The 72,089-nt window shown below is 44.1% G+C and overlaps 1 protein-coding gene and 1 pseudogene across 1 annotated transcript; one reads left to right on the forward strand and one right to left on the reverse strand.

Moving 5' to 3' along the window:
- LOC101755608 overlaps nt 1-862 on the reverse strand; it is a 2,520-nt pseudogene extending 1,658 nt beyond the window's left edge.
- A 32,149-nt stretch (nt 863-33,011) lies between these two features.
- On the forward strand, nt 33,012-34,952 carry LOC101756011 (probable long-chain-alcohol O-fatty-acyltransferase 1). Its single transcript, XM_014805528.2, has 2 exons — nt 33,012-34,405; nt 34,593-34,952. The coding sequence occupies exons 1-2, from the start codon at nt 33,393-33,395 to the stop codon at nt 34,756-34,758; spliced, it is 1,179 nt and encodes a 392-aa protein (XP_014661014.1). The 5' UTR covers nt 33,012-33,392; the 3' UTR covers nt 34,759-34,952.
- The last annotated feature ends 37,137 nt before the right edge of the window (nt 34,953-72,089 follow it).

Here is a 72,089-nt window from a genome sequence, read left to right on the forward strand (position 1 = left end):
AACGAGAGTATCGCACCCGGTGTGCGGGGAGATTCTCCACCTCCGCACGGCCTAGGTTGTGTTGATGGTCTATGGTCTTTTGTGCCCTATATCCTGCAACAAAAGCGTCGCGCTTGTGCGTGGGGAGGCTCCTCTACCTCCGCATGGTTTGGTGACGGCCTTCATCAACATCAACCTCCTTGTTCAGCACAGCAACATGCAGAGCTCTGTAGTATGGGATGTAAGCTGTCAATCCCTCTCTTCTTCTTCGGTGGTGGCTGCTGTGTCAATCCCTCTCTTCTTCTTTGGTGGTGGCTGCTGTGGTTTTGTGATAGTATCTTTTGCTCGTTAGTAGCTTGATGTCGTCTTCTCTGCTTGGTTGTCTTTCGTCACTAATTTTCGGCGGCCTCTGCTCCTCTGAGGCTTCCTTCCCATTGAGGGCGACTGAATTCGGTTGCAACCTGTGAAGCTAGTCCGTTGGCTTGATGCGGGTGACTGAAGGTAACCATAGATGTTGTGTTCCCCTTGGAGGCCTAGTTGTGCGTGAATGATTCGATTCAGGTAGGGTTTTGCCCCCCCCCCCCCTCTCCAACCTTCGTTGGTGCGAATTGGTCAACCTTCGGTGGTCAGCTTCTATTCGCGGATTGGTTGTTTTCAAGTGCCTGGTTGCTTAGCGGTGATACCTCCCTGATCCGTGCCTTGCCTCACCTTTGGGTTTCTTTGTTGTATGGTTGATCCTCTTCTGTAGCGAGTGTGTGTGCTGCGATAGTAATCCCTTGTGGCTCCCTATCTTGTTTCTTCTTTGTATCCTGATCACCAATCTTACGTATTGGTTGCCTGATCTTGTAATTTCTCTTTGAAGAAATGAAATGTTCAGGTTGGCTTTCTTAGCCCCATTGACTCTTAAAAAAATGCAAGGAAGAATCCCGCGAGGCCCCGGATGTTGGCAAAGGAGGTGAAAGCCAGGGGTGCCGCTGCGAGGAACGCAGCCACCGCGAGTAGCGTGAGTAGGCGGAGGAAGCCGGGGCGGACGCGACACGGCGCGCGTACAGCGCCGTGGCTGAGACAGCCAGGGACACCGTGGGGATGCTGTTCTGCAGGAGCTCCATGGCTGCGGCAGACCTCTCTCTCTGCCCCGGCGATGTGGCCGTTGAGGTCAACGATAGACTACAGCAGCAAACAACCGATCGATCTGGCGATAATAATCTAAGGCCCTCTTGCTAAGCATGCAACACTCTACAATGGGACAAGCGATATATAATGGTTGTTTTACCCTCACATTACCCCCTCCCACCATCATTCTCGTGTCCCGTCAAAGTTGGCTTGGTTACCGCCAAATTCACCACCGTGGTGGCGCACAACACCACCAACAATGAAGTGATGATGTTACAGAGGAATGGGTTTACTCAATCACTGGCCCCGAGGTGGCTGATGTAGCTAGTCGAGTGAGTTTGGGATTGCCTGAATGTTACATGAATGATTGCGTCTGCTTGAACGGTTGTCCTTGCTTTCGTCACGGTGTTTTGCTCAGCAGCAACTCTGGGAGATTTTGGGGACATCAGTGACCCGGAGGAAGGGAGGGACAATGAGAGCATTTTGACCTTTAGGAAATTAACTTGCTCATCATTCTAGACTCCATGGATGGCTTCAAGCTGAGTGCAGTATGTGAGGCAAACAAACTCAGAAGGCATGAACCTCATCACGCATCGAACTCAGATAGTTTCATTGCATCCAATTGTATCCAATCCCATGCTTGACAATTTGACAATTAAATGCTATGGCGTGTCTATGAAACCGTGGGAGGAAATTTTGCATTGGGATACATTGCTTCGTTCATGAACTCAAATCTTCTTAGATGACATGATGCTCTTGGAAAACCACGCAATAAAACAATGCACTGGGAATAGAGGACTGGCAAAAAATGACTGCACCATAAGTTATACATAAGGATTAGTTTTGGTTGGATATATTATAATAACAATGACGGATAATAATGAGTCTACTTCAACGAATTCACCAATCAATCAAACTAATCATGGTTGTTCAATACGCCTAGAATGCCTTATATTTGAGGAAAATTTTTAAATACCTAGATGTCTTATATTTCAAGATCGAGGGAATATAGGATACCACAAAAGGTGCTATTAAGACCTCAAGGATAGGTTGTTGTCGCAGAAAGATTAAGACCTCAAGGCGCCATGATCTTTGCTGCAAATGGCTCCAACTAACGTGGTGCCAAGAAAAGGGTCACTCTATATGGACGATCATTTATGGGCTAGATTTTGTTCACTTCGTAGTACTGGTGGAAGAAGCAAAGAGGCAAAAATCAAGAATTATGCTATTTATTAGATGAAAGATTTCTTTGGGAAAATATGTCAATTTCTTACCATATATTTTGATTGGAGATGCTTGCCTTTTTCTTAGGGAAAAGATTTTTCATCTTCTCCATATTTATTGTCAACAGTATCCTCTTCTTAATGATGGATATCAATATCCATCGTTGGTGAGCAACTCTTCTTTGGCAAGATATAGGATTGGGGGTTGGGGTTATTAACTTGGTTTCATGATGTGCAGTTCCCCCAACCCTAGAAGTCTAGAGGGAGGGGTTGGTGCACACGGGACAATTAGTGAAGGATCCAGGGCTTGAAGGAAGGAGGGGCTCATTCCCCCTTCTTCCTCCTTCCTCCTCTATTTCTCTTCTTCTTCTTCCTCCTTTTCTTCTTCCCCCTCTTCATCCATAGTTGAAATTTTTAGGGGAGCTTTAGGGGGCTTCATGGGCTTCATGGGGGTAGGGGCTCCAGCCCCTATGGTGGATCCCCCTGAGGGAGGTTGTGACATCCCTGATGCAGAGGCAGCATAATGGATGAGGTAGTGGGCAAGCATAATGTTGGGATCGGAGATCCTGAACAGGTTAGAGAGATAAGACATACAACTTTTAAACAAATGGTCAAAAGTCCCCTCCTCCAAGTCCTATGTCTCTATTTATAGGTGGGGAGGATCTCTATTTATAGGGGGGAGGAGGTGGTTGTTTAAATTTATTCGATTGGTAGGGAAGAATATTATAAACAAGTCTCTGGTATTTACATTGAGGCCCTTGGATATTGCAATTAAATTACTAAGCCTCACAAATAAGCCCTCAGACCCCTATTTCAGACCTCTGTTACACACAAAGGGGTCCTAGCCTTGGGCCACCTAAGCCGCACCCCAACACACAACATAGGATAGTGGATTGGAGCTAGCAGAGCCAAATAGAGAGATAAAAAATGTTAGAGATAAGGTTATGAGGGGAGAGGGAAATCTAGCCCACTTATGCTACATCTAATCAAACAATATGGAGGATACGAAACATATAAGATAGACTCCTACTTGAACTGCCCAAATATAGTTGTAATTCGAGTAGATATCATACATTATAACCAACTAGTCGACATACCATGCAACCCTGCCCCTGTCGGTGTTTTATACCTGGCAACCTACCAAGGGAGTACCCGAGGTAGAGTTTTGGTTGGTGGGTGTCGCCGAAATCAAGAGCTCGATGGTGTACATAAGCACGCGATTTAGACAAGTTCGGGCCACTAGATCGCGTAATACCCTACGTTCTGTATGTTGTTTGCTTGTATTGGATTGAACTTGTTTTGAGGGGGTCCCTGCCCACCCTTATATACCGGGGGAGCAAGGTTACAGGGTAGTTGTCTTACAAGAGTACTAGTCGGATACGACTATAGAGTTCTATTCTAACTCGGAAGAGTAGTTTTCTTGTCCATGACTAGTCTCCTAATAGTCCATGTAGACTACGCCACCCTGTATCGTAGTGTCCATATCCTGGTATGTCTCGGTGTACTTCTCCTTGTATGGATCTGTACAAACCTTCTGGTGGGCCAATGGATGTATGCCCGACAAGCCCCCGAGTACTTTGTAGTCAAATGTAACAGCCTTAGGTACTTTTGCAGACATTGCTCGACTAGTTTCTAATGCTCTTTGAGTACTTTGGTCGTGGCCAAGTCTTCGAGTACTTGAGTACTGTCATGCGGATGGAAGGTACTCTAGCCTCATTTGATGTTGTTTTTGAGAAGTTTGTCTTCAAACCTTTATATGGAAGTGCGATGAAAACACACTCCAAAAGGAGTAGCCCCCGAGCCTTAGGTTGAATCGAAGAATCAGGTTGAGGGTCAATCTGCATTTGTTCCATCTTTGTCTTGATCTTTGAAGAAAAAGAAATTTTTATCCAATGGGCATGGTATACGCAGCCCCCGAGCCGTTACCCAACTAGTTCCAGGAGGTATAAGGGTCTTTTAATCTGTTACCATGACCTTTCAGCTTCTGCCAGTTTGGAAAAAACCTATCTTGCGTGGACAAGGCAGTAATTGCCGCTGATTAGCGAAAACATCGGGCCATTACCCCGGAGACTCCACCATGGTTATAAAAGTTATTGGAGAGATACCCCTACCCTTTACGCTGCCATTTTGCATTTGTCATTTGTCTTGGTCGAAAAACCCTAGCTCTTAGCGCCGCATCGATCTCATCTTAGATCGCTAGTGCCGCCATGCCTTTCGTCACCTACGACGCCTCCTCGAAGGCCCCGAGTGCATGTGCTTGAAGACCAAGGCAACAATCAGGATAGGGAGGAAGCTCGAAGGTTTGAAGAAGGGGTCCAAGGAGGATGTCAAGAAGGCACCCAAGGAGGGTTCCCTGAGGGGAACTTCCAGGAAGGAGAAGTAGCCCGAACTGCCGGCGCTGAAGTGTGGGGAAACCAACCAGATTGCGCTGCCCAATCAGGCGATGGCCTGGAAGCGATCCACCATGAAGGACGAGGAAATCCAAGAGCTGGTAGATGCCAAGCTGCTACAGAAGCAGGCGGTCGTGGGTTGGAGGTCCTCTTATGGCAATAGATGTTTGAAGCGCCCCCCAATGACACAGTAATATTTGCTCGGTTTGCGGAATGCAGATTTGCTATTCTGACTTCTGACTTCTTCCAGGGCATCTTGGAGTACTACTCATTGCAACTCATCCATCTCAATCCCAACAACATCTTGCATATCTCCATCTTTGTTCACTTGTGTGAATCATTTCTGGGGAATCCTCCCCATTTTAGTCTCCTTCGCAAGATTTTTCGTCAAAAGCCACAGCCTAGTTAGCAGAATATGCGGGTTATTGGAGGTGTCGGCTTCCAGATCCAAGAGCAGTACTCGGATCTGTATTTGAAGTATAAGCTGGTGGAATCTCATTGCAGTTGGAAGAAAAAATGGTTTTATATTGAAGATCACAAGCCGTCTCTGCCCAATGTTACTGGACATCATCCAAAGTACAGCAGCCGGTGGCTTGATGAGCCAACAACTGCTGAAAGTATTCAAGTACCCAATCTATTGACCAAGATTGCTGTGTTGAAGAAGTAGGGTTTGACAGGAGTAGTCGTAGCTGCCAACTTTCTGAAAAGATGTCTGCAGCCATTGTAGTTTCGGCAGACTCCTGCATGTGAGTACTCTGGGCCTGATGATCCCTCACAGATGTTGCCCGATGATATCTCTGATGAAGAGGTTGGGGCGTGACTGCACTGGATGTTCAAAGATCTTGAGAACGCACCCGGAGTGGTTGAAGAGTTTGACAACCGGAACAAGCCGAATGAAGTAAGTATTCATCATTGTTGTGCTTCGAGCACTTGTATTATTTTTATATGTTGTTTTCCGACTTATTTCTTCTTGTGCAGGCAGATGCACTGGTGTATTATTCACCTCCTCCTCCCCCCAATACGGATGTCGCAAAGAACGCAATGCTAGTGCATTCACTGCAATTGCCTGGGGATTCCTTAGAAGAGTAAGAGAAGGAGGGGGAGGATGAAGAGACTGATCCCATTGACAGCTCTGATTCTGATGATGAGGGTGGCTTTGTATTGCAGCCGCACGCCCCGAAGCGAGACAAGTCGTCTTCTATCATGTTGAGATGTCGTGCTGACGATGACATAGATGATGATTTGGTGCCGCCGCCAAAGAAGCAGCGAACTGCTGTGCCCAAGAGGCGCGCTAGGTGCGATCTTCACACCCCTTGATGCACCTTCGCCGGTAATAACTATTGCGGAAGGGTAAGGCCTTGAGGTGCGAGTACTCTTGTACTTGGTGTGTGTAGTTTTGACAACTTATCTTTAGGTTCTTTCTTCTGTAGGCTACTAGTGAAGTAGTCGAGACCGTAGAGGCAGCTGCTGATGAGGTTGTTGGTGCCGTGGAGACGGCTACCGATAATGCTGGCGAAGTTGTGGAAACAGCGGCCGACGACAGGACTGTTGTGGCGGACGCCGGTAATGTGACCATGGTTCCGCAGACAACTACTCCACGTGTGACCGTGGTGGCAACGGTGACTGCTGGCGGTGTAGCTGGATCAACAGAGATGGACATGAGTGAAGCAGTCAAGACGCCAGAGGCTGTATCTGATGCTACACTATTCGAAATTTCCGGGGGCGGAGAGCACACGGGAACCAATGGCAATCACATGGCTGCCGCTGCCCAAGTAATTGCTACGGGTATTCGCGACAACCTTGAAGCTCCGCTGCCTGCCCCATCACATATGCCAATTCCTAATATCTTGCCAATGCCTTTGGTGGGGAAAGCTCCTCTAGTGCCTCATCAGTTGACCAGGTGAGTACCCTGGCACTGTGTTTGAGTACTGGATTTGTATCAAGTAGTTGCTCTCTGGTTCTTATACTTTGTTGTGTGTAGGGCATCTTCAAGTGTTGACCTTGGTGCGGCAGGCACAGGCCCAGCAGCTGATGATGAAAGCTACTCAACTATGAACCTAGCCCCCACACCTGTCATCGAATTAACGGAGGAGAACTTATTGCCGGCGGTGGGGGCAAACGCTACGTCCTTGGTCGCCGCGTTGTTGCAGGATGTGATCGGATCTCTCTAGGATGCAGCACTACTAGCCCCTCAGACTACTGCTCCTGGACCGCTTCCTGAGGCTGCATCAGTTGAAGAACTGTCTCTGTCAGACATCTTGGACGCCGTTCCTCTCAAATTTGCGGATACTAAAGCCCCCGAGCTCAAAGCTGCGTGCACCCTTGGATCCGTTGCGGCGGCTGCAGGGACGTCGTCGGAGGCAGGGCTGCCATTTAGTCAGGAACTAGACTTGGTGCCCGGTGCAAAGACTGATTTAGCAGCTGAACATCCATCACCGTGGAGGGAAATCGAGGCTTTTGAGAGCCCCCTATTGGAACCGCAGGCCATATCCTCCATCTTGGAGATGAACCAACTTATCATGGCATATACTAAGGTGAGTTCAGCTCTTGTACTCTTCTTTCTTGATTTGAGTGACTAGTTTTCCATTGAGAGTACTAAGTTTTCTGTACTCAGGATCTATTTGAGAAGTCTCGCCAAAATATCCAACTTTTGCGGGAGCAAATCGAGGCTGCGCGTCGCGTTGAGCTTCTAGAGAAGGAAATTAGTGAGGAGCATCGGTGGACTTTCCAGTTTCTGGATTAGTATGATAGCGCTGTTGCATTGTTCCAGGTGGAGCGGTGGGTGTTTGAAGGTGAACAGAGCCGCATTGTTGCACGCAACAAGTCCTTGCACCATAAAGTTGAGGGTGAGTACTTGTGCACATAGTCTTTGAATTGTCTATTGTATGTGGTCTATCCTCTAACTACCCGTTGCTATTTTGCAGAGTTGAAAATCCAGGAGATTGTGTTGAAGAACACAATTACTGATTGGAAGAATGCCTACTATAGGCTGACAGAGGAGCATGAAGAGCTCAAACGCCGGTTGGAGAAAGTGGAGCATGATCTCGAGTGGGAATCTAAGATGCGCCGAGACGGTGATGTCAGCCTAGTGAAGGCCATAACTACTATCAAGGCGCAACAAGAACTTCTCCAAGAGTGGTCTGATGCGGCGCAACTTGTTGCCGACATGGTGGAGCCTCCTGACGAAGGAGTAGAGCCTCGTCCCCTGCTGGAGAGGGTCAGGGATGCGTCGGTGAAAATTAATAGCCTAGTCCAAGGCATGGCCAAGTCGGTGTCCAAGCAACTGCTGGGATTCATGAAGTCGTTCTATCCCAAGGCTGACTTGTCTCCAGTGGCGGAAGGTGTTGTTACAGATTGCTCGAACGAGACTTATCAGTAATACTTGGAAGAATTGGACCCTATAGCTGAGGAAGTAGCCAAGTTCATCAACCTGCAGTAGTCCTCTAGGTTTCTTTTGGTTGTAACTACTCCTGAACTTTGTGTCTTTGAACAATGATCTTTTGGAGGAACTGAAACATTGTATTGTAGTTTCTGACTAGTGCGGCCGTGATGATCCTTAGTACTTTGAGCATTGTTTTTTGCTGATTGGGCAGGAGTCGTATCTGCGAGCTACTTGTGAGCTCGGCTGATGAGTAGTCTATAGTAGTTTACCACTCGTAGCCTCACAGTGGAAGTAGTCATCCTTTTTCTCTGCATTATTGCGAGCGTATCTGAGAGGACGGATGAGAGTACTATGCATACCTTGTCATTTTGCAATTAGGGCGGATCACATGCGAGCGTTTACTCTGGTCAGTTGGCTTTGCATGTGGGTACTGTACTTGTGCCAGGCGGTGGGGCAAGCTTTGCACTATGTAGTCATGGGTGTGTGGTGGTGACTCTTGGATGGTAGCTTGGCTTCCTGGCTATAAATAGAGCCCCATCTACCTCTGTGAAAGGTATGGCTCAGGTTATAGCAATAGTTGGCCTTAAGCTTCTTCTCTTTGATGGTGGCGAGATTCCAATGAGCGCCCTGGTGCTAGAAGATTCCTCGTATTGTGGTTCCACATTCCCTCCACAGATCCTCGAGCTGAGTCCGGTGGCTGCAATGCTAGAAGAATCCTCGTACGAGGAAGCACCGTGTGCCCCGACTTTTCCCCTGCTCTCTAGATGAATTGACGCTGGAGCTCGCTGGTGGAGAAAGGCGAGCATCTTGGTTTTTATCCAGCTATCTGGTTGAGGACAGTGGTGTGGTTCTGACCGCTCCCTCTCTCTGAAGTTCCTCTGGGCAAAACTCAAGTACACAATGTGTACTCGTAGTCCTGCTCCGGGTGTTTGTGGAAGGGAGAGGGAGGTGATGCTAGATGAGAGGATGGGGGTGCTGTATGCCCCAGTCTACATCTAGCTCACCGTCGAGGGGAGGAGTAAGGCACAACTGCCTAGAGCGCAGCTTTCTTGCGTGCAATTCCTGCTCCTCAACGCTTCTTGCTTCTGATGTTGGAGTAGTCTCCAGGCTCATTCGCGTATATGTGATATTGTAAAAGTCTGGGACTTCTATTGTAATTGTCAGTAGGCAGTTGCTTGTAGTCGTTGTTGAGCACTTTTGTTGTACTCTTGAATTTCCGACTTCTTGAGGCAGAAGCATTGATGTATCCTACAAGATTCGTTAATATGAAAAATGCATATATGAGATAAGTAGTCGAAATGAGCAGTCTTGTGTACTCTTCTTGTCAGCTTGTTGGCTTCTTACGCCATTGGTCCACTTTTGCAAATCATTGGATGAGTTGAAATAACTTGTTTAGACTTATGAGTACAAGCCAAGTTGGGGTGTTCTGGCCTAGAGAGCTTACTAGCTCAAAGTTTGCTGCTAACCCGCCTTTGCGAGCCGCTGGGTAAGTTGAATAACTCGAGTGGACTTGTAACTACAAGTCGTATTAGGGCGCTGTGGCCCAGAAGCTGAATAGCTCATGGTTGCAGCTGACCCACCTTTGCGAGCCGCTATTTGAGGCGAGGACATGTACTCGACTACCGTGAAAAAATAATTGCATAAAAAAGGCTGAGGCCAGTGGCTTGTGTACAATGTCCCGTAGTCTATTGACTAGGGGTAGAAACGACAGAGATGCTTGATGTTCCACGAGTTCTTGACGTCTTCGCCGGAGAGATGCTGTAGCCTGTAGGATCCTGGGCTTGTGACCTTGGATACGATTGAGCTTGTGCAGCCCCTTGGTGTCTTGGATATGCTTGAGGACCATGTCACCAATATTGAAAGAACGTTCTTTGACGTTGCTGACTAGACATGTGCTGCACAGTGGGATTCCTTTAGGCTGTCTATGTCTAGACGGTTTGTTTCTTCTGTGGTGCCTTCGTCATAATGTTCGATTGTGGGAGATTTCCACATGATGTAGGCATGGAGTATGGCTTCTGATCCATAGACCAGAAAGTAGGGCAACTGCCCTGTAGGCTTGCATGGTTGAGTACATAGCTCCTAGAGAATGTTGGCTAGTTCTTTGAGCCACTTGCCTCCTTTGGTGTTGCCAATGTTGTGCAACCTTTTCTTCAGGGCATCAAGTGACATCCCGTTGGCGCGCTCAACTTAACCGTTGGCTCTTGGGTGAGCAACGGAGATGTAACCAACATTTATTCTGTTGTTTTCACAGTACTCCCAGAACTCATGATTGTTGAAATTGGAGCCTAAATCTGTGATGATCCGGTTTGGGAATCCATAGCAGTGGAGAATCTTATCGAGGAAGTCGAGTATCTTGTCTGCCTTGGGCCAGGTGACAGGCTTTACTTTGATCCATTTTGTGAACTTGTCGATTGCCATGAGTAGTCGATTGAATCCTCAGGGCGCTGTTGGAAGTGGCCCAATCATATCGAGTCCCCAACATGTGAAGGGCCATGTTGGAGGTATCGTGATAAGCTTGTAGGCAGGGACATGTTGTTGCTTTGCAAAGAACTGACAACCTTGGCATCGACAAACTAGTTTCCTTGCATCAGCTAATGCGGTAGGTGTAACACCCAGTGTTAATGACAACTTAAGTATGACATCAAGCAGTAAGGGTGAAATTTGGATTAAAGGAAGGTAATTTGAGCAAAAATCGAATTTGAGCCGAATTCGACCAAAATTGCAATTTGGAGAGTTAAATTCGGAAAAATTTGCCAAAAATATGAAGTCGAGGCTTGGGAAAGTTTAGAACTTAAGGGAATAAATTTGGACATGAAATCAAGTCCCAAACTCCTCAAGAAAGGCATTTAAAAATCAAAGTCAAGAAAGTACTATTCATTATCCGAAAACAGGAAAATTCAGAAAAACATGATGAGTATCCATTTTGGAAATTGAATTCTGCCCAATTTTTCAAGTAAGTGGACAAAGGCAACTGAACAGCAGTGAAGTATGATCCTTGGACATGTCTAATAGGGTGTTTTTGCTCAGGAATAGTGAAAGAATCAAATTCAAATCAAGGCTCAAAGTCAGCACTCTGACCATTTCGCCCTAACTATCGAGCTGCAAATCCTAAGTGTGAAAACAGTGTTGACTAGCAATGTTTGGAGTGAATTTCAGAAAAATCCAGTGCAAAGGTTATATAGTTTCTTGTGCAAAATGGAATCCTTGTTAGTTGTAGAGCACAAATGGTTAGTGGTTGGACTATATGGAATACATTTGGGCTACTGAAATTAAGTCCAAAGAAGGGTAAATGACCACATATTAGGACTGTCGAAACTGAATCAATAAAGTTCAGTTAACAGTTAATGCTGAAAGAAACTTTGAGCTTCAAAATCTCGATCTTAGGGTGCTTATTTCGGTTGGAGGCCAAACTATCAAATGGAGTACTTGAACTACTCTACAAGTTCACTTAAAGGAGTTTTGCGAGTTGAGATCAAAAAGTTTGAGTAAGTGAGGCCTGAACATATCGGTTGGGAAGGGATAAAAGGAAAAAAAGAAAGAAAGAGCAGAACAGAGCAGGAGCCATGCCGCCGCCGGCACTTCTGCCCGCCAGCCAGTGCGACAACCTCATCCGTGCCACGCGCGCCCGTGAACCGTCAAGGTGGCCATCATGCACGCGGTAGAAATTTGTATATAAACCGCTCCCGCCTCATCCGTTCACCCTGCCGCCTTTTTCACCCGAACAAGTAGAGCAGGGCAGTAGCGCCGCCGCCGGCCAATTCCACTGTGCCGCTGCTCCTCGCCGCAATTCCTTCCACCCGAAGCTCCGCTAGCACCTCGTCAACACCTCACAAACCTCCGTCTTCCTGTTTTCCACCGGCAAGCCCCGAGCCGCCGCACTTTTCGTCCGCCGGCCGCCACCACCTACTCCTCCGGTGAGCCTCCGCGCCGCCCCTTCTTCCACTCTTCTAGTCGGGTTTAGGGGCTTCGTGGGTCGTGTAGAAGCCGTAGGGCACGCCGCCGGTCGTCCTTGTGCCGCCTCCGTGCGTCGCCAGGGCCGGCTGTAGGCCGAGCCGCGGCCGCCCGTGGCGGGGCCGGCTCGGGCCGCCTCCCGGAAAGCTGCCGCTGGGCGCAGGTGCGCCTTGCCTGGGCGTCGCCACCCGGCCGGCTCAGCCGCCATAGGGCCGTGGTTGGCCGGGCCCGTCCCGCTTTTTCCCCACCGGCGTGTGCCGACCTTGGCCAGGGGAAGAAGAAGCCCCTGACCAAGGGGGCCCGCCCGTTAGTCGTAGGGGGGGGGGGCGCCGGGTAGAAAAGAAAACGAGGGGAAGGGCTGGTCCAAGGGGCCCACGAGTCAGTGAGGTTGGGTAGGAGAGGCTCGATAGGAAATTAATTTCGAGGGTTTTTTTCCGGATAAAGTTTGTTTTCCAGTTTTAAGAATCGATTTAAATAACAGCCAAACTATTTAATTCAATGTAAATTGTATAGGTACCCAAAAATAGTGAAATAAATTTCTTTAGGTTTGTTTTAATCTCCTTTACGCATTAAAATTGTTAAAAATTATTTTCTTATATAAACATTTTGGGTATTTATTTAAGTGCCTTTAATTAAGGATATTAAATAAATACTTAATAATCCCAAAATAAATAAAATATGAATTAATGCTTTTCTAATTACAAATTAATCATAATCTATAGTAATTAGGAGATAAGGTTAGAAAATATGTTTAATACTTTTCAAAAATAAAAGAAAAGGCTTGCTTTCAAAAGATAAAGATTTAAGTATTTACTTAATACTTTTCCGTAAAATATTTAAATAAATGCTTAAACTTTATAAATAAATAAAATTCTGAATAATGTTTTAATTAATTCCAAGTAAATTTTAATCTATAGTTTTGCATTTTCTTTTACATTAAAAATTAATTCAAAAGCTTTTCAAAAATAGAAAAAGGGGGGGGGTCAGAGAGGGGTTTAGTAAGGGAGTTTAAATCGAGGGTTAGACGTTATGGGTAGAGTTTGTTGGCTTGCAACTTTATCATGAAAGAAGTTGTAAAGCCCTGTGCTTAAAAAGTTGCATCTCTGACTCATGCATACGCTTTATCGTAGGCACTGAAGCTTCCGAAGCGGAATTTCTGGAAATTTCTGAAGAACCTCCGGAGTTTGAGGAAATTGTTGAATTGATCCCTTGTGAAGCCGGACCGTTGGGCAACGCTAACATTTTTACAGATCAAGGCAAGCCCCGGTGCATCTATGCCTATCTATTTTGGAGTTATTATTTCATGTGTCCAACTATTGGTTAATTCCTTATGAATGCATTAGGTCTAGGAGTTGATTGAAACCTTACTTTTATGCACAATCCAACCTTATCATTAAGGACATCTTTGCCACTTGTTCAATAATTAGTAAGTAACCTCTGTTTAACCAAGCATAGTCGCGCTACCTTCACCATTCCTGAGTACCTATGGTACTCAGCAACCTAAGGTAACATTGTCATACATAGGTATAATAGAGAAATGACCTAGTTTGAAAGAGAGTGGACGGAAGGTTAGAGGGAATCAAGAAAGGAGTCTTGAGTTCCATAGTTCCGTCCACTCGATTAATTTGATTAAGGACCGATCGTTGTTTTAACCCGTGATCAAGTGATACTACCTGGTTGCTTACTGCTATATGGGAACCAGCAAGCCCGGTAGGTTAGTTGGCTCTCTGATCGGAAATATTTTGTACCCGTGCTTGGCGTGCAGTGGAAGGGCAGGGCGTAGCCTGAAACTCGCAATGGAGATCGCCAGATGTGGGGTTCCATGTGGGGGTGCGGCCCTGGGTTCGAGTAGTCATATTTCTGATCATTGGGTACATCTAACCGAAAGGTCGTTATGTGCAACCCGGACAGTTGTACATGGCTGGTGGTCGGGTATCTCCTGCAGGATGTAAATCGATCCGGATCGCCGCAATTCTCGGATATGAATGCACTTGATCATTGCTTAAGCATCGTAGTGTAACAAAGAGAAGGGAACCACTGCTTTCGAATAAATATGTTGTATGACTTAGTTCCATCTGGTTGCTAAAATATTTTTCATCATCTAGACTGATCAGGTAACAAACTCAATCTGAAATAAAAGATAAAACTAAGGTTTTACTTATAGTAAGTTCTTTCTGCAAAAATGTGAGTCAGCCAGTACACCATAAAGCTATCATACAGGGTGTCAACATTATTTATATTGGTTAGACGGGTCAGACTTGCTGAGCACTTCGTACTCAGGGGATCCTTTGTTGTTGTTTTCAGAAACCCAGCAGGGACCCAGCAAGGAGGAAGCACCAAAGAACTAGGGTATCTTATGAGTCTCCTGATACCCTAGAATGAACTTAGATGTTTAATTACTTACCCCGGACTGTTTTATATTTTAAACTCTTAGCAATGGTTTAACTTGCACTGTTAAGTTTCTTCAATCTATGGTTTGTAATAAATCGTACCTCTGTTATGTATGTAAAAACGTAATGTTTGTTGATGCTATCCCATCGTGGAAGCGATCCTGATGTATGGCTATGGAACACACCGTGGAGGTTTTCAAGGAGTTTTGTGAACAGAACCCTTGACGGACTACCGGACTTACACTGTTTTAAGTGTGTTATGAATAAATGTTGTTTTGACAGCAATTAGGCACACTTAAGCCAGTTTAAGTTGGGCGGTTCCGCCACAGTAGGCTAGTAAAATGTTGCTCTGAAAGCCTTGCCCACTATCATGCGCAAAGATGCGTGGTTGCCATAGATCCCTTTGTGTATTTCTTCCAATATGTCCTTGCCATCTTCTTGTGTGATGCACTTCATGAGTACTCTTGAAGATGTAGCTCTTCTGTATAACTTGTCTCTGACGAGTACGTAGCTTTTGCTTCATCGTAAGACTTGCTCTGCCTATGTCTTGTCTAAGGGTAGTTTGTGCTCTTTGATGTAGTCAATAAATGGTGTTCTCCAATCCACATCAATCATCATAACCTCCCGATCTGGTTCTACTAGGCCACGATCGGCGGTTGCTAAGGGTGCCTACTCCATGATGGATGGCTTACAAAGCTCGTGGACGAAGACTCCTGCTGGAACTTGAGCACGTGTTGAACCCATCATGGATAGGAGGTCCGCAGTGACATTGTTATGGCGCTAGAAATCGGTCAACCGAATCCCAGCGTCCGACACACGACCCGGGAGAATCTGCTTAACTCCTGTTCGGGTGATTGCCCTGGTGCAGTTCACGCGGCGTGCCAGCCAATCTGACCTGTTGATTGGCAAGGAAGAATACGTGTTAGGTCCAGAAACCTCGATCGGCTACGTTTCCGATCTTGAGAGAGCTTATCGGCGAATCGGCCGATTTGCCGTAAAGAAATCGGCTATAAAGCAACCGATCACTGTAGCCTTGTAGACAAAGAACTACTAGAGTAATCGATACAAAGCTATGATAACAACACTAGGAATAGATCTAATCGGCAATAGATGAATTTAATAGCAAAAACGTGAAAGAAGCCGAAACTACCGATTCCTAGCTGGATAACTGGTGATAAAACTAGAAAGGCAGGTAAAACCTATGATTCTAGCAGATATCGATAACTAGTGAATAAATCTAAACGAAACAACAGCGCTACACCCGAAGTTAAAGCTTAGATATTACTCGATAAGCGGAACTTACAGAATCGGCCGGAGATCAAGCTGATGCAGCCCTGCCAACCCGCACGAACTCGTGAAAAAGAGGAAAGTATTGGCGAAGTCGCCTGCTTGAAAGTAAGTACGAGGAAAAAGTAGTTTGTTGTATTGATTGGTTGATGTTTACAGATTTACAAAGGTAGCTATTTATAGCCCCGTACAGATAACTTCTTAACCGACTAGAATTCTATCCCTAATTCAAACAGAAAACGAATATCTACAAGCACAATTCGTGCTAGGTTGGTTACTCCATGCTTCATGGGCTGATCTCCACCTCATCCCTTTATTCCTTTCCAAGCCCATGCAGGCCCAATTAACCCTTCCTCCTAATCGGCCGATTCCTCATCGGCAAAAGGCTACCGATTGGGACTTTGGCACGTTCGACCCGAAGTGAGACAGAAGTCACCGGCCGATTTCACACTGTAGCACCATTTGGCCGATTCCCAACTGTGCTTCTCCGATTCCTTCTCTTCTTGACGCCGATTTTACTAGTGACGAAATCTGGCGTCAACACACGGACAACGTGGTGGAATTCCAGGCCTGAAAATTTATTTTCCAACTTGTGGACTTCTTTGCAATATGCATCCATGTTCTCTTTGTTGCGGTCCCACTCATCATTGACTTGGTTGATGACTACTAGCGAGTCGCTGTAAACTAGTAATCTCTTGATCCCAGGGATACTGCTAGGTCTAACCCATGTAGTAGCGCTTCATACTCAGCTTCGTTATTGGACACCTCCCAAAATATCTGGAGAACATATTTGAGTTGTTCACCCTTGGGGGATATCAAGAGTACTCCTGCACTGACACCTTCGAGTTTTAGTGACCCATCAAAGTACATGACCCAATGTTCTGGGTGTTCTGTTGGTGTTGGTAGTTGATTTTCTCTCCACTCTACCATGAAATCCACTAGAGCCTGAGACTTGATCACGGTTCTTGGCCTGAATTCTAGGGATAGCGCTCCGAGTTCTACTGCCCATTTGGAGATTCTGCTCGTGGTGTCTCGATTATGGAGAATTTCGCCTAGGGGGAAATCAATGACCATGGAGATCTTGTGTTCCTGGAAAAAGTGTAGCAATTTTGGCGAGGTGAGCAGTATAGCATAGAGTAGCTTCTGAACTGGTGGGTACTGGGTCTTGGAATCTGAGAGTACTTCACTGACGAAGTAGACTGGTCTCTAGACTTTGTATACGTAACTTGGTTCCAACCTTTTGACTACTATTGCCATGCTTACGACATGAGTAGTGGCAGCGATGTATAACAACAAGTCCTCGATTGGAGTTGGCGCTGTGAGGATTGGTGGCTTTGATAGAAAGTCTTTCAACTGTAGTAGAGCCTTATCCGCCTCCTCTGTCCATTGGAACTTGTCTTACCGTTTGAGTAGTTTGAAGAAGGGGAGGCCCCGTTCTCCAAGCCTTGAAATGAATTTGTTGAGGACCTCCATGCATCCTATTAGCTTCTGGATGTCTTAAAACCAGACGGAGCTTGCATATTGGTGATGGCAGTTATTTTCTTAGGGTTTGCTTCAATGCCTCTTTGGCTGATGATGAACCCGAGTAGTTTTCCTGACAGTACGCCAAAGATGCACTTTATAGGGTTGATTTTCCACCAGAATGCTCGCAGGCTGGTGAAGGTCTCTTCCAAGTCTGCGATGAGATCATCTGGATTTCTGGTCTTGACTAGCATGTCATCCACGTACACTTCCAAGTTGCGGTCGAGTTGTTTCTCAAAGCACATCTGGATGGCACATTGATACATTGCTCCTACGTTCTTCAACTCGAAGGATATTGTTTTTTAGTAGAAAGCTCCAAAAGGGGTGATAAACACAATTTTGACTTGGTCTTCTTCCTTGAGGGTTATATGGTGATATCCTGAGTAGCAATCCAGGAAACAGAGTAATGCGCATCCAGCTGTAGAATCGACAACTTGATCAATCCTTGGGAGTCAGAAATGATCCTTAGGACAGTGCTTGTTGAGGTTTGTGTAATCCAGACACATCCTCCATTCATTGTTATTCTTCTTGCGGACCAGGACTGGGTTTGCGAGCCACTCAGGATGGAAGACTTCTTTCATGAAGCCTGCTGCAAGTAGTTTGCTAGCTCTTTCTTGATGGCTTCCCTCCTGTCCTGGGAGAATCTGCGTAGTCGCTGTCTCTATGGAGTAGCTTTAGGATCTACATGAGTGAGTGCTTGATCAAGTCCTTGGGCACACCTGGCATATCTGCCGGTTTTCATGTGAAAATGTCTCAGTTTGCCTGAAGGAAGATGACGAGCACACTTTCCTATTTGGCATCTAGTCCTATGCCAATCAGGGCTATCTTGGAGGAGTCTTCAGTCTCAAGGTCAATGGCTTTTATAGTCCACATCACTTGACGGCTTCACTTTAGTAGCTCCCTCCTTGTTCTCTGGGATTTTGAGTTCTGCCGGGGAGAGCTTCTTTGAAGTAGTGAAGACTTGTTGCATCAAGCTGGGTACTTGAGTAGTTGCTGCTAACTCAACAGCTTCTGTGTCATATTCGTATGACCTTCACAAGTCTCCATGGAGGGAGAGTACTCCCTTGGGTCCTGGCATCTTCAGGAGCAGGTAAACATAGTGTGGGATTGCCATGAATTTAGCTAGTGCTGGTCTTCCGAGGATAGCATGATAAGAAGTCTCGAAGTTTGCCACCTCGAACTGGATGTATTATGTCCGGTAGTGTTCTTTGGTTCCGAAGGTAACTGGTAGGACTACTTGTCCAAGCGGTATAGCTGCGTTGCTTAGGACGATCCCATAGAATGGAGAGTTCATTGCGGTGAGCATGTTAGTAATGTCGAGACCCATCTTCTTTAGAGTTGTGGTGAAAATGACATTGATGCCACTACTGCCATTGATGAGTACTTTGGTGAGTCTTGAGCCAGCAAACAACTGGGTCCAAGACAAGGGGGAACCATCCTGGTTCTGAGAAACTTGTCCATTGGTCTTTCCTGGAGAAGGTAATCTGCACCTTGGACCACTTGAGGGGTGTGGGAGTAGCGGGCTCAATGGACATGATCTCTCTGAGTACTAATTTCTGGGACTGCTTAGAGGAAGTGCCTGGGATCCCGCCAAAGATGACGTTGACAGTTTTGGATGGGGTTTGGAACTTGTTTTCGCCATCTTCGCCTTCATCTACCTTGCCTTTCCCCTTGTCATTGTTATTGTTCGGGGGTTCTGGTAAGTCTTTCATTACCCTGTGCAGGCTGTAACAATCTATTGCAGCGTGCTTGCTGTGCAGGTGCCATGGGCACTGCTTTTTCAGCAGCTCGCTGAATGCGGGCCTATCTTCATTTCTGTTAGACCCTTTCTTACTTGAGTTCATCATTGCTGCGACGGTATTGTGAGGCTTGCACTTGTGGTTTTTGTTGCTTTAGTAGATGTTTTGGTGGTTGCCGTTGCAGTTCTTGTCTTGCTCTTGGTTGTTGCCATGATTATTGTTGTTGTCACGACCGTGATTGTGATTTGAGTCAAACGTCTCGCGTTCTTTATCCTTCTCGTCTGCCCATGACTAGGACATGATCTTGAGTGCCTTGACATTCGTGGGATGACTCCTACCAAAGTCTTAGAACATGCGGCAATCATAGAGGCCGTTCTGGAAGCATTCTATCATGTCTGGTTATGAGATGTCCACAATTGTGGCCTTTTTGTCAAAGAAACATGGTAGATAGCTGCGTAGTGTTTCATCTCATTGCTGCTTGGCTTGTGCCAAGTCGATCCTGTTACTGGGGTGTTGCATTGCCCCTGCATAGTTGCTAGTGAAAGTTTGCTTCAAATCTTGCCAGGAGTTGATGGAATTGGGCTTCAAGGATTCGAGCTAGGTCAGTGGCGCAGTTTCCTTGCATACATGAAAGTAGATGACCTTTGTGTCGTCAGTCCCCCTATAGCCTAGACCGCTAGCGAGTAGCACTGGAGCCACTGAACTAGATCTTGCTTGCCACCGTACATGGAGATACCCAAAGGTTTGAATTTCTCTGGTAAGATTGTGTTCCTAAACCATCTTGTAAAGGCGGGAAAGTGATCATTGTCATCACCCCTGTAGTCTTCTTCAAGTTTGTGCTCCCGTCGCCGGTTCTTGATGATGTTGCGTGCATCACGGTTGCTGTTGATTTTATTCCTGAGATCACCATCGATGAGAGAGGGTTTGGAGTTAGCTCTATGGTGGCGAGCGCCTCCCCTAGAAGCTGTTCGACTACCCTCAAGCGCACCTCTATGTTGTCTTGGGCTTTCGAGTACATCTTTGTTTTGCCTCAGAGCCCCAATTGCGCCCCCGTGTTGTCTGGCATCTTCGCGTGGTCTCGTTGAACATCCTGCGTGGTCTCTACTGCTGCCATGCTGACTATGTCCCGACGGCATGTGAGATACTGATGGAATTGGAGTTGTTCTTTCGAGTAGTTCATAGTCGTGTTTTGCCAATTGTGCTATCAGAGTACTGTACTTGTCTAGAGGCATAGCACGAGTGATGAGGTCGATGGAGGCAATAGTGGCGAGTGGCGTATTGTGTTGCCACGTTTGCATTGCTTTGAATGCACTATTGAGGTTCATAATTGGGAGCTGGGTGGCTAGTTGAAGACGCCGTTCTGCTCTCTACGCGTTTCTTGCCCTCCGCCGAGTCCTTTGGCTTTCAGTTTCTTCAATAATGTTGGCAGATAATTCATCTTGTGAGACATCATCTGGGTGACACTCTCGTTGGGGGGGGGGGGGGTCTTGGGTGATGTTGTTCACCTTCTTTCCCATTTGTGATTAAAGCGAAGAGTTCTCTTTCCGGAGTATACCTACCAGAGCTTGAGGTGATGACTTATGTGGAGCCATCTGTGGCGGAACCGCTCGGATTAACTTAGCTAAAACACCATTTAGTCGCCTGACACGCGGTCTTATGCTTTAACCAAGTCAACTCTGTAGTCCGTCGGATTTTATCCGATAAAACCACTATACAGGACCGAAATAGCAGAGCTCACACGAGGGTGAGTGGTTCAAGAGAATACAACAGATCATCCGAAATTAGACAAGTGCATTAATTTCTCACAACATTGGTTCGAAATCAGAGTTTTACATAGTTCATAAGCAGCGGAAAAGATAAATCAGCGGAGCTAGCACCAGGGTCGGATGTCACGGATGAGGCCGATCCTGACATCACTGGTCCCTATCCTCACCGTTCAAGGAGGGATCCCACTCAACCTTCCATCCAGGCGGGAGCTGGGGAGGCCAAGTGCCAACAGCAGCAAACTCAGGAGCTTCAACTTCACCTGAAAGATTTGCCACAAGCAAGGCTGAGCAACTATGCTTAACAAGACTTAACCGACCGATGGAAAACTACTCCACCAACTTCTAGACATGCAAGGCTCTTTAGCTGAGGGGTTTGTTTTGCCAAAAGCGACTACAGTATGTCCTTACTTTCAATATTTTAGCTCCCAGTTCTAAGTTTGTTTACCAGACTAGGTTAGCAGCTATGCTAAACAAGTAGAATTTTCCAAGCAATTTATGATAAGCATTCATATCATCAACACCATCAAGTTCCATTCTTACTCAGTGTAGCATAGTGATCAAGCAGTCCCAAACTGTGAGAGGCAGATGAATCGATTCAAATTTCTTAACCATGCATGGCGAGCCTAATCTCACGACATCCGCACACCACAGAGGGTCGCTTCCCTTGTCAGCCGTCCCCATCAATCCGCTGACCCATGTCGGGCCCACTTCTCTTGGTACAAGGCTCCACAGACCCGGCCTCTGTCGTTCTGTGAATGCACTTATCACCACATGCGGTCACAAGGGAAACTCTGTTCCAGAGATAGTGGATCGAACCGCTCACATCCTGGTTCAATCAGGTACTAGGCTTCCCCATCCCATACTAGGTATGAGATTAGTACTTTCAAACACTTGATCACGAACACCAACACTTTCCAACCTTAAACCAATTTCATGTAGACAGACGGGTGGATCGAACCGCTCACATCCTGGTTCAATCAGGTACTAGGCTTCCCCATCCCATACTAGGTATGAGATTAGTACTTTCAAACACTTGATCATGAACACCAACACTTTCCGACCTTAAACCAATTTCATGTAGACAGACGGGGCCATCCACCGACCACCAAAATAGTTCACAAGGCCCTACCCCATCCATCGTCCTCATAGTGGTGACAAAGGAGAACAAGCAACTCCTATAACTCGCGAGTGACAGGGAATCACTCAACTTTTGCCGAGTCCTGTTAAGCACTGCAACTACTCAGCCTATCATACTAGTGTTCAGATCAAGGGAACTAAGTCATGCACCTATGGTTTTAAAAAACTCCTGTAACGTAATGCACATACATACAAATGAAGGCATGCGCAAGTTTAGAAAGACTAGGTTATGCTCCGGGGCTTGCCTTCGAGCGGGGTAGAAGTGAACTGATCTTCGGCGCCCTCGGGTTCAGCTCCTGCAGGCAGCGACTCGGCTACAACTCCATCTTCTGGCACCGGGTGCAGCTCGTACGTGCCGTCAGCGAGGTTTAGCTCTACACGGAATGCAAATGCAAGGGTTAAAACACTTAGATGGTTATTTCAACAACACTTGCAAGGATTTAGCCCAGAAACTATAGCAAAACTACAGGAAAGGTGTGAAACCCATTTTATTGGATTCTACTCATAAAGAGGATTCCAACCCAAGTGATTTCACATTTTTCTGATTTTTCCTCGATTTAAGATGAATTTCCCAAGCTTCGATTGATTTAGAGCAAGATAAAAGAGTCAGATCGGGAAAAACTTATGATCTGACCCTTAGACCTAAGGAATAACTGTACCGGGGTCCTCAGACTTGACACAGAAAAGTCCCCAAAATTTTACACAGATACCCTCGGTCAAAAGAAAAGGATACAGCCGAGCCCTCGGGTGAGGCGGATAGGGGTCGGGCGAAACAGACTGGGTCGGGCGAAACGGACAGGGGTCGGGCAAGCTGGAAGGGGTCGGCAGCTCACCTTTGGTCCTACTGATGAAAACTTGGGCTCGGGAAGAAGCAAGCTTAGGCAGAACGACGAAAGGCGCTGGCGGTGTTCCGGTGGTGGCGGCGCTTCTTGTGGACAACAAGCAAGCTCTAGCACAGCGCGAAGGAAAGCGGAATGGCTGGCGGGGTTGGCAAGGCACGGTGTTGGGCGGAAAGGGGAGCTCCACAGAGAGCTCAGGCAGCGGCACTTGCGTGTGAAGCAGAGGAGTGTGCGACGACAAGTGCGCTGGAGAAGAACAAGCAAGCAAGGGCGGCAAGGGCAGTGGTGGCAAAGGGAACTCTGGTAAGAGGCTTCGGTACCCCTTTTATAGCTACGTAGAAGTGAACGAGTTCGAGCGGCGTGAGGATAAGATCGAGAGAGAATGGAGTGCTCTGCCGAGGCGGCGATTGGTCGGCGTCTCCATTGGCCTTCGAAGCGGAGCTCCGGGGACATGATTCTTTGGTCAGTGGGCAAGGAAGACAGTGCTAGGCAAGCACGGTTTTGCCGGGCAGAAAGATTGGCGAGGTCGAGCGTGTGCCTGGTTGCGTCAAGCACCAGATTGGTTGCGGCGACTCAGTATCGGCGGACAGGAGGGAAGGAAGGGCACTGCAGGCGAGGGCGCTGTAGGCGAGGTGACAGGGCGAGCGATGCGTCACGAGCATGCGCGGACTAGCAGCTCTGCCGCAGCACATGACTGGCGAGGTGGGAGAAAAGGAGTTGTCACTGCCTGCGCGGTGGTTGGTGAAGGCGGTATTGTCACGGAGCGCGCGCATGGGCAGCACGACTGAGGTACGACAGAAAAGCCGGAAGGCGTTGGGGCGCGGCCGAGGGTCATGGTGAGGAGATGCGTGCAGGAGGCGAGGTGGACTGGCGCGACAGCGGCCAATCTTCAGTCACAGCGGCGGCAAGGCCCCTGCCACGGTTGGCAAGGTCTCGGGCGAGACGAGACGGGGTGGAAAAGTCTGCAGGGCACTTCGACGCGCGATTGGGAAGAAGGCGCGCTGATCCATCATGTCGCGGCCGACGACTGGGTGAGGCGGCGCTCGCCAGTGAGGTTATGCCATGCGGCGGAGGGGCTCTGAGACAAGGCGCACGTGCGCTCTGACGCGCTTGGTCCGATCGATCCGCGGGATCCTTTTCTGGGTCCATCTTCCAGCCTCTTGATCTCCCAATTTCTGAACTACACCACTTTGACTCCCTTAACAAAAGTTGTAGAACACCAGCCAAGGTCCAACTTTTGTAACTGGACCGAGCTCAAGGACGCAGTGGATTTGGGGATCTACAGCTCCAAAGTTATGAGGAACACTGGTTTCGGAACTTAGAGAAAAACGGCGGTTTGGCTGGTTTTCAAGGTCGGGGTTGATTTGAACTGCAGATTTGGGGATCTTCGAAGGTAAAATGGGATCAAGGTCCAATTAGCAAAGTTTAAGCATGGACTTCTTTCCCCAACTTCTATGAAAGGTTTTCTTGATGCTCAGCTCAACTTTCCAAAGACAAACTCTCCCTAAGGCGCTAGGTTGGGCTGAAAACCATACTTAACCGGTATAGCTCTAGAAAGGCTGAGTCAACCAGATTAGGAGACTTGTCTTAAGATTAAGCTCAGCAGATTTAAAACTAGGTCGTTACACCATCTTCTTCATAGATTAGTGACAAGGGTGTTCCTTCTTGGTATGGTAGGATCTCAAGGTTGGCGATCATCCATGACTCGTCATTCTTGTCAAGGAAGGACGGCTTCATGCCCGGCCAGTAGACGAATCTGCCTTGGGGTGTTGAAGTAATCACCAGACCCTGCTACAGACCTAATAAAGGAATTTCTTTGATGGAATCTGAGTAGAAGTCAAGGTTGTGGTCTTCAATTGTCTCTAATGCAGATTGTGGCTTGGATAAAGCTGCTTGATAAACCAAAATTGTGTTTTGTTGTCTAAACGGGAATTGACTCAGAGTTTGATTCGGTCCACACGATGGCTTGTTTGCCTGCTCGTGGGAGCCAGGCCGAGTTGTTGTAGAGCCTGAGTTGTACTCGAGCTTGCTGTTTGTCAGATTGAAAATTTTGCTGAATTTCTCGACGGAATCTTTCATGGCTTGTTGGCAAAAAGTGACGTCGAGTTGCTTCTTCTTCGACACCTCTACGATGTAGCGGTGGAAACCTCCAGTGCCATCAGCGATGCAAACCTAGGAGCCAAAGACGAACGTCACGCCCGCTTCGAACGTGATCGCAAGCTTGATGATGACTTGAGCCATCGAACTCGCCTGGAGAATTTTTGCAACTGCCCTACCTAGCGCACCTGCTATTGGTGTTTTATACCTAGGAACCTACCAAGGGAGTACTTGAGGTAGAGTTTTGGTTGGTGGGTGTCGCCGAAATCAGGAGCTCTATGGTGTACGTAGGCATGCAATTTAGATAGGTTCAGGCTGATAGATTGTGTGATACCCTACATCTTGTATGTTATTTGCTTGTACTGGATTGAACTTGTTTTGAGGGCATCCCTGCCCACCCTTATATACCGGGGGAGCAAGGTTACAGGGTAGTCTTACAATAGTACTAGTCAGATACGACTATTGAGTTCTACTCTAACTCGGAAGAGTAGTTTTCTTATCCATGACTAGTTTCTTGGTAGTCCATGTAGACTACGCCACCTTGTAACATAGTCTCCATGTCCTAGTATGTCTCGGTGTACTTCTCCTTGTATGGTTCCATACAAACCTTCTGGTAGGCCATGGATATATGCCTGACAACCCCCAGATTATATAAACAAGACATGGTTGCCCTGAGAATGACTTCCATTGTTAATAAAAAGAGCGTAGGGTGTAAGCACTACAATTCACCAGAACATATTACAATATAAAGCATTGTATTGTGATACCATCAAGCTCTAGGTCCAGTATATAGCCCCATAATGTCTCATAGCACAGCCCTAGGCACTGAATTGACATCGCACCAAGCCAAGCCCCAGAACGGGGACGTTAAGCATGGGATGTTGAGACAAGCAGATCGAAGGAGGCAGCTATGTTAACAACTAAAATCCAAGGCCAGCATGTAGCCATAGTGCACCACACAGCCAGATTGTGCCCCTAGCAGGGTTCGATCCGGCCTAGGCCCGCATCTCTAAGCAGCCACAAGGCCTTTGGAGCAGGAAAGGAATTGTAGGGTGGGTTAAAATGGAATTGTAGAGGCGGATTCAAGGCTCGCCCAGCTTTTCGTAGATAAAAATGGCAATTTTGCAGGGGCAGTTGCTCACCCACCTCTACAAATTGATTTTTTTTAAAAAAAAAGCAAAAAGGGTGTTGGCCCCCCAGAGGCACCTCTACTCGCCAGCCACACCTCATGCTAGGCTACCGATGGGAGGAGGCCTACTACTACTCGCTAGAGTGGGTCATGCCCCGCCGTTGCTCGTCTGCGTGGGCTCCTACCATCTTTCTCTACGTTGCTCGTAGGCTGGCCCGGGCGAAGAGGGCCCTCCCCGTGCTGCGCCACTCACCACTTAGCCATGGGAGAAGAGCCCGCCCTATGCTATGTCACTCCCATGTCAACCTAAAGGAGGGGGTTTCTCCGCGTGCCGCGCTGCTCATTCGCCGGCCGAGAGAGAAAAACCCACCCCTCGTGCTGTCCGTCGTGCCCTCCAGCTTACCGCCCGCCAAGGTTGGCCGCTAGTACTTACACTGAGCAAAGAGAGAGGGAGAAGGAAGGATAAGGGAGAGAGGGAGATGGGAGGATAAGATAGAAGGAGATGAAAGGACTGGAGGGCCATGGAAGAGATAAGGAGAGAGATTGGTGTAGGTGGGCCCATGTGAAAAAAATATTTTTTTAGCGCTGCGATCTGTAGGTCTAGACAATCCTATTGATGCGGTCCTATATCACAGGTACCTAAAAGGACTCACCAAAATATATGACTAGAAGCCCAATAAACGGCTTGAGCTGGAAGCAGCCAGACCATCCCAAGAGGAAAGGCCCCAACTGCCTTACAGTAAGGCTAGAGCTGGAAGCCGTCTTCGACTTCTGGAGGAAGGTCCAACAATGAAGGGGTTAGGCCCTTGACCTGGGCTGAGGTCAGATGATCCACTCAGCCACTAACCCGACCTATCGGCAAGGTGGAGTCGGATGATCTTGTCTCCCCTCCATAGGCCCCGAGGACGTACTCACAAATGGATAGGCATGCGTAGGCCATCGTGGGGAAGGGCGAGGAAGTCAAAAGTATGATGTTAGGCCTTACCTCCCACTTTCCACCACGTGATCACCCCGAGGGCGCTGTACTAGTGTGTGCTATTCTCCAAACCCACGATGTGGGTCTGAATAGCGTGGCCATGTCATCCATGATCTAGAGTCCAGCCTTGACATGATAGGATGCATTGGATACAAGAGACAAGGCGGACCCATCCGTAGGCGCTAACTTGAGTTCCCCTTCTCTTGATGTAACCCTACCTACCTTGCCATATAAAAACAAGGTAGGAACACTCTCTCGCACATTCGCATACACTTCACACGTGCACCCGTTTGTAACCACCTACTACTAACATTGAGCTCGGGAATACGAAACCGCCCTCCGACTTGACCTTATGCATGTTTCCTGAACCGGTATAACTCCTTAGTCCTTAAGCGCTAGGCCATCCAAATTACACATGTGACGTACATTTACAAGTCGGTGGTACGAAATGTTGACACCTATGGTCCGTGCCTGAAAATTATTTTGTAGGGCCGCGTCATGGGGCAACCGGTAGCTTGCCCCATGACCCACCGCTATAAATTGATTTCTAAGCACAGTGAATTGCTACTGTAGTCATGAACTTTTGTAGAGGTGGGGGAACTAGTGGTCCGAGCCTAAAAAAATTGGAAGCCACCTGCAAATCTTGGTGGCACCAAAATGTGTTGAAAAAGCTAGGAGGAGAGGCAAGGGTGCAAGAGAGCTACTGTGGCTCAAAGCCCACCACCACCGGTGGAACCATAGGCGACTCTGACAGTGACAAGGAGGAGCTTGCCGGTAGGGGCACGACTTCCATCACCTCATTAGTTGTCCCTTGGACCGGCTCAGGAGGCGGGGGCATACACAGGGGGCATAGGGCCCTATGCACCCCAAGCAAAGTAATTTTTCAATAAAAAACTAGATTTTAAAAATTTTATGTTCCTTCAAAGAAGATAAAATTTGAATTTCTGACTCTGCTGCTCTTAGGAGGTCGAGGCATTTTTTTTCACCTAGCACCCGTCATCAATGTGATACTATGATCGAGATCACTGTTTTAGTGCTTTTAAATGCGGTGACTGCAGCATCGCTCCTCTACATAGGTGTTTTTTTTCTAGCATCTGAGATCAATGTAATTAGCCCTGTTAATTAGGTTGGAACCCAAATTGTAACCCCACCAACCCATTCTCACAAGAAAATAAATTTAACCCACTCCAAATCGAACTACCACCGTCACACACCATACCACCCCGAACTTTTCAGTGCATAAGTTATACAAACTGCTTGCCAAATATGGTTACAACCCAATAAGAACCCATTAGATAGCTACTAGTAGTCCAACAAGTTGCAATATACTGTCAGCTAGCGGGTGGGTACAGGTTCATTGAGATATGACTATATGAAACAAGTTGCAACATGCGGCAGGTGCTGCTAAGAAGATCAACTACACTACATGAGAACTTCTTCTACTCAATTACCCAACATTCTTGGCTACTTCTAAAGCTCAATTACCTAGCATCCTTGGCTTAAACTCCTCAAAGCTCAAACGTCTATCACCATCCATGTTCGCCTCCCACATCATCTCCAACTGTACTGCAGACATATTGAGAAAGCTAGCTACTCAATTATCACAAGGGATATGCAAATCTAAATGAAGAAATATGCGGTGCATGAGCAACCTGAGCACAGGATACAGTACCAACAATTTTTGTTTATACCACCAGAGCAGATGAAAATGACAGGGAGGTCAATTGGTCAATTACATAAAGAATCTACCACCAAGCACGGTTACAGTTATATGCAGATTAGAGGCTATGGTGTCACAACCAAGCTAATATGCATCCATGAAAAGTAGTAGGCATGTACAAGGACTACTATCACCAAAAGAGCAAGATTGCGTGGAGGCAAAATAACCTTTGTGCTATTGTCACAAAGACTATTTCCATAAGTTAATATTTTTCAGAGAAAACTACTATGTAGACAAAGGAAGTTCAGTTACTTTTTTCAGAGAGAACATGTCAATATGACAAATCTACAATTGTATGCAAATGTGACAGACTTGTCTTGGAACTTATCATAGCAATAGGAAATAGCCGAACTACCGATAGATGAAGTAAATCAGATCATGCAGCAGAAGTAAATAGTAATAGATACAGAAAAAATGTCGATCAGTTGTATGGAAACAAAGAAGTCCATTCAATCAGATAGTTACTAGCAATCATTCAGGTTAACATAGTTAGCTAGTTGCAAAAACATACCTTTATAGGAATGCAGCAGCACCTTGACTGAGATCCTAACGTGGAATTGAGAGAGTTGTTGCGTGGAAGCAAAGAAGTCCATTCAATCAGATAGTTAGTAGCAATCATTAAGGTTAACATAGCTAGCTAGTTGCAAAAACATACCTTTATACGAATGCAGCAGCACATTGACTGAGATCCTGACGTGGAATTGAGAGAGTTGTACCTGATGAAAAAATGTTCATGTTCAATGGTGTTTAAATAGAAATAAAGCATTTTTAAATAGAAATAAAGCATGTTTAAAATAGGATGTATGTGTTGTGTAAAACCTGATGGAGTGACAAAGGTGACCATTTCACTAGTCTGGTCTTCACTAATTTCTTGACCTGCAACATGATGAGCATATAGTAAGGAAATGAACATGGAAATGTGCACACATGCCAAACTAGAATGAGGGTATACCTTCATTGTTTGCATCTTTTTCCTTGAATAACCAGTCTTTCCCACACACAAGGGCCTCTAACATCTCTGAAGTTAGTGAGCTTCTTGACTCCCCAAGAATCCTACCCTCCCACATCATCTCCAACTATACTGCAGACATATTGAGAAACCTAGCTATTCAATTATCACAAGGGATATGCAAAGCTAAATGAAGAAATATGCGGTACATGAGCCGACTGACCACAATATATAGTACCAACAATTTTTGTTTATACCACCAGAGCAAATGAAAACGATAGGGAGGTTAATTGGTCAATTACATACATAATCTACCTCCAAGCACGGTTATAGTTATATGCAGATTAGAGGCTATGGTGTCACAACCAAGCTAATATGCATCCATGAAAAGTACTAGCCATGTACAAGGACCATTATCACCAAAAGAGCAAGATTGTGTGGAGGCAAATTCTACTTTGCGCTATTGTCACAGGGACTGTTTCCATAAGCTAATATTTTTCAGAGAAAACTACTATGTAGACAAAGGAATTTCAGTTACTTTTTTCAGAGAGAACATGTGAATATGACCAATCTACAAATGTATGCAAATGTGACAGACTTGTCTTCGAACTTATCATAGCAATAGGAAATAGCCGAACTACCAATAGATGAAGTAAATCAGATCATGCAGCGGAAGTAAATAGTAATAGATAGAGAAAAAATATCGATCAGCTGTATGGAAACAAAGAAGTCCATTCAATCAGTTAGTTAGTAGCAATCATTCATGTTAACATAGTTAGCTAGGTGCAAAAACATACCTTTATAGGAATGCAGCAGCACCTTGACTGAGATCCTGACGTGGAATTGAGAGAGTTGTACCTGATGAAAATAAGTTCATGTTCAGTGGTGTTTAAACAGAAATGAACAATGCTTAAATAGAAATAAAGCATGTTTAAAATAGGATGTATGTGTTGTGTAAAACCTGATGGAGTGAGAAAGGTGACCATTTCACTAGTCTGGTCTTCACTAATTTCTTGACCTGCAACATAATGAGCATATAGTAAGTAAATGAACATGGAAATGTGCACACATGCCAAAACAGAATGAGGGTATACCTTCATTGTTTGCATCTTTTTTCTTGAATAACCAATCTTTCCCACACACAAGGGCTTCTACATCTCTGGAGTTAGTGAGCTTCTTGACTCCCCAAGAATCCTACCTCAAAGACTAAAGGCTGAGACGGAAGAAACGGTGCTATGAGGAATGGTGAGGAAATCGCATGCCATAACTGATAAGACCGGGGACTTCTCAGCATGTGGCTTCCATCAAGCCAAAATGTCAAAGTTTTCAATGTCTTCCACACAATCTTCTTGAAAGTAGATGTCAAATTCAGACTTTAGTGCACGAGTCTTTCTTCGACTTGACTTGAAGTTTGCAAATTCTGATCCTAGCTGCCTTTTCGCAAGCACCGGTGAGCCCACAGAAATGCTGCCCTCACTTGAATATGTAACAGAGTATGCACTAGCTCTCCTCAACCGTTGCTCATACTCCAGAAAGTATTTTTTCATCCAGACTAGACCAGCATTAACACTTGAATCAATCTGATCTATATTGCTACAAATCTTCTAGTAGAAGAACTATGCATATTCTGCTTTCCCCCTCAGATCTAACATTGTCGCAATAACAATTCCAAGGTTGACATCATAATCCTTTTTGTTTCTGCGAGCAATAGGCTGGTTTGACTCATCAAAATCTCTACCCTAGTACTTTTGAAACTTGATCCTCATGGTTGTAGCTAGATCTTTTAGTGCCACACTTGTCTGCCAAGCTGGGTTATCCAAGGCATCCCGAATTGAAACAATCAAAGGCAAGAACATGTATGAAGTTGGTTTCCTATCAGCTGATACCGCTTTTGTAGCCTCTTCAAAAGTTTTAAGAAACTTACAGATTGAATCAGCTATGCTCCATTCTTGTTCATTTGGAGAAATTTCTGCATGTTGATTTATATAGCTATTCAGACGGTCTTGTACTTGATTGCTTCTCCAATCATCTTGAAGGTGGAATTCAAACGGTTTGGTATGTCAAGAGCAATACCACATTTTGTTGGAAGACTACTCACCACTACAATTTCATTAAAAACTTGAATTCTTGAGGGCGAAGAGACAATGTGCTTTAAGAGCTCCCAAATCTTCTTTATCCCCTCATGAATAATTTTCATCCTATCTTGAACCAAAATATTCAGGATATGCGCACAACATCTCGCATGCAAATGTGCACCCTCAACGTTCAACTCATACTTGTGAGCATCTACCAACAGGTCACATGCAGTATTGTTGTTACTAGCATTGTCCACTGTGAGAGTAAACAACTTGTTTCATATGCCCCACTTAGTCAAGCAGCTCACAAGTGCTTCTTCGATAGCAAAACCTGAGTGTGGATACTTGACCTCTTTAAAACTTATTATCTTCCTTTTGATCTTGAAGTCATGAGTGATATAATGAGTTGTTATAACCATGTAGCCTAAGTTTTGAATCGATGTCCACAAATCCGACGTCAAGCACACATGGGAGTCTAGGCTTTCAAGTTCATTCTCAAGATCTTGCTTCATTCTCTAGTACTTCTTTAGACAATCATTGCGAATAGTTAGTTGTATCAGACCACTTAGAGTCGGCTACATGGACTGAACCCATGGTTTGAAGTATGGATCCTCAAACTTGTTGAATGGGATTTGAGCATGTATGACAAATTCTATCATATGCTTACGACTAAGTTGAGGGTCAAACACAAAGTTCTCTAGGGGCTTCTTTAAGGTTTCTATGAATCTATTCCTCTCGACTTCCCCAATTGCATGGCAATATCGAGAAATATGGGTTCTAAGGCTACTAGTTCTGGATTTGGTGCTTAACTGCATTCGACAATACTTGCAAACAGCTCTAAAACTATTATCCACTTCCACAAGATTATGCTCAAAAGATTCCCAAACTTTGGACCTTTTTGCACGCGTTTTAGTTGAATTAGAGTCATCAGAGCTTTTCGATGTGTTACTAGACATGTTGAAGAATCTCTCGGTAATAACAACAAACTGCAAAGAACAGGAAGATTATTACTAGTTCACGCAAGCATAGAGGAAGAATAGTAGTTCACAGAAATATTAGGTAATAGAACTTACAAAAGAAATCCAACTAGCCAATGCAAGTGAATCAGAAGTACCTACATTTTTCTATGATGGTATTGATGACTGCAGCAAGTATTAATTCAACATTATTTATTTATAATTAACAATGACAAAAACAACATTCATTCAGATCCAAGGTTGATAGATTTTTCAATGATACAGTTAGTAACGAACAGCACAAAATGAAAAACAATCTCCCTAACAGGCCTAAAGCCTCACAGGTAGCCCAGGAGCTCACTCATAGAACACACACAGTGGTTTAGGCTACTACTAAGGACCAGATATTCTCCCAATTACTACAGGTATTAACCTCCTAATTACCTATTATTCTCCTTAACTCTTAGCTGAAAATCTGCTAACTAAAGACTCTGCATCTAGACTTAGCACGTATAGGATTCCTTCAACACTCATATCAGTGCTGCTCCAGGTATCTAAAACTGCTTGACATCAACCAGATAATGCTTGGGTATCAATGATACCATGACCGGGATTACTGTACTAAATGCGGTGACAACTCTGCAGCCATGTGCACAGCTGTTGGATGCTCGCGTCGCGTGCGTCCTACGCTAAAGCTGAGCTAGACCACGAGGACCATACAGCATCGCCGCATCGGTTGCCTGAGCTCGGCGACCGCCCCGCCTACCGCAACCATGGAGCTGCTGCGGGACAGCATCGCCATGGTGTCCCTGGCCGTCTTAGTGGCCGCGGTGTGCGCGCGCGCCGCGTCCTCGTGGCTCCGCCCCGGCTTCCCCCGCCTCGCCGCGTTGCTCCCGGTCGTCGCGTTCCTGGCCGCGACTCCCCTGGCCTTCACGTCTGCAATTGTAAGGGGACTCGCAGCCTTCTTCCTCACGTGGCTCGGCGTGTTCAAGGTCATTCTCCTCGCCGCTGGCAGCGGCCCGCTCGATCCCACTCTCCCGGTTCTCGTGTTCGTCTTCACCGCAGCGCTCCCTGTCAAGCTCAGATGCGGCGGCCCCGGCGCCGCCGGAGTAGCAGCATCCAAGGTCAAACCGGTCTCGCCCGTTTCTTGCGCGGTCAAGGTCGCCGTCATAGCCGCCATCCTCCATGTCTACCAGTACACGGACCAGCTGCATCTCTACATGCGCCTTGCTCTGTACGGCGTGCACATGTACTGCTTTTTGGACCTTCTGCTCCCCTGCATCGCGGCCGCCGGCGGCGCGCTCGGCATGGAGTTGGAGCCGCAGTTTGACAGGCCCTACCTGGCGTCGTCGCTGCGCGACTTCTGGGGCCGGCGGTGGAACCTCATGGTGTCGGCCATCCTCCGGCCATCGGTATACGACCCCGTGCGCGCGCGTGCCGGGAAGGCGGCGGCCACCATGGCCACGTTCCTCGTGTCCGGGCTGATGCACGAGGCACTGATATACTACCTCACCCTGCGGCCGCCCACCGGTGAGATGACGGCGTTCTTCCTGCTCCACGGCGCGTGCTGTGTGGCCGAGGAGTTGTGCGCACGGAGGTGGGCGGTGAAGGGGTGGCGGCCGCCGCCGCGGCCCGTGTCCACGCTGCTCGTGGTTGTGTTTGTGACGGGAACGGCGTTCTGGCTGTTCTTCCCGCCGATCTGCAGAGATGGAGGGGAGGAGGCGTTGCTGGAGGAGTGGGCAGCGGTGGCGTCGTTCTTCGAGGACGCCGGCAGAGAGCTGATCCGGTATGTTTAGCGCCTTAATTCAATCTTAGCAGTCGAGAATCCTGCCATGCTAGCTGACATGTATTGAAGTTGTCCAACATGTACCATTATTGTACTTCCTCTGTCTCCAAGGTGACAGATAAGGTCTCAAAGTCTATCTGATGAAACGTCACTGACTCATGCTGGTCCCTTGGCATGCAAATTTCAGGCACGCAAGCGATGTCGTCATGAACTCGAAAGTCGAAACATGTACGTTGTACTCGCTGACGTATCGGAAATTAACCATATATGACTGCCAACATGGTCATAACAATCCGGTTAACTATGTCACGATCGTTGTGTCGTATTACATTACTCCCTGCCTCAGTCCATAACGTTTTTTTTGTAAAGTGTTAACCGATACTTACTCTATTAATTTGTTACTAGCAAAATTGCCCGTACATTGCTAGTGGTGAATATGATATGTTCTCAATCTCGACGTCAGATGTGAATTTAGGAAGGAAACATCTTCTTTAAGCAAACTAATCTGATGGTTTATACATTGGGTTCGGCATTGCAATGGGAATAATACTCAGAGTGTTGTGTCGCAGTGCACGACGCTCTTCTTCTCGGTATCTCTTTGCCTGTTTTTCTCAGATGTCATGTTTGTGTAAAGCAACCTCTAGCTATCACATATTGTCTGCCTTTGCTCGGGTGTTAAATTTGCAACAGGTGTCCTAGCATTTGCACGTATCGCTTCAATTTGCTCCATTCTTAATTCTTTTTTGTGAACACACTTCATATAGTAATTCAAGGTTTGAGTAGAGTCCATGATGCTTTTGTGGTCATGAATCTCTGCCGAGGTAGTTGCCGTGTGTTGTAGTTCTTCTTCCAAAAATCGCTTTGATTCTATTTGACCATGTTGTTGTACATTAACAAAGGTAGCTACCACTAGTAGAGAATTGGCCTTTAGTCCCGGTTGGTAGGGTGCAAATCTCCCGAAAATTCATCCAGGATAAACCAACCGGGATAAAAGGGGGGTCTTGGACAAAGAGGGGGTCTTTTGTCCCGGGTCAGTCAACCGGGACTAAAGGCCCCCTTTTATCCCGGTTGTTAATACCAACCCGGATAAAATAGGTCACCATGCCATAAAATAGGTCACCATGCCGAGCGCTGCAAAAAAAAAAGAAGAAATCCCGGAATATGCACGAAATATGCGCGTGCGCGCTGCGTGGGATTCGAACCACAACCTCCAGCCTCGCGCGTAGCTTCCTTGTCATCCTACCTACACACCATATCTGACTATATAGGGGATACTATCCTTTTGTATTAACTCGTGGGGACCCTTTTATCCCGGTTGGAAACACCAACCGGGATAAAAGACCCCCTTTTATCCCGGTTGCTCTTACAAACCGGGATAAAAGGGTTCGAGGGATATAGTCCTCTTTCAGTCACCTCGTTGGGGACCCTTTTATCCCGGTTTGAAACACCAACCGGGATAAATGACCCCCTTTTATCCAGGTTGGTATTACAAACCGGGATAAAAGGCTCTCGACCCTTTTATCCCGGTTGGTGTTTCAAACTAGGATAAAAGGCCTCTCAGGGTCTTTTTTTCCCACTAGCCTTTGCAACCGGGATAAAAGGTCCCGGTTGGTGAGCCCCCCACTAGTGACCGAGCTTTAGTCCCGGTTGGTGAACCTTTTATCCCGGGCTAACTTTAAACCGGGACAAAAGGGGGTGCATCGAAAGCCAATTCTCTACTTGGTGTACAATTTTCTTTTCCTGATGAGCTTCACAATGTTTTTTTAGTAATTCATCTTTTTGCAGGCAAGAAATATAGTTGCGTATGCCGATCCCTTTCTCGTTGCCTCTTGCAATCCTTGGGATCCACTGGTGAGATGGACTTTGCAATGGGAGTTGCGGACCCACTGACATTGCAAATGTTGTCTCCATGTGTGTTCAGAGTGTTGCTTAGGGCATTAATTGAATGGAGTGTGAACCTCGGATTGTTTCGGAGAGGCAATATATCAAGGTAATTAGGGGAGGACCAAGTGCTCGGGCGGGGAGGAGGTCCGCAAGCATCAACATATCAACACGCGATCTATGTATACTGGGATATTGTATGGAACTAAGATTAACGTATATAGGAACTTTGCATACTTTTATATAAGGATTAATAGCGAACCTGTTTGGTTTACAGTAACAACACTTCCTATTATGATTTTATTGTTATCCGGTGTCCCAGTCAGGTACAGCTAGTTTGTTTTGACCGTATGTAGGCCGGCCTTGATTTCCTATCTTGGAATCTGTTCATACGAGTTAATTAGCAATTGTGCTATTGTTGACGTAAAAACTGGACTTCAGGCTTCTGCGTTGAACAACACGGAGAACCTGAGAGATCTGCTTAACTCATGTAGGCTTCAAATTGGCTCGAGAAGGTGTAAGGCGTGTTAGTCAATTTGTCCTAAAAATTGATAAGGTAAACATTAAATTCCTAAGCTGATCGGTGGCGGAGCCTTTCGAACTCATAGCTAGGCGTTCTTAGAATAAAAACTACAATAGACAAGTATTGAATGTAATGTTACGGTGTAAATAAATAAAACATTAATGGCATGTGCCATCGGCTCTATGAGCTGATGGGCTAAGATAAGGCATTGTGAACAACAACCATAAAAGGAGCCCCTGCTAACCATGCACACATCAAATAAACTAACAGATCTAGTCAATGTCTTGATAAGTGTAACTGAACTTAGACAAGGTAACACGAATGACTTCATCATGTTTTTGTGAGATATGGATGATACCCAGCTGATGCATCGGCTCTCAACAAGTGCGTTCTGATATTAAAGATCCGACGGCTAGCAATACGAGGGGCAGGAGTAGAGCTCTATCGGACCTAACGTTCTGATGTTAAAGATCCGACGGCTAGCAATACGAGGGGCAGCGGTAAAGATCTATAGGACCTAGCATATGTAAAGCAATAAAAATATGCGAAATCGAGCCAGCCGATACGATCTGATAACTGGTGAACGCTTAAAAAAGGTTAAGGAGCCGATGAACACAACCTAACCAGATCTAATGCATTCGATAATTGTGAGCACTTGATAAAACTAAGAGATCGATACGGTGCAACTTAATAAAGTCAAACAACTCAATAACTGTGAGCAACGTCGAAGAGAAGCAGAATATCGGATAAAGCCTAGAAAGTTCTACTTGCAACCTAAGATAACTCGATAACTAGCCACACAACCGAATATTAGAATATAAGACTTAACTTAGAAAGTTCTGATAGGGGTCGTAATGACCGGGTGACGATACTTACAAGCTCGCCTGAGGTCGAAGCCGATGCAGCCGTGCGCGCAGGAAGGAACTCATTGAAACTACTCCACTTCTACTCCACCGAAAGGTTGTATTGATTGATTGATGATTATTCATTAAAAGGCACATGGGTTTATATTTATACCCTGGCGCAGCTAAAATTCTAGTCGATTACGACATGACTATACAAACTATAAACTACTAAGATACTCCTTCACGCTTTCCCTTATTTGGTGGAGTCGATTTCACTTCGGATCAGACCTCCTCCGATCTTCTATCAGCTTCTGAAATCCTAGTCATCCATGGCTAGTCTTGGTCAACGCGGGGTCATCAATGGCTCTTTTCTCTCTCCTTCATCAGCCATCAGAACCTTATCCATAGCGGTTGACTCTGGCCAAAACCCGCGTCAACACATGCCCCCCCCAATTTTGGAATATAATATTATGTTTCAAAATTCTCTTCTCTTGTCAGCATCCTCGCAAGTCCCGAGCCGATATTCTTCCAAAACTGAAAGAGTTGTTGCCGCAATCATGATTCCTTTCCTCAGCCTTTGTGATATCACGACCCTCGATTTTTAGGTTTCACTTGAGCAACAATACTATTATATAACTGCTCCGTCCTTTCTTCTTCTATCCCAAGCCAACCAAGCTCTCTACCGCTGCGAATCAAAACCGGACATCTGCACCAGCGATCATGTTCAACCTTCCTCTGCGGGCATCAAAGCTCTGAAATCAATCAATGGCGACTTCCAATTCCATTCCTGAGGTATTTGTATATCATCACCTTGTTTAAGTGCGTTTTAGATCTGAACTGCTTTTTCACTATATTCCTCATTCCTCCCCTTCTCGATTTTGATCCCTAGGTGCTTAGAGATCACGTTTTGATTCCACTTAGTGATGTGAATAGTGCATTCTTCCTTGGACCCATGGGTGATGAAGATCCCGCTAACTTCATCAATGCTGAAACTCAACGGATCCCTTATAGAACACCCTCTATGAATTTGGATGATTGGAAGGAAGGTTTCCGCTCATGGCCTTGTAACCCTCAAGGTTGGAGGACATGGTACCATAGGATGTCAGCCGCTAAGAGGGTAGAATAGGACGAATTGTGCATCTGCCATTGCATAGAGCTCTCTCTGTCTGATATGGGAAAAAATGAACCTATGCTTGTTGCCACCTCATATTTCTGGTCCGATGCACAGAATGCCTTTATGTTTGGGGATGGCCCAATGGCTCCCAATTTGTTAGATGTTTATATGCTAACAGGCCTTGATATCACTTCACCTGTTACTCCATTCCACCTTTTGACCCTTACTAAGCATAGACTGGACACCAACGATATAATGAATTGGAGGTGATACATAGTAACCTACAACAAAGCTTCAGGATCTGTTAGTGATAGGGAGCATATGACTTTTTTGAACATGTGGCTAGAGAATTTTGTGTTTTGCGGATCAACTCTTATTCCATCACTAGATTCACAATGTTTCGTTGAAAGATTGTCCACTGCTGGGAAAATTCCTCTTGGACAGTATTTATTGGGAGTTGTGTACTCTTTGCTGCATCAAGTATCAGCTTAGTTAAGAGCTGGTTCTCCTATCGGCCCAATAAACGGTCCATCGTGGTTTGTCGAATTCTGGCTCAATTTTTATATTGCACCAAGATTCGAAAGAACCCTAACTACAAACTCTTTCCCATCCAACTATGCTGAAGGTGATAGAATCTTATGCCGTAGATCTACTTCCTTTGGTGAAGCAGTATTGGCTTTCCCTGGAGCTTCACTAATAGCCTCATCGGTAGCCGATCTATTTATGATCTTCTATAATGGATTTCTCCAGCCATCATCTCGCTAGTTTGCTTATGCTGACAAGAACAACAACTTTGAATTCCCAACTGATTTGGATTTGGACCAAGTAGGCATCGATGATCGCATTACATCCATCTTATTAGCAAGCATTTGTACCTATGTACTCCCAGTCGGCTTTGGTCAAGAAAAATCCCTAAAGCCTTCTTATGAATTTTATCACCCTTTGCCTGTCAATTGGGTTTTAGTCAAGTCCCAATTGGCCTATTCTTTATGGACAAAGTGAGAGCCATGGACCCTCTAAATGAACCCCTTGACTTTGACAGACTGATGAACTTAACTTCCTCGATGCCTTTTCCTGCTGTTCTGGAATGGCAACACCTTTCGGGATTTGCATCAAGGCTCTTTGTTCGATGGTGGAATGAATGGCAGAATCATCTAGCCAATAAGTTGGATGTATATTATTGCAAGAAAATATTCCCATAATATGATTCAAATAATGAGGTAAAAACTTTTACTCTCAATCATTTCTAGTGTTTTTGTTCTTGCTTCCTCTTATTTTCTTTGCCTCTTTGTGCTATCCAGGAAATAATCGATAATGAAAGTCCAGCTATGAGTAATTCTGGTCAGCCGATTGATTATGGTCCACCAACTCCTGCTCCAATCCTTAGAGCTAATGCCCCCCTTGTGTCTGCTCTTCTCAAAGGCAGCTCATCTTTCAACAAACGCAAGTTGCCTACCATGGATACTCATCAAAGGAAGAAAAAGCAACTACACATTGGATCAGCATAAAGGGTATAACTTTTGCTTTCTTCAGTTCTTAGAATACCCCTTTTGCTAACTTTTCCTTTTGCTCTAGACACCACCAGATTCAACATCGGCTCCCCATTCAGAAAATGAAGATTTGCAGAAACAACACGATATGAACCAGCAGCAACCACTACCATTGATTCAGGTTAAACTTTTTGAACTGTCAATATGCATAGTTTCATCATATGTTAATTCACATCTTTCTTGCAAGAAGAAGCAGTTCATAAAGAACCATTAAACCAGCCAAGGGCTGCTTCGTCATCTTCTTTGTCACACAGGATCCTTGTTAACCCTTCAGGGTCTGCAGCCGATGAAGACAACACTCAAAGCGATGCCCATCTACAACAACAGACTCATGTCCAGGTGCCAATACTCTGCTCCTGATAAGAATTCCCTCCTCAATGAAATTTGTTCACATAAATCAATTTTACAGGTTGACAAGCCATCAAGTTCGGCCTTATTCTCCTTCAGCATTGATGAATATGTGGATAATGAAGAGATAAGCTCAAGTCTCAAAGCTCAGTCAATTCCTCTAGATATTAAAGATCAACTGTCGGCTATGTTGCAAATGTTTCGTCAGGATACAATGACTCTCATGAAAAATGTAGAGTCGATACATAAGTTATTTAGGCAAATCAGGACTCATTTAACACCAAAACAGACATCAGTGCTGACCTCGGCGGCCTTCATTGAGTCAAACTACATCCAAGTCCAATCAGTCCAAAAAAGCATAGCCGACAGGCAATCAAATCAACAAGTGAAAACTCAATTGGAAGCTAGTTGGCTAAAAGACAAGGAGGTCAAACAGCAATATAATGACTTAAGTGCATCCTCCTCTGCTGCAGAACAAAGTTTGAAAGAGTTGGAAACTAAACAACATCGGCTATTACAGGAGCTAAATTGAGTTGATCAAAAAATTATAGCATCCAAGCATCAGATCAACAATTTTCCTCTTGCCATTCAAGAGAAAAAAAAGAGCAGGCAACTTTCGTTAATCAAGCCCGTCACTAACACCAAATAATCAACAAGGTCTTAGGATCAGACAAAGAAGACATGAAGTTGATATTCGACGTAGATCAGATCTGCCTGCGTGCGATTAGGCCCTTGAGAAAGCCTTGTAAAAACACTTTATTCCTTTCTTCATGTCAACTTCATACACTCTTATTGTACCTACCTTGCTTTTGATTTCTTGGTAGTAGATTCATGCATTAACCCAAATGCTCGGATAATATTTTTTCAAATATCTCCCATTTAAAGATTTTGCAAATACTTCTCCTTCAAGAGTTTCAAAAATGTATGCATTTCCAAGAACACAATGATTGAATCGATAGGGTCCTTCCCAATTAGGCGACAATTTTCCAAACTTGTTGTCCTTTGTCCCTATCTGCAATATCGTCTTCAAGACTAATTTCCCTTGTTGAAAATTCTTGGGTACCACCTTCTTATTATAATATTTGCGAACCTGAGCTTTATCGGCTTCAATTCGCTCCAACGTCACCATTCGACGATGAACTAAGTCTTCCAACTTATCTTTCATTAAACCATAATACTCATCAGCTAAAAGCTAATCTTGACTATCAATCCTTGTTGACCCAGTCTTGATTTCCTAGGGTGATACTGCTTCATATCTGTAAACCAGCTGATAGGGCAAAACTTTAATAACTCCATGATAAGCCATCCGATAGGCCCACAGTGCATCGTTTAATGTTGTATGCCATTTTCTGGGAGTTTCATCAATATTATGCTTTATCAACATGATCACACTTTTGTTAGAAGCATCTGTCTAACCATTAGCTTGAGCATAATAAGGTGAAGAATTTAACAGGTTAATCCCTAGCTCATTAGCAAATTCCTCAACCTTTCCAGATATAAACATTGATCCTTGATCCGTTGTGACAATTTGAGGAATGCTGAATCTATGGATGATAAGCTCTTTAATAAAATCTATAACATTACTTGAATGTCATTCTTCAAAGGAATAGCTTCCACTCACTTCGTAAAATAATCAGTCGCCACAATTATAAATTTGCGATCTTTGCTTGATGATGGATAAATCTAGCCGATGAGATCAATTCCCCATCGTCTAAACAGCCAAGGTTTGATAAATGGATTCATAGCTGACACTGGTGCTCTCTGAATATTACCAAATTGTTGACATTCTTGGCAACCCTTATAATATTTAAAATAATCTTTGAGCATTGTCTCAATATTACCCAATGCATTTTATGAGCCGATTGATGAGAACCACAAATTCGTCCATGCACTTCATCCACTGTAGACTTGGGTTCTTCTGAATTTAAACACTTCAAGAGGATTCCATCAATCGTTCGATAATACAAAGACTCGCCAAGCTGTACATACTTAGTAGCTTTGTAGCTTTGTATCGTAATTTCTTGGTAACCTTTTGAGAAGGATTCTTCAAAAAATCAATTATTTCTTTTTTCCACTCATCTGTTTGATCAGATTGATTAGTTTGGTCAGTTTGCTCGTCCGTGATATCCATAATCTTATCTGTTGGTCAATATCCTGACGCCATCTGAGCTAACCGATTGGCATCGCCGTTCTGCTTTCGTGGAATATGATGCAATGATACAACCCCAAATTCTTCCAATATCTACATGCAATTATTGAAGTACTCTTGCAACAAGTCATCTTTGCATTCATAAATCCCAAGTAATTGATTAATAACTAATAATGAGTTGCCAAAAATTTCCACAACGTCGACTCTTGATTCTCTTAGAATATGAAGCCATTTTAGCATCGCCTCATACTCAATTTGATTATTGGTCATCCCTTTCTTAAATGGAAGAGCAAACTCAAACGTTCCCCCCCCCCCCCCCGAGGTGACACAATGTATAAGCCGACACCGCATCCTTTATCACATAACCCATGGAACTAGCTCAATCATGTTTACTGAATCATCCCGATGTTGTACGATAAAATCAGCTATAACGTGTTTTGCCGATTCATGCCGTAAATCAAACTCAGTTAGAGCCAAAATCCACTTGCCGATCCTTCCTTTTATGATAGGAGCCGATAGCATGTATTTGACCACTTCGGCTTACATAACACCGTGCACTCAGAAGTCAATGAATAATGTCGCAACTTCATGCATGAGAAGTACAAAGCACAAACAAAATTTTTCAATAGGTGGATATCTTGTTTCTGCATCTACAAGTCGTGTGCTTAAATAAAATACCACCTATTCCTTCCCATCAACTTTTTGAACCAGAACCGATCCGATCACCTGCTCATCAGCTGATAAGTACAATTTGAAAGGACGATTAGTTTGCGGTGCAATCAAAACTGGTGCCTTCAGATAAATGTTGATTTCATCCAGGACAGCTTGTTGCTTCTCCCCCAAAACAAACTCTTGATCAGGTTTTAACTTCAACAATGGCATGAATGATTCAATATGCATTGATGAGTTAGATATGAACCTTCTGATAGAATTAACTTTCTTGGTTAGATACTGCATCTGTCTTATTTGTTGGTGGCATGATAGTATTGATGGCTTTGATGCTTCTCTAAAAAATTTCAATTCCTCTTTCATGCACCATGAAGCCCAAAAATTCTACAGCAGATATGCCAAAAGCACACTTGTTTGGATTCATCTTTAAACCATGTTTCCTCATGCATTCGAGTGTCTTGCGTAAATTGGCCAGATGTTCTTCAAGAGACTTTGATTTCACCACCACATCATCAATATAAATTTCCACAATCCTGCCGATGAGACTATGGAAAATATAATTCATAGCCCGTTGATAAGTTGCACCAGCATTCTTGAGACCAAAGGTCATAACTACCCACTCATAAAGTCCAAGAGCCCCAGAACATCGGAACGCAGTCTTTGGAATATCTCCTTTTCCTATCAATATCTGATTGTATCCTGCATTTCCATCCATGAAACACAAGATTTTATGACCTGACACTGCATCAGCCATTGTGTCTGCAACTGGCATTGGGTAATCATCCTTTGGTGTTACTTTATTCAAGTTGCAAAAATCCACACAAGCTCCCCACTTTCCATTCTTCTTGATGATGAGAACAATATTTGAAACCCACTTCGCGTATCGGTAGGGTCTGATAAATTTATCTTTATACAACAAGGTAATTTGGACCTTATTATCTTCCAACAGTTCTGCTGTGAATCTTCTAGCTGGTTGTTTGAATGGCCAATAACCTGGTTTAATAGATAGCCGATGTTCCACAATGGTACGGCTTAATCCTGGCATTTCATAGTATTCCCATGCAAAACAATCTCGATATTCTTTCAATAATGATATTAGTCTTTATTTAAACTCAGGAGGCAACTTGGAACTTATAAACGTGGACCTCGGCCTATCACCTGGTCCTATGTCAATCTCTTCTAACAGGTCAGTTGATGTAAAACCTTGTTTCAATTTGCCTTCCATATCATAGTTGTAGCATCCATTGAAGCTTCCGACTATTTGTATCGGCTTTAGTATTTAACGATCTTGACCCACTAGGCGTGCCAATAGTGTGCTCACGAAAAAATTGAACTTCAGGCTTCTGCGTTGAACAATATGGAGGACCTGCAAGATCTTCTTAACTCTAGTGCAGGCTACAAATCGGCTCACAAATGTGCAAGGCGCACTAGTCATTTTGACTTGAAAATTCACAAGGTAAACATTAAATTCTAGAGCCGATCGGTGGCGAAGCCTTTCGAACTCATAGGTAGGCGTTCTTGGAATAAACACCACAATAGAAAAGTATTAAATGTAATCTTGTGGTGTAAATAAATAAAATATTAATGACATGTTCCATCGGCTATATGAGCCGACGAGCTAAGATAAAGCATTGTGAACAACAGTCATAAAAGGAGCCCCTGCTAACCATGTGCACATCAAATAAACTAATAGATCTATTCAATGTCTTGTCAAGTATAATTGAACTTAGATAAGTTAACACAAATGCGAGGGCATTGACATCAATCTATTAATCTAAAAGATTAGAACACAGCAAACAAGGACCTCTTACCTATCGCTTACAAGCTGATTAAGCTAACGGATCTAATCAATGTCATGATAAGTGTATTGAACCTAGAAAAGGTAACACGAATGAAAGGACATTAACTTTGGCCCTTTAACTTAACAGACACGCTTGCGGCAGCAAGGCCTTGTACGTGCGCCTATCGGCTCAATGACTTCATCATGCTTCTATGAGATACGAATGATACCCAATCGATGCATCAGCTCTCAACAGGTGCGTTCTGATGTTAAAGTTCCGACAGCTAGCAATACAAGGGGTAGGATAAAGATCTATTGGACCTAGCATATGTAAAACAATAAAAGCATGTGAGATCCAGCCAGCCGATACAATCAGATAACTGGTGAACGCTTAAACAAGATTAAGGAGCCGATGAAGACAACCTAACCAGATCTAAGCCGTTCGATAACTGCGAGCACTTGATAAAACTAAGAGATCGAAACGACGCAACTTAATAAAACCAAACAACTCAATACCTATGAGCAATGTCGAAGACAAGCAGAATATTGGACAAAGTCTCGAAAGTTTTACTTGCAATCTAATACAACTCGATAACTAGCCACACAACGGAATATCAGAATATAAGACTTAACTTAGAAAGTTCTGATAGGGTGACGATACTAACAAGCTCGCCTGAGATTGAAGCTGATGCAATTGTGCATGTAGGAAGGAACTCATCGAAACTACTTTACTCTTACTCCTACGGTTTTGGCGGGGTGGTGCCGAAAGTTTGGATTGATTGATTGATGATTATTCATTACAAGGCTCATGGGTTTATATTTATACCCTGGCGCAAGCTAAAATCCTCGTCGATTACAACATGAACTATTACAAACTAATTAAAACTACTAACGATACTCCTCCACGCTTTCCCTTATTTGGTGGAGTTGATTTCACTTAGGATCGAACCTTCTCCGGTCTTATATCGGCTTCTAGAATCCTGGTCCTCCATGGCTAGTCTTGGTCAACGCAAGGTCCTGAACGGTCCCTTTGTCTTTTCTTTATCGGCTATCAGAACCTTATCCATAGCGGTTGACTCTGGCCAAAAACCAGCGTCAACAGCTATAACAAGGGGTGATATAACAATGTGGCTGACAATGCGAAATTGGCCTGCATGGGATGATGGGGCTGACAATGAGGTAAATCAAGAAGATAACCAGGAGGAACAATAACCTAGCATTCCACAACATCCAGCTCAATCACAAGACACAATATCTTTTGATCAATCTGGTTCGACTGCAGAGTATTTGAGAGATCAAGGTCCTGACATTCATTTGTCAGTGGAGATGATATTACAGGGACAAGAGGATAGTACATCATCCTCTTCCATTGAGGTGGAATCAGCCAATCCAATGGTCTCTAACAACGAACAAGTTATAGTGCAGTTGGCTCCCTGGTTCTCTGCAATTTGCAGAGCTACTTTGGTGATCATTGATACTTCCTGCTCCAACCTACCAAGTGACCTGCCACTTCTTGGTCGTATAAAGAGATCCTGGAGTATGGCTTTTGACCCAATTGCGAAAAGCAGAACTGATGATGAAATTGAGGTTTTATCCAAGGCAACTGTCCCCTACAAGCCAGTGTTTTACTCAGTCTTGCTACAGATATGGGCACAGAAAGTGGATGACAATAAAAGCACTCAGGTAACTGAGGATATTCATCAGTCTGCAGATATGGAAGGTTTGTCAAATCAAGAGTATATGGATGTTGAAAACAGCTTCGTGTTGGCCGATGGTTTGCTGCCATCTAAAAATTGTAAGTCATCTACCGCTGAATCTTTGTCTGCTGTGGATATCTTAGCACAACAGGAGCCTTTAGCTAAGAAGTCATTGATATCACGGTTTGATGGTGTTGCTAGTGCATGCGGTAGGCAAGAGGTGCATACTGGCCTACCCCCAAGGCCGCTGAAGGCTATGGTCAGTTGCCAGTGACAAAGTCTTCATCAAAAACTGCCACTCCTTTGGTTACCAGCTCAGTGGAGAAGCCCGAGACTGAACAAGGCTGCAGATGGATATCAGCACTGTCAGCTTTAGGACACTCCTAGGAAACGGAGGAAGAATAACAAGGGTGTGCAAGCTTTATCATTGGATGATGTTCCAAATTCGCAGGGAGAAGTTCCAGGGCCAAATACCTATAGATATCCTTCAGGGGTGGGGTATCGAGTGTGGCATATCTCCTAGTGAGATAGCAGGAGAGCAGATTCTTCAAAAGCAACAACCAATGGTTTCCAGTGGAGATACACCCAACTCGAGCTAAGCTAACGGTGCCAGCAGGACCCAAAGATTGTCAATGGTGATCTCTTTTGTTTTCTCATGTCCTGAACTCACGAGTCAGACTATTTCTTTCCTGTCTGTTGTCTGCAACTTCTGAACTTTCTGTCGTTGGTACTGCTACTTTGTTTGCTATGGTCAATTATGCTTTGCTCTCTTTCTGTGGACCTGGTCCTATCCAGATCTGTTATTTGTCTTTCATTGTGATGTTCATAGTGTATCTTATATCCAACTCCAACACATTTCCCAATGACTAATCGCGCCTGGAACATCTTATGTTGGAATATTAGAGGCATAAACAAAATAGATAAATGGGATGCGGTCAAAAACGAAGTTGAGGAAAGTGCCTACTCCATAATTTGCTTGCATGAGACCAAACGAGAATTCTTTGACACGCCCTATATCCGAAAGTTTGCTCCAAAGCGCTTTGATAAGTTTGATGACATCCCATCAGTAGGTGCTTCTGGGGGACTTCTCTTGATTTGGAATAGTTCGTGCTTTCTGGGGCATATTCTGAAGATGAAATCCTTTGCTATAACAATTCAATTCACCTCGGTACATAACATGGATACATGGAAGCTTACCACAGTGTATGGCCCGTGCCAGGAACCGAGGAGGTCTGAATTTGTTTCGTGGATAAAGGATCACCATCCTTGATGAAGAGGACTAGATCTTTTTGGGTGATTTCAACTTCTACCGTTCCCTAGAGGATAGAAATAAACCTGGAGGAAATTTGCAGGACATTCTCACCTTCTATGATATTATTGGACACCTCAGACTCCTTTAACTACCTATAAAAGGTAGGGCATACACATGGAGTAACATGCATGAATATCCCCTTCTAGAGCATCTTGATTGGTTCTTTACTTCAGTGAATTGGACCCTGCATTATCCAAATACGATGATACTCCCTCTCGGCAAGATAACATCATATCACATTCCTTGTAAAGTCTCTATTAGCACAAGGATTCCAAGCTGCAATATCTTTCGTTTTGAAAATTTTTGGCCAGAACACCGAGATTTCTATGAGGCAGTTCAAAGTGGATGGGAGAAGCAGGTCAGGAATCAGAGGGATGCAGCCTCAAGTCTAGCAAGTAACCTGAAGAATGTTAGGTATGAGCTCAAGAACAAGAGCAGGAATCTTTAAAATCTTAGTCTGTTGTTCTCCAACTGCAATAAAGTAATTCTGTACCTAGACAATTTAGAGGAATGCAGGTCACTTCTAAGCTATGAATGGAACTTCAGAAATATTGCCAATCAACATATCCTTTAGCTACTCAGATACAAAAACATCTACTGGAGAAAGAGGTACGCCATTAACCGAGTCAAATTTCGTGATGAATGTACAAAATTCTTCCATGCGATGACTACAGCCTCTTTCAAGAAGAACTGCATCTCTCAGCTCAGTGATGACAATGGTCAAGTAATAAGTGACCATGATGGTAAAGCAGCTCTGCTTTGGATGGCTTATAAAACCAGAATGCATGTCACCTCTGGCCCAAACATGAATTTTGACCTATCTCAGCTCATAAACATGCAAGTAGATCTGAGCAGCCTAGTGGATCCCTTTACTAAAAGTGAAATAGACAGAATTATTAGAATTATCCGTCCTGACACAGCTCCTGGACTGGATGGTTTCAATGGTCTTTTCCTGAAGAAGTGCTGGCCTCTGATCAAATAGGATTTCTATTATCTCTGCATGGAATTCTTTAATGGAGAGTTAAACCTAGAGAGTATTAACTACTCCTACATCACCTTGGTTCCTAAGATAAACAACCCAGAGGGTGTAAATGATTATCGACCAATTTCCCTGCTCAACATCAGTCTGAAAATCCTAACCAAGATCTTAGCAGAAAGATTACAACTCCTCATACTGAAAATTGTACATGCCAACCAGTATGGTTTTATAAGGAGTAGAACAATACAGGATTGTCTGGCTTGGAGCTTTGAATATGTGCATCAGTGTCAACAGAGTAAAAGGGAGATTATCATACTTAAATTGGACTTTGCCAAAGCTTTTGATGCTGTGGAACATGAATCAATTCTGCAAATGATGAGACACATGGGGTTTCCCAACCGCTAGCTGAACTGGATATCAAGTATTTTTTTCTTCTGGTATCTCATCAGTATTGCTCAATGGTGTGCCAGGCAAACAATTCAAATGCAAACGTGGTGTTAGGCGGGGGATCCTCTATCTCCCCTTCTCTTTGTCTTGGCAGCCAAGCTCCTACAATATGTGATCAATGATGCATGCTCCAATGGTCTAGTTATAGCTCCCATACCACAACCAACAAGAGACTTCCCTATTGTTCAATACGTAGATGACACACTATTGTTTATGCAAGCAGATGCTGGGCAACTAGAATGTCTCAAAGGTCTTCTGACCATGTTCTCAAAATCCACTGGCCTCAAAGTAAATTATCAGAAGTCTCTCGTAACTTCGATAAATGTTCCTGAAAGCAAAATGGTGACGTTGGCAGCTGTCCTGGGGTGTCGAATTGGTTCTATGCCTTTTACCTATCTAGAACTGCCAATGGGTACCACTAAACCTAAATTTGAGGATCTGACACCCATCATGGACAGGATTGAAAGAAGACTCACAGCATGCTCCTCTTTGCTTTAATATTCAGGAAGACTACAGATGGTCTTAACCCCGATAGCAACGTTTGCCATGTGCACCATCAAACTACCAGTGGGTTTTATAGAGGCCATTGATAGGGCATGAAAGCAATATATTTGGCGCGGCAATGATGTGTCTAGAAAAGGAGGAAATCTAGCGGCATGGTCAATGGTCCAGAAACCAAAAGAAAAGGGTGGGTTGGGAGTCCTAAACCTAAGACTACAAAATGATGCCCTGCTGATCAAACAACTACATAAATTCTATTCTACGGCTGAAATCCCATGGGTACAGTTGATTTGGTCTAGATACTATAGTCAAAAAGTACCTCATGGTGCAAGAGAAGTAGGGTCCTTATGGTGGAAGGATATCCTATGACTTAATGTTCTCTATAGAGGAATAGCTACGTGTAAAATTTGGGATGGATCTACGGTGCCGTTTTGGGAAGATCTTTGGTCAGGAGGCATACTCTCAACCCAATACCCAAGATTGTACTCTTTTGCTCACAATCCGAATATTTCAGTTAAGCAAATCATGGAGTTAGATGATCTGGTATCCATTTTCTATTTACCGCTGTTGATAGAAGCAATGGGAAAATATCATATATTGCAAGAACAAATACAAACAGTGGAGTATCAGCCGTGTGAGCAGACCAATAGAGCTTTATATGGGGCTCTCAGGTATATATATCGAGAAAATTCTATCAGCTGGCCTTTAAACACTTGCAAGTTCCTGCAACCTTTTCCTGGGTCTAGAAGTCCAAATGCACACCCAGGCTAAAGTTCATTGCTTGGTTAATGCTAGTGGACCGCTTGGATACGAAGACAATGTTGCATCGACGAAATTTCAATGTTCAGCCGGATGCCAAATGTGTGATGTGTAGCAACCAGTGTGTTGAAGACATAACACACCTTTTCTTTGATTGTCCATTTGCCATGTCGTGCTGGCACAAATTGGGGTTTGTCTGGCATCAGTCTCCATGCATACATAACCATTTTTCCATAGCATGAAATACGATGAGACTGCCTTTTTTCATGGAGATATTCATTATTGCGACATGAGAGCTATGGAATCTAAGGAATGGTAAAATATTTGAAGACAACAGTACAACCTTAGGGCTTTGGACTGTGAGGTTCAAGGAACAAATCATCCTACACATGCATCGTGTCAAGGACGATCTTAGACCAACAGTTTCACAATGGCTAGATAGCTTGATGTAACTCTCCCACCCTTTCTCTCTCCCCCTATGTAAGTATCCCTGTACATATACCACCCTTTTGATTAATGAAATGCTGTGGGGAACTCCTCCATAGCTTACATGGTCAAAAAAAAGACGTGATATAACATGGTACAGTCTCCTAAATTATGCTTTGACCATTCATTTATTTTATATTATATTATTTATGGTTATAAACTTATAATCATTTACAAATCCAACGTTTCAAGCATACATTAAGAAATAAAAAATTATGGGCTAAATTATTTGTCAAAGATGACAAAATTTGAATCTTGATAGCTTTATAAACATAAAGGAAGGAAGTAGGATTTTATTGTCAGCCGGTGTCCCAGTCGGAAAAACTAGATCCAACTTAGGAGGAACTAGGCAGTTTTTCATTAAGAAGAAGAAAATAGGCACCCGAATTCAAGCTAGGGGGGACTCAAACCTAGGTGGTTAGGATATACAACCACACCTCCTACCCTAACCAATTGAGCTAGTCTCACTTTCTTCTGGTGTCCCGGTCGGATACAGCCTGTTTGTGTTTGCCCGTATGCAGGCCGGCGTTGGTTTCCTATCTTGGAATCCGTTTGTCTGATGTTATTAGCAATTGTGATACACAAATTGGAATATGACGGACGAACCGACCAACCAAGGCAGAATATGGCCGAAGACTCTTTGCTTGCTTTATTTAGTTGGTGGGCATACTTCCAGGTGCCCATGAGCGATTCTGTCAGGGAGAACTTGTGCCCGCCGCCGCCCCAGCAGCGAATTCACATTGTTTGCTGTATAATTAGCAATTGATTGAAACCGTTGGTTTCTAAACCGCAAATGGATCAGCTCCCTCACGGCCTAGGTTGGTATTTAACCAGAAACCGGGACCGGGACCGTGTACAGGGCTACCTATATATGTACAGAACTGATGAGCCCATGGCTCAAATTATTTCAGCTGTTCCATGCTACGACTTACTTAACTGTGCAGCTTGGTTCGTTGTATTTTGATGTGAACCGAAGCAATACGAAGGAAGGAGTTATATCCACTGCAGCCACTTTTCCAAAGAAGCTAATATTTAAATGAGATAATTTTCTCAAGAAAATAGAAGAGAATAAGGGAAGTAAAACAATATATTTGTGCTGGCCGCATGCAAGTTGAGATCACACAGGAGGCACCAAGTTGATGGACTGGGCGTGCTGGACTGCATTGTGCAAATAAAAAAGTATTTGGTAACGTTGCCGGCTTAATTTAATCAAAATTAATCACTTGTATTCTTGCCGGATTATTATATATATTACTTCCATGCATTCCTAGCCAGGTCTTTTAATTAGCAAGTCTATAGAGTCCGGTGCATTTGTGCCCGCGTCCACAGGTTTTTGGTCGAACCAGGTTGCGGCGTTGTGGCCGAATTCAGGTCCATGCCTGCGCGCATATATTAGGGAGTCCTTGCTCCTTGTGAAGGTTAGACTGGTTTTTATTTGTGAGTTTTCTTGTCGAAAGATAGAACCCTAGGGGCCATCCCCTCACTACTACAGAAAGTGTCATCACTGCTAGCTCATCACCGCCGGTTTTGGGTGGGCCGGTAGTGATGTGTCTTCACCGCCGGACCTAATGGCTACGTGCAGGAGTGCGCGTGGCAAAGTCTAAAACTAGCGGTGATGCTCCCCTTCACCGCCGGCTCTTAGTTCAAACTGGCGGTGAAGGTATCACCGTCGGTTTTTTAAACCGATCGGTGGTGAAGCGCCCCATCACCGCTGGCTCGTAATAAGAGCCGGCGGTGATAGACCTGCACAGTACAAAATCCCTTTCTCCCTCCTCCTCCTTCCACCCGACGCCATGCTCTCCTTCCTCCATTGTTGTGACCATTTTTCTTCCAATTGCTCAACAAATTTCCCATTTTTTAAGGATACATGTTAACATCTTATTTTGACATTGGTAACTAGCAATCCTTTAAATTCTTAGCTTGTTTCTTTAGCTAGGTTTTGAAATTTAGCATGAATTTGCTGGAGAGGCTCTCTTGCTTCTTTTTAGAGCTCATTTGTGGTGGAATTTCAATGGAGCTCATTTTTTAGTGGAAAACCAGCGGTGATGGTGCCCATCATCACCGCCGGGTTGGCTCGGTGATGATGGAGTCATCACCGCTGGTTCTGGAACTGGTGGAACTGGTGGTGATGGGGTACCCTAGCATTGGCGAAAGTGAAATGACAGTTTCCAAATCGGCGGTGAAGGCCGGTTTGGAGCTGGCAGTGATGTAGGTCTGTGCAGTCACTAGTAGAGAACTGACCTTCCATCCACCCGTTTTGTCTCGGTTAACATTGGACCCGTGACTAAAGTGGTGTACCACCGAAGGCCAGCGCGGGGGGTGGGGGGGGGTGGGTGGGGGGAGGGGGGAGCTTTAGTCCCGAATGTAATAGTCGGAAAAATCGCACCGACACCGCTCCCCTTTGTCCCTTCCAACCGGGACAAAATCTCCTACCCTATAAAACTGCCAGATAGAAAGCTCTTCATCCTCCTTCAACCCGAGCCACTCCACTCCATCGGCCTCCTCTCCATGGCGACGAAGCAACCTAGGGGAGGTGGTGCCCGAATTTTTTTTCTTATTTTCATGGGGATTTCACTCATCCAAAGTGTTATGAAGGTTAGCTACTTCATCCTCCCTTCATTTATTATTATTATTATGCTTTATTATATGCTTTAGAGAGGGAGAAAAATGAGTTTTTTAGAATGAGGGAGAATGGAGAGGATTTTATTTATACATATTTTTGAGCTAGAATTTGATGGATAGCTTGCTTGTTATATACTATTCATATTAGTTAAAAGAACTTGATTAATATTAGGTATGAGAAAAAAAATACGATTCGTATTAGTTAAAAGAACATGATCAATATTAGGTATGAGAAAAAATAGAGTCAGCGTGTTTTTAATATTTAGTCATTGCAATAAAATTAAGGTAAATAAATTGTAGGTGTAAAAAATAGAATTTGTTCATTGCTACAATTTTTCATGTCACTGTGATTTAATAATAATTGTATTTCTTTGACCAATAATTTATTTATCTCATGTTTAATGCAAGAACTAAATATTATAAACAATAATCCTATACAAAATCCTATGTTCAATTTTTCACGTAATACGATGCATATGGACCGGTAATGAATATACCACCTCCGTTCTTCCAATCCCAGTTAATAGTGTCTACACATGGCATAAATGTGTTTACACTATTCTCTACACATAACTCAATCTTCTCCGAAGTCTATGCAGAGTCACCTCCACTCCTCCAGTAAAAAAATAATGATAGAACAGAAGAGCATATGTATCTTTATTTTAGGATAATTGACTATGTGAAGTCTACTATGGAGTGTCTGTAATCTTTAGTGCATATGTATGTTTATTGTCTTGTTATGAGTGTAATCTTTATATGTATCTTTACTGATTCTAATAAATGTTGAATGGTGTAATTTTCATGTGAATTGTTTCAATCCATTATGAAGCTTGATTGGTGTAATTATGAATATTGATCAAGTTCTTTATCTAATACAAAGACCTATATCCATTTCTCATGTAATAATTTATTTATCTAATATTTTTTTGCAAGACCTAAATATTATAATCACATTAACTTTATATGTCCATTTCTCACATAATACGATGCAGATGGACCGACAGTGGATGTATAATGTGGACAGACGGACCAAGGAGTTTGCTGATGACCTGCATTATTTTTTTGAAGTGGCTAAAGCGAACAAGCTAGAGAATGGGTTCATATGTTGTCCATACTTCAAATGTAGTAACAAGAAGGACTACTTTCCTTGGGGACTGTTCACAGCCACTTGTTTAAATACGATTTCATGCCTAACTATTTGGTTTGGACCAAGCACGGTAAAAGAAGGGTTGTAATGGAAGATGGAGAAGAAGGGGAGGATGATAACAACATTCCAGACTAGGCTGCTGGCTAAGCTTTTGCAGATACTAAAATGGGCGAGGCTGATGAAGATGAGTTTGCAGAAGATGGCGCTACTGATGATCTTGATCAGGTGCTACGGGATGCACACAGAGATTGCGAAACTAAAAGGAATTAGAAAAGTTGCAGCTCATGATAGATGATCACAAAAAATTGTTGTACCCAGATTGCAAGCAGTGCTATAAAAAACTGGGTACCAAACTAGAATTTCTGCAACGGAAGGCAAAAAATGGTGTGTCTGATAAGACATTTTAGGGGATATTGAAAATTGTCAAGAACATGCTTCCCAAAAATAATGAATTGCCATCCACAACATATGAAGCTAAACAGATTGTTTGCCCTATAGGATTGGAGGTTCAGAAGATACACGCATGCCTTAATGATTGTATCCTCTATCGTGGTGATGAATACGAGAAATTGGATACTTGTCCTGTGTGCGGAGCTCTACGGTATAAGATCAGGCAAGATGATCCTGGTGATGTCGAGGAGTGGCCTCCCAAGAAGAGAGTTCCCGCGAAGGTGATGTGGTATTTCCCTATAATACCATGTTTGAAGCGTTTGTTCAGAAACAAGGCAAATGCTAAGTTGATGCGATGGCACAAAGAATAACATAAGTAAGATGAGATGCTGACACACCCCGCACATGAGGCCTAGTGGAGATCAATTGATAGAGCATTCCCGGAATTTGAAAGTGATGCAAGGAAGATAAGGTATAGTTTAAGTACTAATGGATTCAATCCATTTAGTGAGTTGAGTAGTGGTCATAGTACTTGGCTTGTGACCCTATGTATGTTCAGTCTTCCTCCTTGGTTGTGTATGAAGGGGAAGTTCACTATGATGCCAGTGCTTATCCAAGGCATAAACAACCCGGGAACGACATTGACGTGTACCTAAGACCGTTGGTTGATGAACTTTTACTGCTCTGGAAGGAAAAAGGTGTACGTGTGTGGGATGAGGATAAACAAAAGAGCTTGACCTATGGGCATTGTAACCATCAATGATTAGCCTGCGTGAGTAACCTTTCAGGACAGACAAACAAGGGATATCAGGCTTATACCCACTGTTGAGACGACACAGATAGCATGTATGTAAAACATTGTAGGAAGGTCGTATATATGGGCCATCGTCGATTTCTCCTTGCTAACCACCCATTAAGAAAGAAAGGGATGCATTACAAAGGGGTGCTAGACCATCGTAAAAAATCTACACACCGTAATGGAAAGCGTGTCTTTGAGATGATAAAGGATGTAAGGGTAGTCTTTGGAAAAGGTCTTGGTAGCAAACCTGTTCCGAACGACGATAATGGACGTGCACCCATGTGGAAGAAGAATTCAATATTTTGGGATCTACCTTATTGGGAAATCCTAGAGGTCATCAACGCAATAGACGTGATGCACCTGACGAAGAATCTTTGAGTGAACGTGCTAGGCTTTATGGGTGTTTATGGGAACTTAAAAGATAAATTGGAAGCATGACAGGACCTAAAATGTATGAAGCAACAAGATGACCTACATCCGAAAAAGAGAGATAATGGACAACACTACTTACATCCTGCCAGTTACACTCTCAGCAAGGAAGAGAAGGATAGCATGTTTGAATGCATGAATAGTATCAAGGTTCCATCTGGGTACTCCTCGAATACAAAGGGAATAATAAATATGAAAGAAAAGAAGTTCACAAATCTCAAGACCCATAACTGTCACATGTTGATGACCTAGTTGCTTCCGGTTGCACTGAGGGGTATTCTACCAGAGAATGTTCGATTAGTGCTCGTAAAGTTATGCACGTTTGTCAATGCAATTTCGCAGAAGGCAATCGATCCAACCAAGCTAGTAAAGCTACCACGATGTGGTACAATGTCTTGTCAGCTTTGAGTTGGTATTTCCACCATCCTTCTTCAATATTATGACGCACCTCCTGGTTCATCTAGTCAAAGAGATTACTATTCTCGGTACAGTATTCCTGCACGATATGTGGCCTTTTGAGAGGTTCATGTCTGTCCTAAAAAACTATATTCTTAATCGTGCCCATCCAGAAGGAAGCATCACCAAGGGATATGGAACAGAGGAGGTCATTAAGTTTTGTGTTAATTTTATTGACTCAATTAATTTGATTTGGGTTCGAACTTCACGCCATGAGGGGAATCTACCGGGAATGGGCACCCTTGGAAGGAAATCAAGTTTGAGCAATGATACTGATTTGTTCCAAAAAGCACACTTCACTGTTCTGCAAGAATCATCCTTTCTGGCTCCGTAATCGAGGAACACAAGAAGATTCTATTGTCCCAATACTTGACAAAATCCTATGCCTAGATTATACATCATCACATGGATACTTTTCCCTCTTGGTTGCGTCAACACCTTATGGGTAACACCGTGATTCATGAACAACTCGCTTGGTTAGCCAGGGGACCTTGTAGCACAATTGTGAAATTTTAAGGTTACGAGATAAATGATTATACATTTTACACAAGAGCCCAAGACCAGACAAGAACGAACCAGAATAGTGGTATCCGCATAGATGCCATAGATAGCAACAGAAGAAAGGACTCATATTATGGTTTCATAGAGGAGATATGGGAACTCAAATACGAACCGCTGAACATCCCTCTATTTCATGTCAGTGCGTGAAGCTAACTGGAGATGGTGTAACGAAATATCAGTATGGAATGACAATAGTGGACCTGACCAAGACTAGATACAATGATGAACCATTCGTCCTTGCCAATGATGTGCATCAGGTTTTATATGTGAAGGACATATCTAGCAAACCCAAGAAAAATTCAGAAGAGCCATGGGAGCCAAAGCACCACATAGTTTTTCCAAGAATAAGAAAAATCATGGGAGTCGAGGACAAAACAGACCAGCAGATGATTATGATCAATTTGATGGCATGCCTCCATTCACTATCGACGTTGACCCAAGCATCATGCTAGCCAAAGAAGAGGCTCCGTACTTACATCGCCATCATGACCAAAGAACATTCATCAAGTAGAAGTTTTTTAATGTTACATTGTAATGCATTAAATATGGTTTACCTTTATGTGATGCTCTATGGCCATCGGAACCTTTGACTTATATTGTAATGCTCTATGGTGAATTATATTATAATGTTCTATGATTTCATGTTTATAGATTAATTGTACTACTTAATACAATTTTTAATTTAAGGTATCTATGATTTCATGTGTGTTTAAATTAGTTGAGGTGAAGATTTATTCAATCAATATAAACAATGCTAACCACATACATCAATTGAATTTTTTGTGCGTTCAAATTATTTAATTGAACAGTTTGTTGATGATAGTGATACATTAAAATAATTATTTTAGAAACTTAAACAGCTAGTATAGAATTAATGACTAATTCAATCTTATTTTAAACATACTTGCTAATTTAAAATATTTTTGCATGTTTAAAATATGCAAAGTTTTTATTTTTTCTTTAAAAAACCAGTGGAAAACATATATAAATTTGTGTGTTTAAATTAGTTGATGTGAAGATTTATTCGATCAATATAAACAATGTTAACCACATACATCAAATGAATTTTTTGCGCTTTCAAATTATTTAATTGAATAGTTTGTTGATAATAGTGATGCATCAAAATAATTATTTTAGAAACTAAAACAACTAGTATAGAACTAATGACTTATTCAAACTTATTTTAAATATACTTGCTAATTTAATATATTTTTGCATGTTCAAAATATGTAAAGTTCTTATTTTTTCTTCCTAAAAACCAGTGGAAAATATATATAAAATCTATTTGCAAAATAGGCGGGAAACGAAAAATCCCAAAAAGGGCCTCTAGTCCCGATTGAAAATTCCAACCGGGACTACAGTTGCTATTTGCAATCGGGACTAAATGGTGCTTTTCGCCTCCCGCGCGAAATGCACCCTTTAGTCCCGATTGCAAATTCCAACCGAGACTAAAGAGGGAGCCTTTAGTCCTGGGTGGACTTTGCAATCAGGACTAAAGGCCCTTTAGTGCCGGTTGCAAAGTCAACCAGGGACTTAAAGGCGGGGGGGGGGGGGGGGGGGTTAAAAGGTTCCCCCTGTCGGTGTTTTAACTTGGCAACCTATCAAGGGAGTACCCGAGATAGTGTTTTGGTTGGTGAATGTCGCCAAAATTAAGGAGTCGATTGTGACGCAGGAACACGATTTAGACAGGTTCAAGCCGCTACATTGCATAATACCCTACGTCCTGTGTGTTGTATGCTTGTATTCGATTGAACTTGTTTGGAGGGGGTCCTTATCCGCCCTTATATATCGGGGGAGCAAGGTTACAGGGTAGTCTTTTGTACAAGAGTACTAGTCGGATGCGACTAGAGAGTCCTACTCTAACTCGATAGAGTAGTCCTACTGCCTTCCGACTAGTTCTTCAAGAGTTCATGTAGTCTACGTTGCCTGTGTAGTTGTCTTCATGTCCTGATACGTGACCGAGTATGTCCTTTGTGTGAGTCCGTAAAGGGCTCCTCATGGGCCCGGGATGTATGGCTAACAAGCCCCCGAGTACTTTGTAGTTAAATGAAGTAGTCCCGAGTACTCTACAGGCATTGCTCGACTAGTGTTTGGTGCTTGTTGAGTACTCTTGTCGCGACTAGCCTTCAAGTACTCAAGTACTGACATGCGGCTGGAAGGTACACTTGCAACATTCTGACATTGCTTTTGAGTACTTTGTCTTCAAGTATTTATATGGAAGTGCGATGAAAATCGCACTCCATATGGAGTAGCCCCCGAGCCTTAGGTTGAACCGAAGAATCAGGCTGAGGGTCTGTTGATGCAAAAATCAGACGGTTGACTCCTGTGTACTAACACACGAAACCCGGGAGAATCTGCTTAGCTCCTGTTTGGGTTGTACGCCTTCTGATCCGCAGCCTACCAGTCAATCTGACCTGCTGATTGATAAGGATAGGTAAAACGTCAAATATGAGAGCAAATCGCCTGGTGTTCCGAATCGCTCCACAGGATGTATCGGCAGGACAACCGACACGGGCGAAGGACAATCGGCTAGATCAGTCGATGTGGTTGTAGTAGATGCAAAGGAAGCGTAAAACACAACCTAAACAGTACTATGCGAACAACATTCGAAACAGATCTAATCGGCTGTGTGACAGTAGATTGATAAGAAAAATAAGGTAAAAGCTGACCAGAACATGTTTCGAGTTGGATAACTGTGATAAATGCTAAAACAACAAGATTTAACGAATAAAGCTTGCAGATCTAGCAAATATCGATAACTTTGAATAAATCTAGACGAAACAACAGCGATGCGCCCCGAAGTTAAAGCCTAGGAAGTATTCGGTAAACACGGAACTTACAGTCTAGCTGGAGATTGAAGCGATGCAGCCCAACTAACTTGAAAGAACTCGTGAAGAAAAGAAAACAATGGCAAAGTCGCCGACTTGAAAGTAAATTTCGAAGAATAGTAGATTTGTATTGATTATGATGTGTATGTCCTTCCAGACCATGCAGGGCCTCTATTTATACCCTAAACATCAAGATTCGTAGTCCTAGTCGATTACGACAAAATATAAGATCTATCTCTAAAGAAACAAACTTTCTAAACAAAACAAAATAAAAACGACTGGTACGAGAGTTGAAAACAAACTTGGCCTCCATCGGCTAAAATCCTGCTCTTCATCGGCCGAACCTCCAACATCTCCAATTGGCTGGAATCCTTCTGCTGGCATCAGCTAACCCATCAGCTATGCCCCTGTCATCCTCCATTGGCTAGGCCTCTGTCTTCCTCTATCGGCAAGGCTTTCGCCATCATCGGCCGATCTCTCATAGCTTCATCGGCTGAGCCCTTTGCAACCCTATCGGCCGATTCCATTAGCCGTTGTATTTCCGCTATGCATCGGCATCTCTGCTTCCTTTTAACGCCATCTTTGACATATGTCAAAAAATGGTGTCAACACATGCCCCCTAGTTTCGGAGTGAAACATATCTTTTGCTCCGAAATTGTCTCAACCATGATTTTCACCTTCCTTGGAAAACGCTGATGCTTACCAATCACCAAGTAACAAGATCTTTTCTGTTCCAAAATCTCCTCAGTCATGATTGCCTGAAAAAGCATCTAGGGGTAACAGCTCTTCTGGTTTCGCACAGGTAGCGAATGAGATACCACATTTACCCTTTTGGGTGAGTTTATAAATTTACAGCCGTCATCTTCTTCTTCCCCACCAGTTCATCTTCTCGTACCGCCACACCTTGCCTCCACTTTCCTCTGAGCGAAAGGCGACCTTCAACGACTCCCGGCGACCATCAGCAGTCTCCAGTGACCATCGGTGATTCATTTGCTAATCACTTCAAACTCCAAAACTCAGGCAACCAGCAACATGGCCACTCTTACCACCATCCCCGAGGTACACCTCTCTACCTTCATCATTTTCCTCGTGCTTCTATCTCCCTTTCCTTACATAGCCATTTTTGCATTTCTCAAGAGCTTAGACACAGAATCACCATCCCCACAGCTGACACCCCTGGGTTCATCTCCTTAGGCCCCATAGGAGACCCTGATCCAACAGATCTGATTAATTTGGAGACCAATAGAATCCCTTTTAAATCTGGCCGATTGGGATCACGCCCTTAGATCTTGGCCCAACCGCACACACGGATGGAAAAATTGGTATCTTAGGATGGCCAACTCCAAAAGGGTCTTCAGGCAAGAGCACTGCATCAGTCAATGCATTACCCTTTCTCTGTCAGATATGACTAGAAACGAACCCATGCTCATAGCCGCATCATATTTCTGGTCGGACTCCTTAAACATCTTCTTATTCAATCACGGGCTGATGACCCCAACGTTAGCCGATGTCCTGATGCTGACGGGCTTGGATATTACTTCCTCCAATTTTCCATTTCACTTCCCGGCTAAAGGTTCTCGTCGGCTAGAGACAAAATCCATCGGTGGATGGAAAGGTTACATTGATCATCACATCAAAACCGGAACTGTTGAGGAAAAGGAGCATGTGGCCTTTTTGAATATGTGGTTGGACAAATTTGTGTTCTGCGGGAGATCGGCCAGCCCAACCACTAATCTGCAACCTTTGGCTGAAGCATTGGCAACATGATCCTCAATTTCCCTAGGAAAACATCTTCTTGGATCGGCCTATCACTTACTGCATCAAGGATCCAGCAAACTATTGGCTGGAGAACTCATCGGCAATCTAGGCGGCCCTTGGTGGTTCATCAATCTTTGGCTCAATCTTCATTTGCAACGTGCCTACAAGTACGAGATCAAGAGTATGTCCTTTCCCAGAGATCAGCCAGAGGAAGAACCAGCTGCAACCCACCGATGCATGTCTTATGTTGAAGCAGTATCAGCTGTTCCTAGCAGTAAACTCACCCTTTCCGCGGCAGCCAAGGCCTTCAAGTGTTGTTACAACAGACTCACCAAAGGGGCTACCGTCTGGTATGCTTATCACAGTGAAGTACCCATCTTTGAGCTGCCAGATTGTTTCGACTCCATCACGTGCACCTTTAATGGAGAAGTTTTAGAGGCAATCATCAAGCCTGGAATCCTCCTAGCTAACTTCTTCGCCGGTAAAGGTCAATATCCAACCTACAAATTTCATCACCCATCGGCAGCAGCTCATCAACTCGGCTTTGGACAATTGTTGATAAGACCTTATTTCGCCGATCTTGTGAAGCGTCGTGAGAAACTTTCTAGCGGTCTTGAATATAACAGACTCAGCAACTTGGTCCCGGATGCCAGCACCATCAACTTAGAATCATGGATAGCTGCCACCTTCACTGTTAAACAACTCAAGTTGTGGTGGAAAGAATGGAAGAATCATCTCTTCTGCATGGCGACAGGGATATACTGCAGGAGGTTTGACCCAGACTTCGATGATCCTGACGAAGGGGCAATTACTGCTGATTTCACCAAGTCTTCTTTTGTCATAGATATTTTCTTCTTACTAATACCTCTCCCCTTTGCAGGGTATTGAATTTACACCTCCAACCGTTAGCCAAAGCAACAAGTTGATTGCCTAAGCCCCTCCATCAGCTGATCCTTTCATCGGCTATGGTGCGCCATCCTTAATGGACATAGCCACAGGCTGAAAGCGTAAAGTCTCCGGCCTCGAGAAGACTACCCGCAAGAAGTGCCTTCAAAAGGGCTCAACATCGGCTCAAGCAATTGATCCGCCAGTAGCAACGTCAGCCCAGGAGACTGATCCGACGGCAACAGCGGCACCTCGAACGGCCGTTTTGACGGAAGTAGCATCGGTGGTAGCATCACTCTTGATAGAGGCTATCCAGATAATCTCATTGCTTTCAAACTCATTATATACCTTACCGATGCTAACTTTGCTTCTTTCAATCATCTACACAATCCGCACAGGAGCAACCTGTACCCGCATCAGCCGATCCCCATGCCGAGGACATTCTAGAGACCACACCTATCACAACTCCACCAACCGAGGTAACCAAGTATGTTTTGCTTTAATCTTCGTAACCTTCATTGTTGAATTCTGCCGATCCTCTATATAGGCTAACCCAGATGCATCAAGCGACCTTCCTGAACCATCAATTTGATTGGCTTCAGAGGTAAAAGATCATCTGCCATTCTTTTAGCTCAATCCACTTTATTTTATCGAAAACACCCTTTTTTTAGGAAATCGTTCCGAACCCAACATCGACAACCCTTTACAAGCCAATAATTACTAGAGACTCTTCAACTGGTGCGATTCTAGAGAACGAACTGCCCTCCGATGAGCCGACTCATCAAGAACCTCCATCGGATGCAGCAGAACCATCGGCATAGACCAGAGAAATCCAACTGCAGCAAGTAAGCACCTTTCATATTTAGCCGATTTCTATTTTAACATCATCAGCTTATATTCTGTTTAGTTTGTATAGGCTCAAGACAGCCTCGACAACAATCTCTTCTCCTTCCAGGTTGGAGGGCTTAATGAGGAAGAAGAGATCTTGACGCACTCGCCGGCTACTAAATCCTTGTTTGATGACGTGAAAATTAAGCTTCAAAGCATGCAGGACTTCCTCCAGTAGAATATTGGCCAGTTGGTGGAAGATGTAGAGCCGATACACAAAATCCTCTACGAGCTCAAAGGCCAGGTCCCCAAAGACATGTAAGAAGCTCTATTTCCTGTAGCATACATAGAGAGCATGCGGATTCTGGTGTCATGGGCTTTACAGCGCATAGCCGATCGTGCCAAGCGGGAGCAGTTGCACCAAGAGAAAGAATTTCACAGGCTCCGTGCCGATGAACTTCATCACATAATCAGCTTCCTCTACAATTCTCGACAGAACATCATCAGCGAAATAGATCGGCTTAAAGCACGGCGGGTAGCACTCGCAAAGGAAATGAAGATCGTCAATGACACCATCACTGCAGAGGAAAGCAAGCTTGCTCAACTCCCAATCATCCTCGAGCATTTAGAGGAGTAGAAGCAAACTCATGCTCGTCAAGCTATTCGTCTTCATCGAAGCATACCAGACATCCCCGGCTCAGCCGATAATGACCATAGAATAATAGAGGCGGCCGATCAGATTTGCCTGCGTGCGATAAATGCTATCCAAACCCTTCTAGAATAGTTGTAATGGAACATTATCAGCCTCCATGTATCTTTCTTTTGTGATATCATCATTCACTGTCCGCCTTGAATGTGAATTGGCTAATTCTTCGCAGCTTTCTCTAACTCGCCAACAGCTATTTTATTCAACGCGCCTCTTTTGGCCGACCGTTGCTTAACGTCCAAATCCTTCGATGTCGTTCTATAAATAGGAGCAGCAATTGTTCCCCTTAGACACATTCGCTCAATCGCACTAGCCTTCACCTCTGTAAGCACTTGATTCGAACCGAAACCCTTATGTCCAAGATGTTGTCTTCTTCCTCGGTCAATTAGGTATCATTACACTTCCTCAATTTTGAATTGGTTATTGTGAATCAATCCTTGACTCTTCATTCTTTTTAGCCAAATCAAGTGGATGAACAGCTTGAACGAGTCATCCAGATCCTCCATTCCAATGAGCCTCTCACCCAAACAGACAAAGCTTTGATCCAAGCTCATCGTGATCGAATCAGAGACCATCTGCCTACAAACGTCAAATCGATCTTGTCCTCAATCGAAGCTACAGGCTCAAGCCAGTAGGCACAATAGCCAACCCTTCGAAGCCATCAACCTCCCCCTCGCGTATTGCTTGAAGACAAGTTGACTAGTTTGGAAGCAAGGGGGATCCAACTTCTACTAGAACTGGGCCGAGTCGATAGGGAAATCGGCACTACTGAGACCCAACTAGGATGCCTCCCAAGCATATCTCGCCAAAGGGAGTAGATATTTGCCGATACCAATACAGAGCCAGATAGATTTGCCTACGATAAAATATCTTGGCCATGATACGACAATGACTTTAATGTAATAACCTTCTGTATTCCAAATGTTGCAAGTATTATTTGTTCTAAGGGCGACTTGTATTGCGTCGGCTATATCACAGCCGATTTCATCGGCTATCCATATGTCTGCCTTTTTTTCCTTCCTTCCTTTTGAGCTAAAGGCTATTACCCCAGTATCGGCTATGTCAACCTGAAGCATTACGCCATTGACTACACTTCAACCCATATACTAGGGTAGTATTTCTTCAATTATTTTCTATTTAAAGCCCTTGTGAACTTTTCCCCTTCAATTACTTCTCCAAAATATATGCGTTGCCTGGAGCACACCGGTTTATCCGATACGGTCCCTCCCACGTAGGTGACCATTTTCAAAATTTAGGATCTTTAGACCTAATTGGCAATACTAGTTTCCAGACTAGATCTCCTTGGGAAAACTCTTCGACCTTGACCTTTTTGTCGTACCATCTAGCCACCCTTTTCTTATTTTCCTTGATGCTGATCAAAGCCCTTAGCCGATGACCTGCTAAGTCTTCTAACTCCCCTTTCATCAAGACAGAGTATTCCTCGACTGTTAACTGATCTTGCAACGACACACGTCTAGACCCAGTCTTTAACTCCCAAGGTAGCACTGCATCATGCCCATAAACCAATTGATAAGGGGATACTTTTTTGGCTCCATGGCAAGCCATCCAATATGCCCATACGGACTCGTTCAACATAGTATGCTAGCGCCTTGGCTGCTCTTCGATCTTTCTCTTAATTAATTTAATGATCCCCTTGTTAGATGATTCGGCTTGAACATTTGCCTGGGCATAATACGGAGAAGAATTCAACAATTTAATCCCCATATTAGTAGCAAATTCTTCGAACTCTCCCGAAGTGAACATTGTCTCTTGATCGGTCGTGATAGTTTCAGCAATACCAAATCGATAGATGATGTGTTCTTTGACAAAATCAACCATGCTCGCCAAGGTCACATTCTTCAGGCGAATTGCTTCGACCCACTTGGTAAAATAATTCGTTGCTACCAATATGAACTTATGACCCTTACTTGAAGCTGGATAAATCTGGCCAATCAAATCAATACCCAACCCCTAAACGGCCACGGCTTTATTATAGGATTCATAGCCGATGCTGGGGCTCTTTGCACATTGCCAAACTTCTGACAATCTTGACAACCCTTATTGTATTTAAAGCAATCTTCAAGTATCGTTGACCAATAGTATTCATTGTTTCTAATCATCCATTTCATCTTAAAAGCTGATTGATGAGCTCCACAAACCCCTTCATGGATTTCACCCATCAAATTCTTTGCTTCTTCAATGCCGAGGCATTTAAGCAGGACCCCATCAACCGTCCGATAATAAAGGTCATCTTCAATCAATACATATTTCAAAGCCTGAAATCGAACTCGCCTATCAAATTTCTTTGAAGGATCCTTTAAGTAATCGGCTATTTCTTTCCTCCAATCATCTGCCATCAACTCTAAGGTCATAGCACCACAAATCGGCCGACAACCAGAGGCATGCTAAGCGAGTTTGTTAGCATCCTCATTGTAATCTCTAGGAATATGCTCAATAATAATGCTCCTGAACTCTTTGAGTAACTGAAGGCACTGCTCATAGTAAATTCTCAAAATATCATCTCTACATTCACATCCTCCAGTCATCTGATTGATAATAAGCATAGAGTCTCCAAAATATCTCAACGACATCAGCTTTGATTTCTCTCAACAATTGGATTCTCTTCAAAATGGCTCGATACTCAGCCTGATTGTTGGTAGCAGAAGCCTCAATCGGCAGCGAGAACTCATAGCTTGCCCCCTGAGGCGATATGAGAATTATGCCGATTCCCGATCCAGTCCCACATGAAGATCCATCAAAGAATAAAGTCCATGGGGCTACTTCAACAATAGCAACCTCTGGCCCACAATGCTGAGCAACGAAATCGGCCATGACTTGCCCTTTGACAGCTTTAGTTGATTCGTACTTTAGATCAAACTCCGACAGAGCCAGAATCCACTTCCCAATCCTTCCATTTAAAACTGGCAATGACAACATGTATTTGATCACATCATCTTTGCATACCACAATTCACTCGGCTGATAATAAATAATGTCTAAGCTTAGTGCAGAAGAAATATAAGTACAGACACAACCTTTCGACTGGAGAATACCTGGTCTCAGCATCCAATAGTCTTCGGCTCATATAATAGATTACTCGTTCCTTCCCTTCAAATTCTTGGACAAGAGCCGACCCGATAGCACGCTCATCGGCTGACCGGTACAACCTGAACAGCTTGTTAGCTTGTGGAGGAACCAACATAGGCGGTGACACCTGGTATTGTTTGATATCATCCAACACTTTTTGCTGCTTTGCCCCACAAACAAACTCTTGATCGGCTTTCAGTTTAAGCAACAGGCTAAAAGATTGAATTCTTCCAGACAGGTTTGATATGAATCTTCGGATAAAATTGATCTTGCCGATCAATGACTGCAACTCAATGTTATTTTGCGAAGCACGACCTTGTTAATAGCACTAATGATCTTCTGATTAATTTCAATGCCACATTCATGGACCATGAACCCGAAGAACTGTCCAACCGACACGCCAAAAGCACATTTATTTGAGTTCATTTTCAACCCATGTTTCCTTGTGCATTCCAAGACTCTACGCAAATTGGCTAAGTACTCCCGGTACCCTTTTGATTTAACTACAACATCGTCAATATAAATTTCCATTAGGATGCCGATAAGTTTATGAAAGATGTAATTCATAGCCCGCTGATATGTAGCCCCAGCATTTTTCAATCCAAAGGTCATGACCACCCATTCGAACAAGCCGATGTGCCCAGGACACCTGAAAGCCGTCTTGGAAATATCTTCTTCGGCCATTAATACTTGGTTATATCCAGCGTTGCCATCCATAAATCTGATGATTTTGTGTCCTGCAGCATCTATCAACACATCGGTTGTTGGCATCGGATAACCATCCATCGGCGTGGCTTGATTGAGATTCCAAAAATCGATACAAATGCGCAACTTTCCGGTCTTCTTGTACACAGGAACCACATTAGAAATTCACTTAGCATATCGACACTGCCGAATAAACTCTGCTTCAATTAATCTTGTAATCTCAGCCTTAATATCAGGTAATATCTTCGGATTACAACGCTGCGCAGGCTGCTGATACGGCTGATATCGTGGCTTTATTGGCAACCGGTGTTCAACGATAGATTGGTCTAAACCGGGCATTTCATGATACTTCCAAGCAAAGCAATCTTTGAATTCTTTTAACAACCCAATTAATTTGCAATTATACTTAGGATCTAAATTAGCACAAATATACATCGGCCTTGGCTTGCTCCCATCTCTAAGATCTACCATCTCTGATAGAGTTGGAGTGCCCGATCTTTCGGTGAGTGGAGATAAATTTGACTTGGTGGAAGTAGACCCTCACGATCCAACTACGACGAGCGAACCCGAAGCGCCAATGCAATCGCTGAACAAACTTCCTGTGGTTACCAACCTTGCCAGCGCAAGATCAGCCTGATCACGAAGATCGATTCCTGTCCGCAATCGAAGAACGAACAAGAAAAGGAGGCGAGCAATCTAAATATCACTCGAAGGTGGAGTTCTGAATCACACAAGGACAGCGCGTATTTGCACGCGTTCGAGAGTAGCTAAAGCTAGATGTAAAACAAAACTCAAGTCGTAAACAAAAGGGACTCCGACTAAATAAAGGGGGCGCAGCCCCTGGAGTCCGGAGGAGGCACCACGGCAGGAGGGGGGGGCGCGCGACCAGGGGGAGGCCGCGGCTCCCAACCCTAGGCGCCCCACCTGGGCTGCCCTGTTGGGCCATCTTCTTATTCCGCTGGGCCTTCGTTCCTTAACAGCATGATGAAGTTTAATTCTCTCGCACGAGCCCGAGTGATTGGCCCAACTGGATGATCAACTGTAGGCGCCTGAGGTGGAGGAGCAACTGGAGGTGCCTGAGGTGCTGCTGGTGTAGATGTACTCATGGTGTCCTCATCATCCTCCCCTTCTTGAACTGAAGTCGTCCTCAACGGCAACTCCTCATCGTCGCCCGCATACGGTTTCAAATCTGCAACATTAAAACTCGTGGAAACACCAAACTCCGCAGGCAGGTCAAGGATATAAGCATTATCATTAATCTTGGTTAGCACTTTAAAAGGACCAGCAGCACGTGGCATCAATTTAGAACGATGTAAAGTAGGAAAACGATCCTTTCTCAAATGCAACCAAACCAGATCACCTGGTTCAAAAGTAACATGTTTTCTCCCTTTACTACCCGCAACCTGATATTTAGCATTAGCAGCAGCAATGTTTTGTTGAGTTTGCTCATGCAAGCTAATCATTTGATCAACATGTGCAGCGGCATCTATGTGTGGGGCGTCCTCGGCATCAAGCGCAAACAAACCAATAGGCGCCCGAGGAATATAACCATAAACAACCTAAAAGGGACACATCTTTGTAGAAGAATGCGTTGCATGATTATAAGCAAACTCAACATGAGGCAAGCAATCTTCCCAACGTTTCAAGTGTTTATCTAAAATAGCCCTAAGCATGGTGGACAAGGTTCGATTAACCACCTCAGTTTGTCCATCAGTCTGAGGGTGACAAGTGGTGCTAAACAGCAATTTAGTTCCCATTTTATTCCACAGTGATCTCCAAAAATGACTGAGAAACTTAGCATCACGATCAGAGACTATTGTATTTGGAATACCATGCAAATGAATAATCTCGCGAAAGAACAATTCAGCAACATTGCTAGCATCATCAGTCTTATGACAAGGTATAAAATGAGCCATTTTGGAGAAACTATCGACAACCACAAAAATACTGTCCCTCCCCTTCTTAGTTCTAGGCAATCCCAAAACAAAGTCCATAGAAATATCAAGCCAAGGGGCAGTAGGAACAGGCAAAGGCATGTACAAACCATGGTTGTTCAATCGTGACTTAGCTTTCTGGCAAGTAGTGCAGCGTGCAACAAGGCGCTCAACATCAACGCGCATCCGGGGCCAAAAGAAGTGGGCAGCCAGCACTTCATGCGTCTTGTAAATGCCAAAGTGCCCCATGAGACCGCCTCCATGCGCTTCCTGTAACAACAAACGACGAACTGAGCTAGCTGGAACACACAGCTTGTTAGCGCGAAACAGGAACCCGTCCTGTATGTGAAATTTGCCCCATGGTTTGCCATGAATACAATGGGCGAAAGCATCTTTAAAATCAGCATCGTCCACATATTGATCCTTCACAGTTTGCAAGCCAAAGATTTTAAAATCTAACTGTGACAGCATGGTATAGCGACGAGACAAAGCATCAGCAATGACATTTTCCTTCCCGCTCTTGTGTTTAATAATGTAAGGGAAAGACTCAATGAATTCTACCCATTTAGCATGACGACGGTTCAGGTTTGTTTGGGTACAAATATGTTTTAAAGCCTCATCATCAGAATGAATTATAAACTCGCGATGCCAAAGGTAGTGCCGCCAAGTATGCAAAGTACGCACTAAAGCATAAAGCTCCTTATCATAAGTAGAATAATTCAAGCTAGCACCACTTAATTTCTCGCTAAAGTAAGCAACCGGTTTTCCTTCTTGTAACAAAACAGCACCTAGCCCAATACCGCTAGCATCGCATTCAAGCTCAAACACTTTAGTAAAATCAGGCAACTGCAAGAGAGGAGCATTGGTTAACTTATCTTTCAAGGTGTTGAATGCAACCTCTTGCGAATCACTCCAAGCAAAGGGAACATCCTTCTTTGTAAGCTCATGTAGAGGCGCTGCAATGGAGCTAAAATCACGAACAAACCGGCGGTAGAAACCTGCAAGGCCAAGAAAGCTTCGAATTTGTGTGACCGTCGTCGGTGTAGGCCACGCCCGAATGGCATCGATCTTGCTGCTATCCACCTCAATGCCCTGTGGAGTAACAAAATAGCCAAGAAACGAGACACGTTGTGTGCAAAACATGCATTTTTCGAGGTTAGCAAATAAATGGGCCGCACGCAACGCATCAAAAACAGGACGCAAATGATCTAAATGCTCTTCCATAGACTTGCTGTAAATGAGGATATCATCAAAATAGACAACTACAAACAATCCTATGAAGGGCCTCAGAACTTCATTCATCAAACGCATAAATGTGCTGGGAGCATTTGTCAAACCAAATGGCATAACCAACCATTCATATAACCCAAATTTCGTTTTAAAAGCCGTTTTCCATTCATCACCTAATTTCATGCAAATCTGATGGTAGCCACTACGCAAATCAATCTTAGTGAAAATAATGGCACCACTAAGCTCATCTAGCATATCATCAAGGCGTGGTATATCGGTA

This window comes from Setaria italica, chromosome VII (genome assembly GCF_000263155.2).
Source record: "Setaria italica strain Yugu1 chromosome VII, Setaria_italica_v2.0, whole genome shotgun sequence".
NCBI lineage: Eukaryota > Viridiplantae > Streptophyta > Magnoliopsida > Poales > Poaceae > Setaria > Setaria italica.

Coding starts and splice junctions, on each gene's coding strand:
- LOC101756011 (XM_014805528.2), top strand. CDS start 33,393: ATGGAGCTGCTGCGGGACAGCATCGCCATGGTGTCCCTGGCCGTCTTA. Junction 34,406..34,592: donor GCCGGCAGAGAGCTGATCCG/GTATGTTTAGCG, acceptor TGCAAATTTCAG/GCACGCAAGCGATGTCGTCA.